At 49.0% G+C, this 72,089-nt stretch overlaps 1 protein-coding gene across 1 annotated transcript; it reads right to left on the reverse strand.

Moving 5' to 3' along the window:
- Nucleotides 1-25,532: 25,532 nt before the first annotated feature.
- LOC147970880 (uncharacterized) lies at nt 25,533-26,045 on the reverse strand. Its single transcript, XM_087523697.1, has one exon. It carries the CDS (start codon nt 26,043-26,045, stop codon nt 25,533-25,535), a length of 513 nt encoding a protein of 170 aa, XP_087379823.1.
- Between the last annotated feature and the right edge of the window lie 46,044 nt (nt 26,046-72,089).

Raw genomic sequence — 72,089 nt, forward strand, 5'->3', positions numbered from 1 at the left:
TATGAATGGCCTCAGGGGGGAGAACCCCCACTCCTCTTCTTTAGGCTCCTCATTTTCAGAGTTAGATAAGTCCACAGACCTAAGCAGGTCCTCACAGTAATCCATACTACCAGATCTCTCCCCAGCTGTAATCACATTGCCATTCTTCCCAAAAGGAGCAGGTTTTTTTTTAATCAGGTTCTCACCCACCACTGTATCATCCTTTCCCTTGCATCCATCATCATTTTTGCATTGCTCCAGGAGATTGTCTTTGTGATCAACCCTAACCTCAATACCATCAGAAGATGGGACATCATGATCAGCCTCAACCATTGCACATTCCATAACAAAGTTCTTCTGGTTAGAATCATGGTAAAGCTCCATTATTGAGATCACCAAACCCTGAGCCACATGCTTGCTGGCAGCCCCATGTTTGGCTGAGAAGTTGGCTTTATCTAGCTCATCAATAGCCAGACGACCATCTCCTGAGCCATCAAAAGTATGTTCTCCATGAGTCCCTCTGCCCTCTTCTGCTTGATCTTCTTCAGCTCTTTCTTCTTCCTCATCACCATCCTCATCATCATCTACATCAATGACAGAATACACTCCACCCACCTGTTCGAAGCCCTCAACAGTAAAACCTAGCAGGAAGAGTTTCTTCTTCATCTCAATCAGCCTCTCAAAAGGTATCTTAGTGGGATCTCTACAGGAAATTTTAATCCTTACAATTTGAAAGAAAGTCCTGAACATGCCATTCCAATCAACATCAGTGAGCACCCCAAAGAGTGAAGCAATTTGAGCAAATACTTTCCATGTACACCACTTGGGAGGAATGCCCTCAATCAGAACCTAAGCTTCAACCAATTCCCCAAAAGGTTCACAACCACCCTTCCATTCAGTCAAAGTGACATTCACATCCCGAGGAAGAGAAAACCCAGGCAGCTCAATGAGATCCTCCACTTTCTTCCAAGGGGGGAATCTGACCAAAAAGGTCTTGTTGGACAGCCCTCTAATCTGCCATGGCCATTGCCTAGTCTTGCAAAAGGTTGCAGTCAAGAGTTCCATTAGCTTAGAGCAGTCCACCTCTCCTTTCAGAATGTTCACCACAACACAATTTTGGAAGTTTAGCCATTTTGACTCATTGGCTACAGGAACATCAACATGGTAGAAACCAAGCCCTCGAGCTCCTCTGCCAAACAAAGCAGCAGTGGGTTGTACCTTAGACCACACGTCATAGTTGTTGACGTTGTGATTTTGCTGGTAGATAAAACATGCTTTTGGCTTCACGCAATTTCCAACATAGTGACCAGGGCCTCACAATTGAAACAGATAATGTCTTTATACCTAGGATCAAGGACTTGTTCCACTTCCACTTCACCAAATTAAGAAGATTGTACCTGGGCCGAGCCCGCAGTCGAGGCCGTTGATCTGGTAGGTTTCGGGGCAGGGGCCTGCTCTTTCGCAGGCGGAGCAGATGGCTGCTTGCGCCCAGCGAATGAGGCCGTTTTCTGCCCAGTAACCTTGGATTGGCCAGCCGCAAGATAGCCGCTCCCTCCAGCCTGGCGCTCGGCCATCTTCGCACCATGCTTCACTACCTCCATGAAAGAAAGGGAGCCTTGGCCAATCCCTTCTCTCGAGGCTTTGATGTTTTTCGATGGTGGGTCGAATGGTCGGATTGAAGCAGGGAAGCAATCAGTAGCCGCGAACGAATTGCTTTCAATTAGGTCTTTCCGAATCCAGCAGATGAATCCGAATTTGGGTTTGGTCTGAGGCTGGGGGCAGTGGGTTTTATGATTGTGGTGGCGCGGAGGGGAAGGCATAAGCCAGAGCTGGCCAAAGTGCTCCTCCACACTTTATAGGGTTTCCACTTTACGTAAACGACACCCACCACCTGCTTTCTCACCCTGAACACGCACTTTGAAGGTGGGACCAGCCAACACTGGATTTGAAGGGGAGGAACGGCAGGATGCCATCGTCCCCAGCTCGGCATTCCAGCCAGGATTTCGATCGAGCCCCTCGCCGGAGTCCAACTCCGGTGAGGTCTCATCAGCTGTAGAAACAGCTACTCGCTCCTCAACATGCACATATTGATGAGGGAGAACCCCCAAATTCACTATCAAATCCTCACCCCGAGTATGAACATTCGAATCACTAGGGATCGCAATCCTTCTCTGACGTAATCAAAAATCCTGCAATCGAGCTCTCAAAGACAAATCTGCATGAATGTAATGCATACCTATCTCACCAGGCCAAGGTGGAGGCTTGATGGGTCGTTGCTGAGATCGAATCAGTCGGGACAGATGATCTACTGGCAGTGCTGAGGCCAAACGATTCCCAGCGGAAGGAACTCTGGCGGGATGTTGGTGATTCCCTCCCACGAAGGCGGTCGGATGTTGAGCCTGGATGGGTTCACCGTCCTGAAGTTCTCACACCGCGCGGCCTGACGCGGATCCGACGACTCCGCCTCCTGGATCGCCCAGAAGAGGAGCTCCAGATCCTCGCAGCCATCGTCTCCGATGAAGCGCGCGTGCTCGACGAAGTTCGCGTGGCGGAGGATGTGGAGGTGGATCTCCCCCACTCGTCCCGGTCGGGGAAGCGCTCCATCACCACCCGATGCATCTCGCGGCGAGCCTCCGGCGAGTGCGGATCGATCTCGAGCAGCGGCACCGCTGCATGGGGTGGGAGTGCCCGCGGTTCCGCTACCCGCGCCACCGGCGCAAGCCAGCGAATCCGAACACCGCGGCGACGCGCTCCGGCCATGCGGGATCTCTGATGGGGATTTGGGGCGGGGAAAGCTCGGTGAGATGCAGGGGTGGGTGGGAAGCTGGGGGTTGGTTCGCTTTAATGGCGCCTCAGTTGCTTTGCCTGAGGGAGAGGGAAGGGGAGGGGAGGGAGAGCGAGCCATCCAACTACCTGCTAAAACCCTGCCTCTGGAGGGAGTATTTGGGAACGGAGGGAGTAGTTTTTAAGACTACACTATCTGGGAATCCCTCTTTCAGAACCATCATTAATAGTTGTTGGTAGAGTTTGCTAGATAAGATTTTACCAACAAGCTACCGAACAAGTTGGTGTCATTCCTCATCTTCGACACATTTGGATGTGGTCTTGCATTCCATTGCCACGGATAGGATTGGAAGCCTGAGGGTCTTGATGGTTGTCTAGAAGATGAGAACGTTGGCGTATTGTACTTAAGCCTGATGGTAGTTCCGAAGAGTGGCTACTAGCGTCTTCTTGAAGATGATGAAGATAATGAGGACTTGCGGTTGGCCATCGTTGATCGAAGCTCATCCATTTGTGTAGAAATCTTGGTGTCGAGATGATCTCCATTTCGAGCTTCGGATTGTCAAATGTTGGCGAGATCGATCCATTCGTTCAAGGCATCATTTGAATCATTCATTGCATGTTGTAGTTTAAAGTGGTGTAGCTTGGTGACGTAGTCATTCGCGCCTTCTTGATCATGAAAGACCGGAGATGATGCACCTCGCTCCATCACAAGTCTCAAGCAAGTGTGTCGGGGTTCAAGAACGACACCTATGGGATCACAGGGAATCCCTACTATGGTTGTGGGGGCACGGGGCTATAAAAAGAGCGGGTTTAGAAGATCAACACGGGGGAATTTTATCCAGGTTTGGGCCGTAGGCGATGCGTAATACACTAGTCCTGCTTTGGTGTATATTTGGTGTTCTTGAGATCGTGAACTAGCCGCGGTGCATGCCTAGTCCAAAAGGTCTGAATCCTTCCTCAGTACGCCTCGGGCCTCCTTTTATATGTCAAAGGGGCTACCACAGCAGCACACAGGAGGTGGAAAGTGTCTATAGTGTACAAGTCTATCCCCAACATCATGGGACAAAATGCATTTCATGCGCTGCCGACGTGCCCTCTTGCTTTATCATGGACGGCAAGGAAGCTCGTCCTGTCTGTCACCGCCTCGCCTCGCTCCGACGCGCGTCCAAGCTGATGAGGCATGCAGCGCCACGCTAGCTGGCTGGCTGCTGCGCTGGCGTGGTGGCAGGGTCTTCACGAAGATCTGCATGCCACCACGCATGTGCTTACCCAGTTGGCCTAGAAGCTGCATGCTGCCACATAGGTGCGCGCCTAGTTGGCAGGCTGGCTGCTGCGTCGGAACGGCTATGGGGCAGCGGAGCCTTGGTAAGCGTGGGCTTGGCTGTGGCTCTGCAGATTGTTGGGGAACGCAGTAATTTCAAAAAAATTCCTATGCACAAACAAGATCTAACATGGTGATGCATAGAAACGAGAGGGGAAGAGTGTTGTCCACGTACCCTCGTAGACCGTAAGCAGAAGCGTTATGACAACGCGGTTGATGTAGTCGAACGTCTTCACGATCTGACCAATCCTAGCACCGAAGGTACGACACCTCCACGATCTGCACACGTTCAGCTCGGTGACGTCCCACGAACTCTAGATCCAGCTGAGTGTCGAGGGAGAGTTTCGTCAGCACGACGGCGTGATGACGGTGAGGATGAAGCTATCGGAACAGGGCTTCGCCTAAGCACCGCTACGATATGACCGAGGTAGATTATGGTGGAGGGGGGCACCGCACACGGCTAAGACAATGGTCAACTTGTGAGTCTATGGGGTGCCCCCTCCCCCGTATGTAAAGGAGTGGAGGAGGGGGGAGGGCCGGCCCTCTATGGCGCGCCCTAGGGGAGTCCTACTCCCACCGGAAGTAGGATTCCCCGCTTTCCAAGTAGGAGTAGGAGAGGAAGGAAGGAGAAGAGAGGGAGGAAGGAAAGGGGGCCGACCCCCTTCCCAATTTGGATTGGGCTTGGGGGGGGAGCGCCCCCTCCTAGGCCACCTCCTCCTCTCTCCCACTAAGGCCCAATAAGGCCCATACACTCCCCGGGGGGTTCCGGTAACCTCCCGGTACTCCGGTAAATGCCCGAACTCACCCGGAACCATTCCGATGTCCAAAAATAGTCATCCAATATATCGATCTTTATGCCTCGACCATTTCGGGACTCCTCGTCATGTCCGTGATCATATTCGAGACTCCGAACTACCTTCGGTACATCAAAACACACAAACTCATAATACCGATCGTTACCGAACGTTAAGCATGCGGACCCTATGGGTTCGAGAACTATGTAGACATGGCCGAGACTCATCTCCAGTCAATAACCAATAGCGGAACCTGGATGCTCATATTGGTTCCTACATATTCTACAAAGATTTTTATCGGTCAAACCGCATAACAACACATGTTGTTCCCTTTGTCATCGGTATGTTACTTGCCTGAGATTCGATCATCGGTATCATCATACCTAGTTCAATCTCGTTACCGACAAGTCTCTTTACTCGTTCTGTAATGCTACATCCCGTAAATAAATCATTAGTTACATTGCTTGCAAGGCTTATAGTGATGTACATTACCGAGAGGGCCCAGAGATACCTCTTCGATACACAGAGTGACAAATCCTAATCTCGATCTATGCCAATGCAACAAACACCATCGGAGACACCTGTAGAGCATATTTATAGTCACCCAGTTACGTTGTGACGTTTGATAGCACATAAGTGTTCCTCCGGTATTCGGGAGTTGCATAATCTCATAGTCATAGGAACATGTATAAGTTATGGAGAAAGCAATATCAATAAACTAAACGATCATTGTGCTAAGCTAAGGGATGGGTCAAGTTAATCACATCATTATCTAATGATGTGATCCCGTTCATCAAATGAAAACTCTTTGTCCATGGTTAGGAAACTTAACCATCTTTGATCAACGAGCTAGTCAAGTAGAGGCATACTAGTGACACTCTGTTTGTCTATGTATTCACACATGTACTAAGTTTCCGGTTAATACAATTCTAGCATGAATAATAAACATTTGTCATGATATAAGGAAATATAAATAACAACTTTATTATTGCCTCTAGGGCATATTTACTTCAGTCTCCCACTTGCACTAGAGTCAATAATCTAGATTACATTGTAATGATTCTAACACCCATGGGATCATGTTTTGCTCATGAGAGAGGCTTAGTCAACGGGTCTGCAACAATCAGATCCGTATGTATCTTGCAAATCTCTATGTCTCCCTCCTTGACTTGATCGCGGATGGAATTGAAGCGTCTCTTGTGAAATATGGATTCCTTTGTAAAGGCAATTGCACCAATATTGTCACAAAAGATTTTCACTGGACCCGATGCACTAGGGATCGGATATGAACTCCTTCATCCAGACTCCTTCATCTGCTGCTTCCAAAGCATCTATGTACTCCGCTTCACATGTAGATCCCGCCACGACGCTCTGTTTGGAACTGCACCAACTAACAGCTCCAACATTTAATAAAAACACGTATCCGGTTTGTGACTTAGAGTCATCCGGATCAGTGTCAAAGCTTGCATCGACGTAACCGTTTATGACGAGCTCTTTGTCACCTCCATATATGAGAAACATATCCTTAGTCCTTTTCAGGTATTTCAGGATGTTCTTGACCGCTGTCCAGTGATCCACTCCTGGATTACTTTGGTACCTCCCTGCTAAACTAATAGCAAGGCACACATCAGGTCTGGTACACAACATTGCATACATGATAGAACCTATGGCTGAAGCATAGGGAATGAATTTCATTTTCTCTCTATCTTCTATAGTGGTGGGGCATTGAGTCTGACTCAACTTAACACCTTGTAACACAGGCTAGAACCCTTTGTTTGCTTGATCCATTTTGAACTTCTTCAAAACTTTATCAAGTTATGTGCTTTGTGAAAGTCCAATTAAGAGCCTTGATCTATCTCTATAGATCTTGATGCCCACTATATAAGCAGCTTCACCGAGGTCTTTCATTGAAAAATTCTTTTTCAAGTATCCTTTTATGCTATTTAGAAATTCAGTATCATTTCTGATCAACAATATGTCATCTACATATAATATCAGAAATGCTACAGAGCTCCCACTCACTTTCTTGTAAATACAGGCTTCTCCAAAAGTCTGTATAAAACCATATGCTTTGATCACACTATCAAAGCGTATATTCCAACTCCGAGAGGCTTGCACCAGTCCATAAATGGATCGCTGGAGCTTGCACACTTTGTTAGCAACTTTTGGATCGACAAACCTTCTAGTTGCATCATATACAACTCTTCTTTAAGATATCCATTAAGGAATGCAGTTTTGACATCCATTTGCCAAATTTCATAATCATAAAATGTGGCAATTGCTAACATGATTCGGACGGACTTAAGCATCGCTACGGGTAAGAAGGTCTCATCGTAGTCAACTCCTTGAACGTTTTGAAAACCTTTTCCAACAAGTCGTGCTTTGTAGACAGTAACATTACCATCAGCGCCAGTCTTCTTCTTGAAGATACATTTATTCTCTATGGCCTGCTGATCATCGGGCAAGTCAACCAAAGTCCACACTTTGTTCTCATACATGGATCCCATCTCAGATTTCATGGCCTCAAGCCATTTTGTGGAATCTGGGCTCATCATCGCTTCCTCATAGTTCATAGATTCGTCATGGTCAAGTAACATGACCTCCAGAACAGGATTATCGTACCATTCTGGTGCGGATCTTACTCTGATTGACCTACGAGGTTCGGTAGTAACTTGATCAAAAGTTTCATGATCATCATTAGCTTCCTCACTTACTAGTGTAGGAATCACTGGAACTGATTTCAGTGATGAACTACTTTCCAATAAGGGAGTAGGTACAATTACCTCATCGAGTTCTACTTTCCTCCCACTCACTTCTTTCAAGAGAAACTCCTTCTGTAGAAAGGATCCATTCTTAGCAACGAATATCTTGCCTTCGGATCTGTGATAGAAGGTGTACCCAACAGTCTCCTTTGGGTATCCTATCAAGACACATTTCTTCGATTTGGGTTCGAGCTTAGCAGGTTGAAGCTTTTTCACATAAGCATCGCATCACCAAACTTTAAGAAACGACAACTTGGGTTTCTTGTCAAACCACAGTTCCTAAGGTGTCGTCTCAACGGATTTAGATGGTGCCCTATTTAACGTGAATGCAGCCGTCTCTAAAGCATAAACCCAACACGATAGCAGTAAATCAGAAAGAGACATCATAGATCGCACCATATCTAGTAAAGTACGATTATGACGTTCGGACACACCATTACGCTGTGGTGTTCTAGGTGGCGTGAATTGCGAAACTATTCCACATTGTTTCAAATGAAGACCAAACTCATAACTCAAATATTCTCCTCCACGATCAGATTGTAGAAACTTTATTTTCTTGTTATGATGATTTTCCACTTCACTTTGAAATTATTTAGGTCTAAACCTAATCCCGAAGGTAGATGTAGAGGTAGCATGTCGATGGCGATCACATCGACTTTGGAACCATTTCCCACGCGCATCGTCACCTCATCCTTAGCCAATCTTCGCTTAATCCGTAGCCCCTGTTTCGAGTTGCAAATATTAGCAACAGAACCAGTATCAAATATCCAGGCCGCCTCCTCCTCTCTCCCAATAAGGCCCAATAAGGCCCATACACTCCCTGGGGGGTTTCGGCAACCTCCCGGTACTCCGGTAAATGCCCGAACTCACCCGGAACCATTCCGATGTCCAAACATAGTCATCCAATATATCAATCTTTATGTCTCGACCAATTCGAGACTCCTCGTCATGTCCATGATCATATTCGGGACTCCAAACTACCTTCCGTACATTAAAACACACAAACTCATAATACCGATCGTTACCGAATGTTAAGCATGCGGACCCTACGGGTTCGAGAACTATGTAGACATGACCGAGACTCATCTCCGGTCAATAACCAATAGCAGAACCTGGATGCTCATATTGGTTCCTACATATTCTACAAAGATTTTTATCAGTCAAACCGCATAACAACACACGTTGTTCCCTTTGTCATCGGTATGTTACTTTCCTGAGATTTGATCGTCGGTATCATCATACCTAGTTCAATCTCATTACCAGCAGGTCTGTTTACTCGTTCTGTAATGCTACATCCCGTAACTAACTCATTAGTTACATTGCTTGGAAGGCTTATAGTGATGTACATTACCGAGAGGGCCCAGAGATACCTCTTCGATACACGGAGTGACAAATCCTAATCTCAATCTATGCCAACGCAACAAACACCATCGGAGACACCTGTAGAGCATCTTTATAGTCACCTAGTTACATTGTGATGTTTGATAGCACACTAAGTGTTCCTCCGGTATTCGGGAGTTGCGTAATCTCATAGTCATAGGAACATGTATAAGTTATGGAGAAAGCAATAGTAGTAAACTAAACGATCATCGTGCTAAGCTAACAGATGGGTCAAGTCAATCACATCATTCTCTAATGATGTGATCCCGTTCATCAAATGACAACTCTTTGTCCATGGTTAGGAAACTTAACCATCTTTGATCAACGAGCTAGTCAAGTAGAGGCACACTAGTGACACTCTGTTTGTCTATGTACTCACACATGTACTAAGTTTCCGGTTAATACAAATCTAGCATGAATAATAAACATTTATCATGATATAAGGAATTATAAATAACAACTTTATTATTGCCTCTAGGGCATATTTCCTTCACAAATATCCCCGGCAAGGATCTTGCCGGGGTCCCGGCAAGGGTCTCACCGAGTTTCTGTGGTCGTCCCCGGCAAGGATCTTGCCGGGGGCCTTCGTCTTCTGGTTCTTACCTAGTCTTGTAGGCCTCTGTTCCTCACAAAGATCTGCATGCCACCATGCGGGCGCTCCCGAGCCTTGGTTGTTGATGGTGTCATAATTCTCAGGCTCAAAGGTAGCGGCCTTGACGGTGTTGGGCGAGTTACCCCGGCAAGGCTTTTGCCGGGGCAGCGTAGGTCGTCCCTGGCAAGGCGCTTGCCGAGGGAAACCCATCTTATCCCTTTGCTCTTCGCGCCTCTGGCTTTAGCACTGCTCGGGTAGTCTTGTATCTTCGCTTCCTCTACCCCGCCAAGCGTGGTCGCCGGTGCGGCTACAAATGCCCGTGCACAAGTAAAGGGGTACAGAAGGCCCCTACTTTTGTACATCGACAGGAGCCCCTGGGCCTGGGCCACACATAAGCGCAGAGCATTGTTGGGCTAGGCCCAGAACGGTGTGCGGGCACGCGTGGCAGAGTTTTACTGTGGTAACTCCTTCACCAATTGCGCTTCCCCACGACTCGCGTTGAATGCGTGACGTGGGGGTCGTGCCTGGGGCGGTTACTGCATGCTCATGTCACATCATGGTGAACGGTAAAGAGGCGGCCCGCATCTTCGCCATAAAAAGGAGGAAGCCGCAGGGGCGCGGCTCATTTACTAAGTGGACTCGGGTTGCAGCCTTTAAGGCGCCTGCACCCCATGACCACGGGTTGGAAAACGGTTGCTTCACTTCTCTCCTCGATTCTGGCTCGCTCGCCACGTGTCTTCCATACCTCAGGGAGGGTAGGTGATGGATACGGAGGGCACAGGCCTTAACGCCGAGGCGGGAAGCCCGGTCGTCGCTGATTGGAGCAGCGGGTCGGTCCAGATTCCCCATGCCTCTGGCGGCCGGATTGGTCGAGTGGGGCGGCGAGCCCCGGTCCCGCCCCCCTATAAGAAGGGAAGAAAAGATGGCATCCTTCAACATTCATCTCCTTCCAGCCTGACTCCTTCCTTCCCTTTGCCATGGCGAGAGGTCGCGCTGGCGCTTCAATGGCAGCGACGGGGGCCTTTGCCCGACAGTGTGCCCCCTCCCCAGGAGCTCATGGTGGCGGAGCCCGCTGTGAGAGGAAGAAGGAGGGGGCGTGGCCGAGGCCGCCGTGGCGCTCGGGGGAGAGGAGGACGGGGTGGCGTGCCGGCCGCGCCTCCACCAGCGGCTCCTCCCCCAATGGAGGGCCACGTTGGAGACCAGCCTCGCGAGTTCTTCATCAGGCTATATAAGCCAGTGCGCGGCCACCTTCGCCTTCCCACTCCGTTCGCTCAGGAGATGGAGGTCGTCCTGCCATAGGCCTTGAGGCTGCATATGAGGGGCTACGGGAATGGCAGCATGCGGGTCGACGTCGACTTCCGTGCCCCTCATGTCATATATCTCCACCGCGGGTGGAAAACCTTCGCCCATGCCCATAGCCTATCGGAGGGGCTCGTCCTCCACTTTAAATTGATGGAGAATGGCCTGCTCTCCGTTAATGTTTTTGGGCACTTGGTAACTCGTCTAAGGTGTTGCGCGGAGAGCTCCACCGACAACGAAACCTCCTCCTCGGGCGAGAGTGATGAAGAGGACAGTCACAACGACGGCGAGGGCATCAAGCGGGAGGACTCTGATTCCGACTCCGGCTTACCGCATCGCCCTCCTCCCTCGGCCACGCGCCTTGCTGAGGGTCTTCCTCGTCAAGCTCTCCATCGGCTCTTTTCCCGTCGCCTCCTCTTTGCTTTCACCTGCCGCACCTGGGAGGATAGGAGCAAGAACGGAGATCACGGGGCACTTATCTTTCTTTTAAATTGTAGGCACTTGCCAAATCTTAATTTCTAGACAATGTAATCTCTCGAGCCCATGCTTGTGTCCTGTAACCTTCGTACTTGTATCAGCATGTTAATGAAAAAGACTAGCCTTGCCGGGAACCCGCGCACGCGTATGTTCGTGCAGAGGCGAAGCACCTCCTTAATGTAAATAAGCGAGTCCTCCTAGCAAGTTGTCCTGCCGATACCCTCTGCGCCTGCCGGAGAGTCACATCTGCCGGGTTATAGACAAAGGGTCCTTCCCCCTGTCCACCTCCCCTTAGCAAGGGCTACCATAACCACTCCAACTGAAGCAGCGTTCGGTATGGGGAATGGGGGCACCCGAGTTTTTTTTAAAGGAGAGTGGCGAGGTTTTCCAACGCACAAGTCATAGGTTACGAAAACGAATGGGCAAGAGGTAAACATAATATGCTTGGTTTGCTGGGCGGTGTTCTCAGCTTCTCGCCGGAGCCGGGTCCCTAGCGGGATTGTGCGTCCTTGCCGTAGCTGGAAAGAAGAGAGGGCAAGAGCATGGAACCTTGGCGGTCCACAGATACTTGTTGGAATCAAAAAGCAGTACGATAACCTGGACAAGCATGCATATACGTATATACATAAACATGGAAATCAACATGAAACTATACATGCTAAGGGATTCCTTTCCCTGATTATGCACAGGGTCCGCGCCTAGTTCTGTACATAGGGTTACATGCCTTGCCGGCAAGGCTAGTACAAAATGGGGGTTGCCGGCGCCTTAGGGGTAAAACTTGTGAAGATGTTCGATATTCCAGGAATTGCTCAACGGAATGCCATCTCCGGTCTCCAGGTGGACTACGCCGGGCCTGGTGACTCGTATTACTCGATAAGGGCCTTCCCACTTCAGCGTCAACTTGTTTGAATTCTTGGCGGATTGAATTCGCCGAAGAACAAGGTCGCCTTCCTCAAGGCTTCGGGCGTGAACCTTGTGGCTATGGTAGCGGCGCAAGGCTTGCTGGTAACGAGCAGCTCGTAGAACAGCCTGAAGACAACCTTCCTTAAGGAGCGTCGCGTCATCTTGGTGCAACTGCTCTTGCTCAAGCTCATCATAAGCAAGCACTCGAGGTGACCCGTATATGAGTTCCGTGGGGAGAACTTCTTCTGCCCCGTATACCAGGGCAAATGGCGTCTGGACAGTGGCTCGATTTGGTGTCATCCTGATTGATCAAAGAACCATTGACAACTCATCAATCCAGCGCCTTCTGCACTTGCGTAGCCTGTCAAAAGTTTTGGTCTTGAGGCCTCGCAACACTACTGCATTTGCCCTCTCAGCCTGGCCGTTACTTCTGGGATGAGCAACAAAAGCAAAACAGACCTTGCCACCGAGGTCTTGAACGTACTGCATGAAGGTGCGGCTCGTGAACTGCGTGCCGTTGTCGGTAATGACTCTGTCCGGCACACTAAAATGACAGACTAGTCCCTTGAAGAACTTGACGACTTACTGTGCTATCACCTTCCTCACCGGTTCCACTTCCGGCCACTTTGTGAACTTGTCGATTGCGACGTACAAGTACTCAAAGCCCCCGACAGCACGGGGGATGATGACCCACAAGTGTAGGGGATCTATCATAGCCTTTTCGATAAGTAAGAGTGTCGAACCCAACGAGGAGCAGAAGGAAATGATAAGCGGTTTTCAGCAAGGTATTCTCTGCAAGCATTGAACTTATCGATAACAGATAGTTTTGTGATAAGGTAATTTGCAATGGGTAGCAAGTAATAAAAGTAAATAAGGTGCAGCAAGATGGCCCAATCCTTTCTGTAGCAAAGGACAAGCCTGGACAAACTCTTATATAAAGGAAAGCGCTCCCGAGGACACATGGGAATTATCGTCAAGCTAGTTTTCATCACGTTCATATGATTCACGTTCGGTACTTTGATAATTTGATATGTGGGTGGACCGGTGCTTGGGTATTGTCCTTCCTTGGACAAGCATCCCACTTATGATTAACCCCTATTGCAAGCATTCACAACTAAAATAGAAGTATTAAGGTAAACCTAACCATAGCATGAAACATATGGATCCAAATCAGCCCCTTACGAAGCAACACATAAACTAGGGTTTAAGATTCTGTCACTCTAGCAACCCATCATCTACTTATTACTTCCCAATGCCTTCCTCTAGGCGCAAACTATGGTGAAGTGTCATGTAGTCGACGTTCACATGACACCACTAGAGGAAATGCAACATACATCTCATCAAAATATCGAATGAATACCAAATTCACATGACTACTTATAGCAAGACTTCTCCCATGTCCTCGGGAACAAACGTAACTACTCACAAAGCATATTTCATGTTCAGAATCAGAGGGGTATTAATATTCATAATGGATCTGAACATATGACCTTCCACCAAATAAACCAACTAGCATCAACTACAAGGAGTAATTAACACTACTAGCAACCCACAGGTACCAATCCGAGGTTTGGATACAAAGATTGGACACAAGAGATGAACTAGGGTTTGAGATGAGATGGTGCTGGTGAAGATGTTGATGGAGATTGGCCCCCTCCCGATGAGAGGATCGTTGGTGATGACGATGGTGATGATTTCCCCCTCCCGGAGGGAAGTTTCCCCAGCAGAACAGCTCCACCGGAGCCCTAGATTGGTTCCGCCTCGTGGCGACGGAGTTTCGTGCTGTGATCTAGCTTATAATTTTTTCCTCCACGAAAGACTCCATATAGCCAAAGATGGGCGTCAGAGGGCTGCCAGGGGGCCCATGAGGCAGGGGGCGCGCCCCCCACCCTCATGGATGGTGGGTGGCCCCCCTCTGGTACTTCTTTCGCCGAATATTTTTTATATATTCTAAAACTTGCTCCCGTGAAGTTTCAGGACTTTTGGAGTTGTGCAGAATAGGTCTCTAATATTTGCTCCTTTTCCAGGATAGAATTCCAGCTGCCGGCATTCCCCCTCTTCATGTAAACCTTGTAAAATAAGAGATAATAGGCATAAGTATTGTGTCATAATGTGTAATAGCAGACCATAATGCAATAAATATCGATATAAAATCATGATGCAAAATGGACGTATCAACTCCCCCCCGCTTAGACCTCGCTTGTCCTCAAGCGAAAGCTGATATCAATAAATATGTCCACATGTTTAGAGATAGAGGTCTCGATAAAAATAAAATACGGACATGAGGGCATCATGATCATTGTTATAACAGTAACATATGCATATATTGTCATATGATCTCTTATGCTAAAGTAACAATTCATTCACAGTTTCAAGTACGAATCATAAACTTCATTGAAAACTAACAAACTATAATCTCAGTCATTGAAACAATTGCAATTTAGCATAACATAGGAAAGAGTCAATATAAGAGCTTTTCAGCAAGTCCACCTACTCAACTATCATTTAGTCTTTCACAATTGCTAACACTCGCACAATATTTATGGGTATGAAGTTTTAGACGGACACAGAGAAAGATAGGGGCTTATAGTTTTGCCTCCCAACTTTTTACCTCAAGGGTAATGTCAACAATAATATTTCATGAAAACTCACATCCAATTAGCTATATATATCAGGATATTTCCAACACATTGTGCTTGTCAAAGGATAAAATGTAAAAGGAAAGGTGAAGATCACCATGACTCTTGTATGAAGTAATAGACAAGAATAAAAGATAGGCCCTTCGCAGAGGGAAGCAGAGGTTATCATGTGCTTTTATTGTTGGATTCACAAAATCTTAATGCAAAAGAACGTCATCTTATATTGCCACTTGTGATATGGACCTTGATTATGCAGTCTGTCACTTTTATTTCTTCCACATCACAAGATCGTATAAAGCTTATTTTCTCCACACTAATAAATCATACATATTTAGAGAGCAATTTTTATTGCTTGCAACGATGACAACTTACTTGAAGGATCTTACTCGATCCATAGGTAGATATGGTGGACTCTCATGGCAAAACTAGGTTTAAGGATATTTGGAAGCACAAGTAGTATCTCTACTTAATGCATAGAATTTGGCTAGCATGAGAGGGAAAGGCAAGCTCAAAATGTTGGATGATCCATGACAATATAATTTATTTCAGATGTAAGAAAACATAACCCATTACGTTGTCTTCCTTGTCCAACATCAACTCTTTATCATGTCATATTTTAATGAGTGCTCAAAATCATAAAAGATGTCCAAGATAGTATATTTATATGTGAAAACCTCTCTTTCTTTATTACTTCCTATTAATTACAACGATGACCAAAACTATGCTTGTCAACTCTCAACAACTTTTATTCATCATACTCTTTATATGTGAAGTCATTACTCTCCATAAGATCCATATGATCTCTTTATTTCTTTTTATTCTTTCTCTTTTATTTTATTCCCTCAAGATCATAGTAAGATAATCAAGCCCTTGACTCAACACTAATCTTTATTATATATAGCTCACAGACTCGATTACATAGAAGGATCATAAAGCAAAACTCAAAACTAGATCATACTAAAACTTTTATTCTACTAGATCAAGATATTACCAAAAGGATCGAACTAAGAAAAACGATAAAGGTAAAAGTGTGACAGTGATACGGTACCGGGGCACTCCCCCAAGCTTGGTAGTTGCCAAGGGGAGTGCCCATACCCATGTGTTTATGTCTCCTTCTTCGGGGGTGGTGATGTGATATTCTTGGCGATAATGCCCCTCAGGATGCGATTCTCTTCCTCGAGCTTATTGACTTGCTGCTTGAGGTCCATTATTTCCTTACAGAGCTTTCCCATGATGGCTAAATCTCCTTTCACCCAAGGATGTTGCATAGCTGCGGGAGAACAAGTAACACTCTTTTTCATATTTTCATAAGAAAGAAATCTAACATTGGAAGGGATGACCGAGTTTGGAATAGCCGAGCTCTGTAGTTCCCCCATCGTGAGTCCAGCTCGGAAATGAGATGTAACTTCTTCATCCTCCTCCATGGCATCTATCCTTTTCAAGTCAGCCTCCATCTCTTCCTCAGTTGATGGCCAAAGTGGTTAGCATTGCTGTTTGCTTTTGTCCCCGGTGTCGGATGAGACACCCAACTCTCCCCGACTGACTCTTGAGAAGATGTCTTGCTCTAAATCTACAGCAAAACAACTCGAAACAAAAACAGATAATTTTTGCGTGATACAGTGGTCAAAACCTTCGGGGGATTATACAGTGAATTTTTACCGACCAAAAGAAGTATCATGCAAGAAAACGGAGTCCGAAGAGCACACGAGGTGCCCACGAGGCAGGGGGCGCGCCCAGGGGGGTAGGGCGTGCCCTCGACCCTCATGGAAGCCTCGTGTCCTTTTCGGATTGCTTCTTATTTTCCGATTTTCTTAAATATTCCAAAACAGAGAAAACTTGCCATTAGAACTATTTTGGAGTCGGTTTACTTACCGTACCACGTACCTATTCATTTTCAGAGTCTGAAACGTTCTGGAAAGTGTCCCTTATGTATTCCTCCGCGGTTATGGTTTCAATAACATTAGTTTCAACATTTATGGGATTACCTGAGATATAATATTTGATTCTTTGACCGTTCACCACCCTCGGATTTGTGCCTTCGAAGTTGTTGATTTTTATGGCACCAGAACGGTAGATCTCCTCGATGACGTAAGGACCTTCCCATTTAGAGAGGAGTTTGCCTGCAAAAAATCTTAAACGAGAGTTGTATAATAATACATAATCACCTACATTAAACTCACATTTTTGTATCCTTTTGTCATGCCATCTTTTAACTTTTTCTTTAAACAGTTTGGCATTCTCATAGGCCTGGGTTCTCCATTCATCAAGTGAGCTAATGTCAAAAAGCCTCTTCTCACCGGCAAGTTTGAAATCATAATTGAGCTCTTTCATGGCCCAATATGCCTTATGTTCTAGTTCAAGAGGTAAGTGACATGCTTTACCATAAACCATTTTATACGGAGACATACCCATAGGATTTTTATATGCAGTTCTATAGGCCCATAATGCATCATCAGGTTTCTTGGACTAATTCTTTCTAGATCTATTAACAGTCTTTTGCAAAATTAATTTAAGCTCTCTATTGCTCAGTTCTACTTGACCACTAGACTGTGGATGATATGGAGATGCAATTCTATGATTAACATTATACTTAGCAACCATTTTATGAAAAGCACCATGAATAAAATGTGAACCACCATCAGTCATTAAATATCTAGGGACTCCAAACCTCGGAAAAATAACTTCTTTAAGCATCTTAATAGAGGTGTTATGATCAGCACTACTAGTTGGAATAGCTTGTACCCACTTAGTAACGTAATCAACATCAACTAAAATATGTGTATACCCATTAGAGGAAGGAAACAGTCCCATATAATCAAAGCCCCAAACCTCAAATGGTTCAATAACAAGTGAATAATTCATAGGCATTTCTTGACGTCTACTAATATTACCAATTCTTTGACATTCATCACAAGAGAAAACAAACTTACGGGCATCCTTTAAGAGAGTAGGCCAATAAAAACCGGATTGCAATACCTTATGTGCAGTTCTGTCTCTAGCATGGTGTCCTCCATAAGCCTCAGAGTGACACTTGCGTAGGATATGTTCCTGTTCATGCTCAGGTACACAACGTCTAATAACACCATCTAATCCTTGTTTATAAAGGTGTGGGTCATCCCAAAAGTAATGCCTTAAATCATAGAAGAACTTTTTCCTTTGCTGGTATGTGAAACTAGGTGGTATAAACTTAGCAACTATATAATTAGCATAATGAGCATACCATGGAGCAGTACGAGAAGCATTTATGATAGCTAGTTGTTCATCAGGGAAGCTATCATCAATAGGTAGTGGGTCATCAAGAACATTCTCTAGCCTAGACAAGTTGTCTGCAATGGGGTTCTCAGCTCCCTTTCTATCAATAATATGCAAATCAAATTCTTGTAGCAAGAGAACCCATCGAATAAGTCTAGGTTTAGCATCTTTCTTTTCCATAATATATTTAATAGCAGCATGATCAGTGTGAACAGTTACTTTAGAATCAACAATATAAGGTCTGAACTTATCACAAGCAAACACAACTGCTAAAAATTCTTTTTCAGTAGTAGCATAACTTCTTTGAGCATTGTCTAGAGTTTTACTAGCATATTGAATAACATTTAATTTCTTATCAACTCTTTGTCCTAGAACAGCCCCTACAGCATAATCACTAGCATCACACATAATTTCAAATGGTAAATTCCAATCAGGAGGCTGAACAATAGGTGCAGAAATCAAAGCTTTCTTAAGTATTTCAAATGCTTCTACACAATCATCATCAAAGACAAAAGGGACATATTTTTGTAAGAGATTAGTCAGAGGCCTAGAAATTTTAGAGAAGTCTTAATGAACCTCCTATAAAAATCGGCATGACCAAGGAAGCTTCTTATACCTTTGATATCCTTAGGACACGACATCTTTTCAATAGCATCAACTTTAGCTTTATCAACTTCAATACCTCTTTCAGAAATTTTATGCCCAAGACAATACCTTCAGTAACCATGAAGTGGCACTTCTCCCAATTCAAGACAAGATTAGTGTCTTCACATCTCTGCAAAACTCGATCAAGGTTGCTTAAGCAATCATCAAAAGAAGTTCCATAAACAGAAAAATCATCCATGAATACCTCAACAATCTTTTCACAAAAGTCAGAGAATATAGCAGTCATACATCTTTGAAAGGTAGCAGGTGCATTGCATAAACCAAAAGGCATACGTCTATAAGTAAAGGTACCAAAATGGCAAGTAAAAGTTGTCTTTTCTTGATCCTCTTTTGACACAGGTATTTGAGAGAAACCAGAATAACCATCTAGAAAGCAAAAATGTGTATGTTTGGATAATCTTTCTAGCATTTGATCAATAGAAGGTAGAGGGTAATGATCCTTTTTAGTAGCTTTATTTAATTTGCGGAAATCAATTACCATTCTATACCCTGTAACAATTCTTTGTGGGATCAATTCATCTTTATCATTAGGAACAATAGTAATACCTCCCTTCTTAGGGACACAATGGACAGGACTTACCCACTGACTATCAGCAATGGGATAAATTATACCTGCCTCCAGAAGCTTTAGTATTTCTTTTCTTACCACTTCTTTCATCTTAGGATTTAACCCTTGTTGGTGATCAACAACTGGTTTAGCATACCTTTCCAGTTTTATTTTGTGTTGGCATAGAGTGGGACTAATGCCCTTAAGATCATCAAGAGTATATCCAATAGCAGCATGGTGCTTCTTCAGAGTTTTGAATAATTTCTTTTCTTCATGCTCTGAAAGGTTAGCACTAATAATAACAGGATATATCTCTTTCTCATCAAGATAAGCATATTTAAGAGTATCAGGTAAAGGTTTAAGCTCAAACACGGGATCACCCTTAGGTGGAGGAGGATCCCCTAGGATTTCAACATGCAAGTTATGTTTCAAAATAGGTCCCTATTTAAAGAATACTTCATCTATTTCCCTTCTTTCATTCATAAACATATCATTTTCATGGTCTAGCAAATATTGTTCTAAAGGATCACTAGGAGGCACGGCAATAGAAGCAAGACCAATAATTTCATCTTTACTAGGCAATTCTTTATCATGGGGTTGTCTACGAAATTTAGCAAAATTAAATTCATGAGACATATCCCCTAAACCAACAAAAATAATATCCTTTTTGCAGTCTATCTTAGCATTAACAGTATTCAAGAAGGGTCTACCAAATATAATGGGACAAAAGTTATCTTGTGGGGAACCAAGAACAAGAAAGTCAGCAGGATATTTAACTTTCCCACACAAGACTTGAACATCTCTAACAATTCCAACTGGTGAAATAGTGTATGTATTGGCAAGCTTAATAGCAACATCAATTTCCTCTATCTCAGCAGGTGCAATATCATGCATAATTTCTTTATATAAGGAATGAGGTATTGCACTTGCACTATCACCCATATCACATAAGCCATGATAGCAATGATCTCCTATTTTAACAGAAATAACAGGCATGCCTACAACAGGTCTATGTTTATTTTTAGTATCGGGTCTAGCAATTCTAGCTGATTCTTCATAGAAGTAAATAACATGCCCATCAATATTATCGGCCAAGAGATCTTTAACCATAGCAACACTAGGTTCAACTTTAACTTGCTCAGAGCGAGTAGGTGTTCTAGTATTAGTCTTACGAACCACAGTTGAAGCTTTAGCATGATCCTTTATTCTAACAGGGAAAGGTGGTTTCTCAATGTAAGCAGTAGGAACAACATGATCATTATAGGTGATGGTCTTTTCTTCAACTTTAATAGGTGCAACTACTTTTACTTCAATGGGAGGATTATATTTAAACCACTTCTCCTTAGGGAGATCAACATGAGTAGCAAAGGATTCACAGAAAGAAGCTACTATCTCAGAGTCAAGTCCATATTTAGTGCTAAATTCACGGAAAGCATTGATATCCATAAAAGATTTAACACAATCAAACTTAGGTGTTATAACTGACTCCTTACCTTTGTCGAGGTCCCAATCTTCAGAGTTGTGTTTAATTATTTCCAATAAATCCCATTTGAATTCAATAGTCTTCATCATAAAAGATCCAGTACAAGAAGTATCGAGCATGGAGCGATTACTGAGAGAAAGCTGAGCATAATTTTTTTTGAATAATCATTTCTTTTGAGAGCTCATGATTGGGGCATGAATATAACATTGACTTAAGCCTCCCCCAAGCTTGAGCGATGCTTTCTCCGTCGCGAGGCCAAAATATATATATATATATAATTACGATCATGATGAACAAGATGCATAGGATAAAACTTCTGATGAAATTCCAATTTCAATCGGTTGTAGTTCCATGATCCCATATCATCACATAGCTTAAACCATGTAAATGCCTCTCCCTTCAAAGATAAAGGGAAGACCTTCTTGATAACATCCTCGGGCATACCTACAAGCTTAAATAATCCAAAAACTTCATCCACATGGATTAGGTGCAAATCAGGATGTAATGTTCCATCACCTGTGAAAGGATTAGCTAGTAGTTTCTCTCTCATACTCAAAGTAATTTCAAAGTAAAAAAATTCAGTAGGTTCAGTAGGTTGAGGAGCAACTCTTTGCTCTACTGGTTTGGGTGAAGAAACCCCGAACAAGCCCCTCAAAGGATTATGTTCCATAGTAACAAGTGACAGTAAATTTCAGCACACTATATAAATTTTTCCTTACCAAATTCCACCTACCAAAGGCACTTCACTCCCCGTCAATGACGCCAGAAAAGAGTCTTGATGAACCACAAGTGCAGGGGATCTATCGTAGCCTTTTCAATAAGTAAGAGTGTCGAACCCAACGAGGAGCAGAAGGAAATGATAAGCGGTTTTCAGCAAGGTATTCTCTGCAAGCACTGAAATTATCGGTAATAGATAGTTTTGTGATAAGGTAATTTGTAACGGGTAACAAGTAATAAAAGTAAATAAGGTGCAGCAAGATGGCCCAGTCCTTTTTGTATCAAAGGACAAGCCTGGACAAACTCTTACATAAAGGAAAGCGCTCCAGAGGACACATGGGAATTATCGTCAAGCTAGTTTTCATCACGTTCATATGATTCGCGTTCGGTACTTTGATAATTTGATATGTGGGTGGACCGGTGCTTGGGTACTGTCCTTCCTTGGACAAGCATCCCACTTATGATTAATCCCTATTGCAAGCATCCGTAACTACAACAGAAGTATTAAGGTAAACCTAACCATAGCATGAAACATATGGATCCAAATCAGCCCCTTACCAAGCAACGCATAAACTAGGGTTTAAGCTTCTGTCACTCTAGCAACCCATCATCTACTTATTACTTCCCAGTGCCTTCCTCTAGGCCCAAAAAATGGTGAAGTGTCATGTAGTCGACATTCACATGACACCACTAGAGGAAAGACAACATACATCTCATCAAAATATCAAACGAATACCAAATTCACATGACTACTTATAGCAAGACTTCTCCCATGTCCTCAGGAACAAACATAACTACTCACAAAGCATATTCATGTTCATAATCAGAGGGGTATTAATATGCATAATGGATCTGAACATATGGTCTTCCACCAAATAAACCAGCTAGCATCAACTACAAGGAGTAATTAACACTACTAGCAACCCACAGGTACCAATCTGATGTTTGGATACAAAGATTGGATATAAGAGATGAAGTAGGGTTTGAGATGAGATGGTTCTGGTGAAGATGTTGATGGAGATTGACCCCCTCCCGATGAGAGGATCGTTGGTGATGACGATGGTGATGATTTCCCCCTCCCGGAGGGATGTTTCCACGGCAGAACAGCTCCGCCGGAGCCCTAGATTGCTTCCGCCTCATGGAGGCGGAGTTTCGTCCCGTGAGCTAGCTTATGATTTCTTTCCTCCACGAAAGACCCCATATGGCAAAAAATGGGCATCAGAGGGCTGCCAGGGGGCCCACGAGGTAGGGGGGCGCCCCCCCACCCTCGTGGATGGTGGGTGGCCCCCCTCTGGTACTTCTTTCGCCCAATATTTTTTATATATTCTAAAACTTGCTCCCATGAAGTTTCAGGACTTTTGGAGTTGTGCAGAATAGGTCTCTAATATTAGCTCCTTTTCCAGCCCAGAATTCCAGCTGCCGGCATTCCCCCTCTTCATGTAAACCTTGTAAAATAAGAGAGAATAGGCATAAGTATTGTGACATAATGTGTAATAACAGCCCATAATGCAATAAATATCGATATAAAAGCATGATGCAAAATGGACATATCAGGGGAAGGGGCCCAGCATGTCGAGCCCCTAGACCAAAAATGGCTAGGAAAGAGGGATTGTTTGAAGGGCTTGGGTTGGTTGATGTAGCTTCTTTGAATGGAACTGGCATGCTTCACACTTGGTTACTAGTGCAGTCGCATCCTGGAGAGTAGTGGGCCAGAAGAAACCTTGCTGGAATGCTTTGCCGGCAAGGGCTCTCGACCCTATGTGGGAGCCACACATGCCTCCATGTATCTCTGCCAACAGCTCTAGTCCGTCGTCCCAAGGAATGCACTTTAATTTCACGCCGTTCGACCTCCTTCTATATAGGGCATCATCCACAAACTGGTACATGCTGGACCGACGGGCTACTTTCTTTGCTTCTTCCTGTTCCTCAGGGAGTTCCCCTGTTTGGAGGAAACAGACGGTGTGCTGCACCCATGCCAGAGCCTGGGGCTTGACGGCAAGGACTAAAGGCTCGTCTATGGCCGTTGGGGGAGCTGCCTCTATAGCCAGGGCTTGATGCCCTACCGGAGGTTGCCGCTCCCCAGCGGGTCTGGGGCACCCGGCAACGTCCTTGCCGGCGGCCCCTGGGAGCTCAGCCGGAAAGTACTTGCCGGGGCCCGCCTTCCTTCGTTTGTTCTATCATGCTGGTGGCTCAACGGATGGCTGAGTTAATTGAAGCACAAAGGTACCTGGTTCCACAGGCAACTTCAGGGCAACGCCCTTTGACAGGTCGTCGTCAATGTACTCTGCTCGGGGAACATGCTTTGCTTGTAGACCGTAAAAATGCTCCTCCAACTTCCTCACTGATAATCCCCAAGTGCAGGGAATCATCGTAGCAATTCCCAAAGGTGGAAGTGATAAGTATGGAGTGTCGAACCCACAAGGAGCTAAAGGTAAGATCAATATTCTCTCAAGTCCTATCTGCCACTGATACGACTCTACGTACACCGAACATTTGCTTCCAACTAGAAACGAGAAATAAAACTACGTTGTGGGTATGAAGAGGATAACTTGCATGGTATCGGAGAGCTAAAATAGGAAAGTAGGTGCTGTTATCATAAAGTTAGAGTATATTACTAAATATTATAAATAGCGAGTGTGGAATAATGATGGGTCGGTGTGCGGAATTATCCTAGGCAATCGTTAACAAGACCGGTAGTCGTCATTGCAATTTCATATGAGGGAGAGGCATAAGCTAACATAGTTTCTCTTCTTGGATCATATGCACTTATGATTGGAACTCTAGCAAGCATCTGCAACTACTAAAGATCATTAAGGTAAAACCCAACCATAGCATTAAAGCATCAAGTCCCCTTTATCCCATACGCAACAACCCCCTTACTCAGGTTTATGCTTCTGTCACTCAAGCAACCCACTATAAGAGAATCATGAACGTATTGCAACACCCTACAGCGGGAATCCCTCACACTTGCGGGACACGGAGGGAACAATAGGACAGCAGCAAAATAAAACATACAACTCATACCAATCTAGATCAACAATCAACCCAAAGACAAAGGATATCTACTCAAAACACCATAGGATGGCAACACATCATTGGATCATAATATGTGGCATAAAGCACCATGTTCAAGTAGGGATTACAGCGGGGTGCGGGAGAGTGGACCGCGTAAAAGAGATGAGGATGGTGATGATGATGATGGTGATGTTGATGTTGATGAAGACGATCACCGCGTCGATGATTCCCCTCCCGATGGCACTCTAGCGCCACCGAGAGAGAGGAGGACATGTTCTCCCCCTTGTGCTTCCTCCTCCATGCCCCCCCTGGATGGGGAGAGGTTCCCCCTCTGTTCCTTGGCCTTCATGGTGATGATGGCCCCTCTGAGATCCTCCTCCATGCCCTCCGGTGATGATGGCCCCCTCCGGCAGGGTGCCAGAGAGGGCCTAGATTGATTTCTCGTGGCTACAGAGGCTTGCGGCGGCGGAACTTCCGATCTAGGTTATTTTCTAGAGGTTTGGGCATTTATAGGAGAGGTTGGCGTCGAGAACAAGTCAGGGGGCCCCATGGGAAGTCCACGAGGCACAGGGGCGCGCCCAGGGGGTGGGCGCGCCCCCACCCTCGTGGGGCCCATGGGACTCCCCTCTGGTAGATTTTTGTTCCCCTATTTTTATATGTTCTAGAAAATTCTCCGTTGATTTTCATCGCATTCCGAGTACTTTTATTTCTGCACAAAAACAACACCATAGTAGTTCTGCTGAAAACAGCGTCAGTCCGGGTTAGTTCTAATAAAATCATACCAAAATCATATAAAACTATTATAAACATGGCATGAATACTTCATAAATTATAGATACGTTGGAGACGTATCACTCACCTCATCCACATAGGCCTCCATCAGTGGGCTCTGGTAATCCTTGTTGACTTGCTTGACGACGAGCTATGAATCACCTGTGATGATGAGCTTCCTAATTCCGAGGTCTGTCGCGATCTTGAGATCGGCAAGAAATCCCTCGTAATCCGCCATATTGTTTGTTGATTTTTCCCGGGGAAAGTGCATATGGACCACGTACTTGAGGCGCTCTCCGGTGGGTGCGACGAGTAAAACGCCGACACCAGCACCTTGCAGCGAGAAGGCTCCATTGAAGTACATGATCCAATCACGGCTCGTCTCCTTGCCGGGAATGGTAGTCTCTTGAATCTCTTCATCGGGCGTTGATGTCCATTCTGCTATGAACTCTGCCAAAGCTCGGCTCTTGATTGTTGAAGTACTCTCAAACTTGAGGCCAAAGCTTGACAGTTCCAAGGCCCATTCCACAATCCTCCCAGTTGCATCCGGGTTGTGCAAGATTCGTTGCAAAGGGAGGCGGGTGACGACGGTGATCTCGTGTGCTTGGAAATAGTGACGCAGCTTTCTCGAGGCCATAAGGAGGTCGAAAAGCAGCTTCTGCATACCAGAATACCTTGATCTAGCCCCTGCAAGAGGGAGCTGACAAAATAAACCGGGTGCTGCACCACCTTCTTCTTCTGTTCAACTGCGCCCATCTGCGTAGACTCTGTCTTGCCGGGACCGGGCCTTGCCGGGGGTCCCGCCTTGCCGGCGCCAGGCCCTGCCGGGGAGAGCCCCGGCCCATCATCTGATGGCTCCGCTGCTGCTGCCGCTTCTTCCTCAATTTCCCTTTGTGCCACCAGCGCGGCACTGACCACTTGATTTGTTGCTGCTAAGTATAGCAGCAGTGGCTCTTGTGGTTTAGGCGCGACTAGTATTGGCGTGGAGGGGAGGTACCTCTTCAAGTCATGTGGCGCTGCCTCTGCCTCCGGAGTCCATTTCACTAGACCCGCCTTTTTCGGAACTTTGAAAAAGGAGAGGGCATGCTCAGCAGACTTGGAGATGAACCTACTTAGGGCGGCAACGCAGCCGGCGAGCCTATGGATGTCTTTGACCCGTCTTGGTGCCTCAATCTGCTCAATTGCTTTGATCTTGTCAGGATTTGCTTCGATTCCGTGTTGAGACACAAAGAACCCAAGAAGCTTGCCGGATGGGACACCGAACACACACTTCTCTGGGTTGAGCTTGAGGTTGATCTTGTGTAGATTTGCAAATGTTTCTTCTAGATCTTGCACGAGTGTGGCCCTGTCCTTGGTTTTGACTAATATATCATCCATATAAGCTTCCATGTTCCTATGCAACTAGGGTCAAACTCAATTTGGACTGCTCGGGAAAACGTTGAACCAACGCTCTTCAACCCTAAAGGCATTCATACAAAACAATACGTACCACATGGGGTGATGAACGCGGTCTTTTCTTCGTCTTCCTTCATCATGAAAATCTGGTGGTATCCTAAATAGGCGTCGAGGAATGACAACAGGTCACACCCAGCAGTGGAGCCCCCAATCTGGTCAATGCGTGGCAGAGGGAAAGGATCCTTTGGACATGCTTTACTGATATCCGTGTAGTCAATACACAGCCTCCATTTCCCATTTGCCTTATGCACCACCACTGGATTGGCCAACCACGTGGGGTAGAGTACTCCTCTAACCAGGCCTGCTGCCTCCAACTTCCTGATCTCCTCGATGATGAACTCTTGTCGCTCCAAAGCTTGCTTTCTGACCTTCTGCTTGATGGGCCATGCATAAGGACAGGCAACAAGATGGTGCTCAATCACCTCCCTGGGAACACCGGGGATGTCGGATGCTTGCCATGCAAACACGTCGACATTCGCCCGCAGGAAGGCGACGAGCCCGCTTTCCTATTTGCTGTCCAGGGTGGAGCTTATGGTAAAAGCCCAGCCCACGCCATCGCCCTTGATGGGCACCCTCTTGGTCTCTGGTGGTGGTGCCTTGGATTTCTTGCTCTTGCCGGATGAGCTCTCTGGCACGTCCTCGACGGGAGCGCTGCACTCCGAAGAGGCGCGCTTGCCGGAGTGGGTGCAGGAGGTCTTGCCGGAAGAGGTCTTGCTGGTTTTCTTCCCTCCTAGGGTTTCAACGGCAGGAGCAAGTGCCTTGGCGGCAGTTGCTGCAACTGCCTCCCGGTAGAGTTGGTCGGCGCAGATAAGCACGTCCTTCTTGTCAGAGGGGACGGTGATGATGGTCAGCGGCCCAGGCATCTTCAATGTGTTGTAGGCGTAATGTGACTCCGCCATGAACTTGGCCAGCGCTGGGCGGCCAAGGATCCCGTTGTAGGCCAAGGGGATCTTAGCGACAACAAACACGATCTTCTGCGTCCTATAGTTCAGCTCGCCCCCGAATGTAACGGGCAACGTGATTTTACCTTTCGATTGACTTGTCCCCGGGTTGACCCCTTGAAACGTGCCCATCTCCTCGAGGTCTCCATCGGGGATTTGCAGCCTCTTGGTGACGGCAGGCGAGATCAAGTTCAGTCAGGCTCCACCATCAACTAGCACTTTTGTTACCTTGAGGTTGCGTATTGTTGGTGAAACCAACAACAAAAAACACCCAACCGCAGTTATGCAATCAGTGTGGTCCTCGGTGTCAAAAATGATAGGGGTCCTGGACCACTTCAGTGGCTTCTAGGCATCGATCGATGGTTTTGCCGCGGTAATCTCATGCGCCCACTACTTCAGTTGGCGGTGAGAGGTGTGCAGCGAGGCGCCACCGTCGACGCACATGGCATCCGTTGCTTTCTGGAACTCGTGCTCGCCGAACTCATCATCCCCATCATGATCATCATCTTCCTGCTTCTTATCACGACCCTGAGTGGGCCTCTCTTGTTGATTATCCTTGCCGCGGTGACCTCCTTGGCCACCACGCTTCTTGCCAGATCCCTCAGCACCATCCTGACCCTTCTCCTTGTCCCGCCTGTCATATTCATCTTTCTGCTTTTCTGCAAGCAGCTCAACCTGTTGGCAGTTCTGGAGGTCATGGCCCTTGGTGCGATGGATCTTGCAATACTGCTTGTCGGAGCCCCCTGCCTTGTCGGCAGCCGCCAAGGCCCGGCAGGCGGCACACCCAGCAACTTCCTTGCCGGGGTCGTCTGTCTTGGCCTTCTTGGCAGCGCCGGGGTCGCTGGATCCCTCAACAACAAGCACAGTCTTACCCTTACGCTTCCTGTTATGTTGTCGCCCCTTCTTTGTCGGGGCGATGGCGTCTTCATCCGTGGAGTCGGTTTCAGCTCCGACGTCCTCGCCGGGGTACTTCCTTCCTTCCTCAGCTCGAGCACATCTATCAGCCAGAACATAAAGTTCGGCTACATCCTTAACCTTGTTCATCGCCAGCTCTTCATGCATCTTGCGGTTGCGTACATTCTGATGGAATGCACTGATGATAGCGGCGGGGTGAACATCCCGGATGGTGTACTGTACACGGCTGAACCTTTGTATGTATTTGTGCAAGGTCTCGCCATCCTTCTGGGGGATGACATGCAGATCACTTGCCTGGCCAGGAGCTTGGTGGCCTTCGGTAAAGGCGCCAACAAAATCATGGCACAGATCTGACCAAGAAGAGATAGAATCCACTGGCAGGTGCATCAACCATGACATGATGTTGGGTTTAAGCGCCAACAGAAAGTAGTTGGCGAGCACCTTGTCGTCGCGAGCCCCGGCGGCTTGCATCGTGATGGTGTAGATACTGAGGAACTCCGACGGGTGAGTCTTGCCATTGTACTTTTCCCCAACATCAGGCTTGAACGTGCAGCGGGAGGGCCACTGGAACTGTCGCAGCTCTCGGGTAAAGGCTGGACAACCCACCTCGTAAGGCAGGTCGCCGGAGCCCCCCGACGATGGGTGGTCCATAGTAAGCCCTGCACGCTGATCTGACTATTGGCACGCTTCCCGCCGTCGCTCGATGGTGGTTCGAGTGTCTTCCCGAGCTCGCTCTCGAAGAACTCGACGTTGGTCGCAGCGGGTTTGTGGGTCGGACGATGTCGTGGAAACATTGTCACACGCGTCGGCCCGACGAGCCGGCGGCCGCTGTTGCTGGTGTGGGGGACGAGAGTGCACCGTGGTCGCAGCACCCCCAGTCCTCCCACCTCCGGTGTGCTCCGGTTCTACAGAACGCCGGCATGAGGGTCCATCTAACTGTGGTTCATCTTTGTTGGCGAAGCTGACGAGGCTCCAGATGGTGGCTCTCCACTCGTCGAGCTTCTCCGCGGCGGGAGGAAAGTCGAGGAGCAGTTGCACGCGCGCCAACGCTTCTGCTGGCATGGGTGTTGGCGAAAGCTGCGTGGATCGTGACGCGCTCCGACTTCTAACCACGTTAGAAGGAGCTCTATCACGGTCTCATGGTCGCACGCCGCCTCCATCAGCGTCCGGGCGCGCATGTCGACTTGGTGCGTCCTGAGAGTGACGCAAAGGGCTCTTTCCGTGGTGGCGCCCGGGGGCGTCGGCGTCGCGATGTTGTTCATCGCGCGTGGCCTATGAAGGTCACAACACGAATGCCGGATGGGGCATCCGGGAGGTCTCCGCGCCGCCCGCGGACAGCACAACCCCGCCTTCGGGCCCAGCGGCGTGTGGCTCGTCGTCTTGGACCCGAATGACGCCGCTGGCCTGGCTTCGATTGCCAGAGCGTCGTGGATGCTCACGAGCCGCGCCTCCGTCGCCGCCCGCCCGTGCTGGTGCGGACAGGCCGGCTCCAGATGACTCGATCGCTATGATCCCCTTCTTCTTGGGGGCCATGGTGATGATGAAGTCGATGCGCTAACTTCCAAACCGGATTTTCACAGCTTGCGCCCCCTACCTAGCGCACCAAAGATGTCGGGGTTCAAGAACGTCACCTATGGGATCACATGGAATCCCTACTACAGTTGCCGGGGCGTGGGGCTGTAAAAAGAGCATGTTTAGAAGATCAACGCAGGGGAATTTTATCCAGGTCCGGGCCGCAGGCGATGCATAATACCCTAGTCCTGCTTTGGTGTATATTTGGTGTTCTCGAGATCTAGAACTAGCTGCGGTGCATGCCTAGCCCAAAAAGTCCGAATCCTTCCTCAGTACGCCTCGGGCCTCCTTTTATATGCCAAAGGGGCTGCCACAGCGGCACACAGGAGGTGCAAAGTGTGTATAGTGTACAAGTCTATCGCTGACATCGTGGAACAAAATGGATTTAATGCGCTGCCGACGTGCCCTCTTGCTTCATCGGGGACGGCAAGGAAGCTTGTCCCGTCTGTCGTCGCCTCGCCTCGCTCCGACGCGCGTCCAAGCTGACGAGGCATGCAGCGCCATGCTGGCTGGTTGGCTACTGCGCTGGCGCGGTGGTAGGGTCTTCACGAAGATCTGCATGCCACCGCGCAGGTGCTTGCCTGGTTGGCCTAGAAGCTGCATGCTGCCACGTAGGTGCGCACCTAGTTGGCAGGCTGGCTGCCGCGTCGGAACGGCTATGGGGCAGCGGAGCCTTGGTAGGCGTGGGCCTGGCTGTGGCCCTGCAGATATCCCCGGCAAGGATCTTGCTGGGGTCCTAGCAAGGGTCTCACCGGGTTTCTGTGGCTGTCCCCGGCAAGGATCTTGCCGGGGGCCTTCATCTTCTGGTTCTTACCCAGTCTTGCAGGATTCTGTTCCTCACAAAGATCTGCATGTCACCGTGCAGGGGCTCCCGAGCCTTGGTCTTGACGTTGTTGATGGTGTCATAATTCTCATGCTCAAATGTGGCGGTCTCGATGGTGTTGGGCGAGTTGCCACCGCTAGGCTTTTTTCGGGGCAGCGTACGTCGTCCCAGGCAAGGCGCTTGCCGAGGGAAACCCACCTTATCCCTTTGCTCTTCGCGCCTCTGGCTTCAGCGCTGCTCGGGTAGTCTTGTATCTTCGCTTCCTCTGCCCCGCCAAGCGTGGTCGTAGGTGTGGCTACAACTGCCCGTGCACAAGTAAAGGGGTACAGAAGGCCCCTACTTTTGTACACCGACAAAGTGTAATAGGAAATGAGAAGAATAATACCAAAGTTACCTCTTCCCAAGGTTGGGAATGTGTCTCGTATCACTCTATGTGGAATGTTAAAGTAGTAGAACTGGCATCAGATCTTGTCACCCACACCTACACAATAAAGCTTATAGAGTGGCTCGATGAGGATTAGTTTCAAAAAATCATGCAATATAGCCAAAATATTGAAAACATTGAAAAATGATTCACAAATTTGAAATGTGATGTCAATAGATCAATAGCAAAGTGTAGAACATGAAACACATGCACATATAGATAAATGGGGCTTGTGCAACCAAGCAATGAGCAAAAGTTATTTTCCACGGATAAGCCCGTGTTGCACAAACACAAGAGAGATGCTAGCTCGATTGCTCAAATGGGCAAGATACGTTCCTGTGCACCAATCTAAGAATAAGCATGACATCTTTCTATTCCATGTATGCTATGCAAGTATGTATATACCAAGATTCTAGCACAAGAAGATGTATGATACCAACAGAATGTACACTCCAAGATAAGGTATGATATCAATAGGATGTTGGTATATGCTCAACGCAAATGCTTAAAAGCTTTTGTCTCTTTTTCTTTTGCTCTAATTTTTTATGCTTCCTTTACCATTATGCTTGATGCATGAGCCAATATGAAAGACAAGTATGTAAGATATCCACAAGAGTGACTTATGACACACAAGACGATACCAAGATAGTTGCACGCAAGACAAGCTATGCGATGACACTATATCACTGAAGTGCACTAGTAATGTGGCCCCGACAATTCTCAACTCTCTAGTCTCACTGGGTAAGGTACACAAAAGGCTCAAGGCTACCAGTTGTAATGGCAAGGGAAGGTGAATGGTGAAGGAATGGGTACCTTCGTAAACACTACCTCCGTCGAGGTCGGATGGGTAACCGGAAGTCAAAGGACGAGGTGATCGTTTTCGTTGATGAATTCAGTGGTGATGGAGAGTGGCGGTTGTAACACCCCCAGTGTCAAATTACAGTAATCTCCCCCTAATGGTGCCATGTCATCAAGTTAACTAAGCCAAATTGTCAAATAAATTATTTCTTCAAACAGTAAAACTAAAATGTTCACAATATTCTATAAATTCTCATGATCATTGTCATATTGAAACCAACCTGATTTGGATTCCCAAAATGCCCCTGGGAATTAATTTATTGTTCCAGCAGTAATTAAATTGGCCTTTTTAATTTCTAAAAATGGTTAGACAACTCCTTTTGACCCCAAACTTTTTGTTCGATCTCAAGTTGTTGTGTTAGAATTATGTGCCAAGTTTTGCTCAAAACAAAAATCATTTGGTACTAAAAGAAAATACAAAACAGTAAAAAAGTAAAAAAAGAAGAAATGTAAACAACTACTGCTGGGTTGGGCCATAAGTGCACAGTGCACGGCCCAGCCCAGCAGTTGGTCGTCCTCAAACCTGTTCATAGGGGCGCGGTGGATGCCATCGGCGCGTTCGTGGCATGGATCTGCCACGGGGTGGCCATCCAGAGCCCCAAGCTCTCCTATAGGACCCCGTCGCCCCCTGCCAACCCTAGACCGCCACTTCCCCCTCCAAGCACCGCCTTCTTCTTCCCCACGCAGACCTGAGCCACTGTCGCCATGCCTTACTGCGCTTGTGTGCCCACTGTCATCCCTGGAGCCGGGGATCGCGTCCAGCCGCTCTGCCGAGGCATTCTTCATCGTATACACCCCGTCTTCTCCAACTTCGGCCGCCACTACTCACCTTGATTTGCCGCCTCTTGTGCTTCCCCGAGCTCATTGACCTCCCCTGTCGCACCACTGTGAGCCAGCCTCCTTCCCCCTCTCTGGCTCGAACCATAGCCGTCGCTTACTATTGCCGTTACCGCTGCTCTGGCCGCCGCCGTAAAGCTCACCACCGCGGCACCGCACACGCAGCTCGTGTCCAAGCTTGTAGTCGAGCTCAATGCACCCCAAGAAACCCAACGCCTCCTCGGCGAGCCTTGCTGTGCCCAGCATCGCTGGTTCCATCGACGCCTGAGCCCCGACTGCCACCTCGCTCATCGCTGCCGCCACTGACCGCCCCGCGCCCTCCCGACACCTGCAGTGGACGCGCCCGTTGACCAGCAGCTCGTAGCCACAAGCAGCGCCCCAAATGGACACCTGCAGCCGAAGTCCAACCCCGTCCACCGTCGGTTTGGTCACCGACGGCCAAACTCCAGCCTGCTGACGTGGTCGGGGTAATTAGCCTCTAACCACACGCTTAACTTAACCCCAGTGACACTGACAGTGGGTCCCCCAAGGTTTAATTAACCGGCTAATTAAACTATTTAAAATAACTAAACCACACACTAACAACTAGGGCCCACCACTAACTAATCTATGTTTAATTTAAATAAACTTTAATTAAACTGATGTGTACGACATGTGGGCCCTGTCCACTGTTCCAGTGGATAGGGTTGACCCAGTCAGCCTGCTGACTGGGCAACTAGACCCACCAGTCAGCCTCTGCTGACTAGGCTGTTGACCCAGTCAACAGGGCCCACCAGTAAGCTCCTATGTGTGATGACTGGGTGCACTTAGCATTACTGTTTTGGACAATTCGAATTTAAATATTTAAAATAATAGAAAATGGTTAAAACATTGAAAAATCATATAAATTAATACGTAAGTCGGATGAAAATAGTTTATATATGAAAGTTGCTAAAATATAAAGAATCCGATTATGCAGTCCATTCATCGGTCACATGCCTCTAACATGATGAACATGGATCCTTCCCCTTCGATTCATTTGTCCAAAAAATGCCAAACTCTGGGAAAACATTCCTAGATGTTTTCCCTCTTCGTCTGCAATGTGTAGTACTGCATTAGGCCATGTCATGAATAGTGATGCATCTGTTTGATTTATATTTATTGTTTCTTCCCCTTCTTCTCTCGGTAGACACCGAGACTGACACTGCTCCCGATGTCGACTACACCCCTGACAACCAGACCTTTTCCGCAGAGCTTCCAGACAAGGAACCCCCCTTGATCATTCCGATATTGCCTATTCCCTTCTATCTTATGCTTGCATTAAAATTGCTATTGATTTGTTTGATCCTATTCTGATGCATAGCCTATTTTTGTGACCTTCTTTGTACCTTACTTGCTTATCCTAAACTGCTTAGTATAGGTTGGTTAGTGATCCATCGGTGACCTCTCACCTTGTCCCTGTTGGCCTCGCTTTATGACCGATGACTCGATCAACATGGTGGGCGTCCAGGGCCCGACACATCACATCACACCCTCTTAGTTGTACGACATTGCAGGGTTACTATCAAGTGCCGAGGGTGATACCTCGTTCAGCACTTCTGATGAGATCTCTATAGTGTAGTTAATCGGTTGTCGTCTACGGAGGGTGATTCCTCCTTAGTTCACCTTGACAGTCACATCAAGTGGGGGTCCATCGAGGGTGATTCCTTGGGTTCCCCCCCTTGCTGTTTTGGACACACAATTACTTTGAATTTACCCCAGAACCATGATGAAGTCGGGTCGGCCCCGAGGGGTACCCACGAGAGATATCTGAAGTCGGGTCGATCGTGAGTGTACCCGCGAGTTGATGTGTAGTCAGATTGACCTGGAGGGTACCCGCAAGATAATTACATGGCACGGCCGGGTATTCTGGGCCCTTGCCGTAAGTCCACAAGACGGGGCGATGGGGTCACATGATCGTGAGTCTTTGCTAGTTACTGTGCGCTCCCAAGACACTAACGGTTTGGACATGTGATCCAAGTAGGCCTTTGACCTTTTCGGACTAACCACCACACGGGAATAAGTATGGCCACTCCGCGTCGTACGTATCGGCCGAAATCTCTTCGGACGTCAACGATTGAGTGTCATGCGCTGGGTGGTCCCTGCTACTTCTTGAGCTTGCATTGGTATTTCCCTTGAAGAGGAAAGGGTGATGCAACAAAGTAGAGATAAGTATTTCCCTCAGTTTGAGAACCAAGGTATCAATCCAGTAGGAGACAATGCACAAGTCACCAATACCTGCACAAACAATCAAACAACTTGCACCCAATGCGATAAAGGGGTTGTCAGTCCCTTCACGGTTACTTGCAAAAGTGAGATCTGATAGAGATAGATAAACGATAAAGTAAATATTTTTGGTATTTTTGGTTTATAGATCGGAAAGTAAAAGATTGCAAAAATAGTAGATCGGAAACTAATATTGTAGATCGAAAACTTATATGATGGAAAATAGACCCAGGGGCCATAGGTTTCACAAGAGGCTTCTCTCAAGATAGCAAATAATACGGTGGGTGAACAAATTACTGCTGAGCAATTGATAGAAAAATGCAAAGTTATGAAGATATCTAAGGCAATGATCATGAACATAGGCATCATGTCCGTGTCAAGTAGACTGAAATGATTCTGCATCTACTACTAATACTCCACACATCGACCGACTCTTGCCTGCATCTAGAGTATTAAGTTCATAAACAACATAGTAACATATTAACTAAGATGACATGATGTAGAGGAATTAACTCAAGCAATATGATGAAAACCCCATCTTTTTATCCTCGATGGCAACAATACAATACGTGCCTTGCTGCCCCTACTGTCACTGGGAAAGGACACCACAAGATTGAACCCAAAGCTAAGCACTTCTCCAATTGCAAGAAAAACCAATCTAGTTGGCCAAACCAAACCGATAGTTCGAAGAGAATTACAAAGATATCAAATCATGCATAAAAGAATTCAGAGAAGATTCAAATAATATTCATAGATAAGTTGATCATAAATCCACAATTCATTGGATGTCGGCAAACACACCGCAAAAAAGTATTACAGTGAATAGATCTCCAAGAACATCGAGGAGAACATGGTATTGAGAATCAAAAAGAGAGAAGAAGCCATCTAGCTACTAGCTATGGCCCGTAGGTCTGTGGTAAAATACTCATGCTTCATCGGAAGGGAAATAAAGTTGATGTAGAAGCCCTTCGTGATCGAATCCCCCTCCGGCAGGGTGCCAGAAAAGGTCCCTAGATGGGATCTCACGGGTATAGAAGGTTGTGGTGGTGGAAAAGTGTTTTCGTGGATGCCTCTGGTGGTTTGGGGATATTTGGGAATATATAGGCGAAATAATTAGGTGAGGAGGGTCACGGGGGCCCACAAGGGTGGGGGCGCGCCCTCCGTCCTTGTGGCCGCCTCGTGGCTCCTCCAACTTCATCTCCAAATCTCCTGGTTGTCTTCTGGTCCAAGAAAAATCATGGCGAAGGTTTCATTCCATTTGGACTCTGTTTGGTATTCGTTTTCTACGAAACTCAAAAACAAGGAAAAAACATAAACTGGCAATGGGCTCTAGGTTAATAGGTTAGCCCCAAAAATAATATAAAATAGCATATTAATGCATATAAAACATCCAAAACAGATAATATAATAGCATGGAACAATCAAACAATATAGATACGTTGGAGACGTATCAAGCATCCCCAAGCTTAATTCCTACTCGTCCTCGAGTTGGTAAATAATAAAAACAGAATTTTTGATGTGGAATGCTACCCAACATATTTACCCGTGTAATTTTATTTATTGTGGCATGCATGTTCAGATCCATAAGATTCAAAACAAAAGTTTAATATTGACATAAAAACAATAATACTTCAAGCATACTAACAAGGCAACCATGTCTTCTCAAAATAACATGGCCAAAGAAAGCTTATCTGATGTAGGGTAGAACCCTAGACACCTGATCTTTCACGAAATGGAGGGGATCTTACGAAGAACATGAAGAACACGAGGAGCAAAGCACGAGAGAAATCACTCAACCAACAAGATTCGGTCACACATATGCTAGATCCCCGAAACACAAAGAGATACACGATCCAAAGTCATCAAGGGACGATACATAGGATAACTAGTTCATCTCCATGTGGAGGTCTTGAGGGGTCATCCCATGAAGGGGTCTTGAATCCAACGTGGATCTTCTCCATAGAGGCGGCGGTCTCTCTCGATGGAGTAGATATGTATGGACGAGTGAGGGAGTCCTGGATTAGGGGGGCTCCGGACAGCCGGACTATATCCTTTGGCCGGACTGTTGGACTATGAAGATACAAGATTGAAGACTTCGTCCCGTGTCCGGATAGGACTCTACTTGGCGTGGAAGGCAAGCTATGCAGTACGGATATGGATATCTCCTCCTTTGTAACCAACCTTGTGCAACCCTAGCCCCCTCCGGTGTCTATATAAACCGGAGGGTTTTAGTCCGTAGGACAACATACAATCATACCATAGGCTAGCTTCTAGGGTTTAGCCTCTCTGATCTCGTGGTAGATCAACTCTTGTAATACTCGTATCATCAAGAATAAATCAATAAGGACGTAGGGTTTTACCTCCATCAAGAGGGCCCGAACCTGGGTAAAACATCGTGTCCCCTGCCTCCTGTTACCATCCTCCTTAGACGCATAGTTCGGGACCCCCACCCGAGATCCGCCGGTTTTGGCACCGACATTGGTGCTTTAATTGAGAGTTCCTCTGTGTCGTCGCCATTAGGCTTGATGGCTCCTACGATCATCGATAGCGATGCAGTCCGGGGTGAGACTGTTCTCCCCGGACAGATCTTTGTGTTCGGCGGCTTCGCACTGCGGGCCAACTCGCTTGGCCATCTGGAGCAGATCGAAAGTTACGCCCCTGGCCACCAGGTCAGGTTTGGAAGCTTAAACTACACGATCGATATCCGCGGAGCCTTGATCTTCGACGGATTCGAGCCCCTGCCTTGTGCGCCACGCGGTCACGATGAGCATGATTTAGCTCTACCATCGGACAGTGTTCAAGAAATCACACCGGCAGCCGCTCCGATCCTCAATTCGGAGCTAGTTGCGTCATCCATGGACGGGTGGATAGACCCCGCCACGGAGGCCGTATCCTCTGCGGCGATCGAGCCAAATATCGACCTTACCCTTCACAAGAGTCGTGTTGCCAAACTGTCGGATCCTTCTCCGGCCACGGACTCCGAACCGCCTGCGCCCGTTCCTGTCGAATCCGATTGGGCGCCGATCATGGAGTTTACCTCCATGGATATTTTTCAGCACTCACCCTTTGGTGACATACTGAACTCATTAAGGTCTCTCTCCTTGTCAGGAGAGTCCTGGCCGAACTACGTCCGGCAGGATTGGGATGCGGATGACGAAGAAATTCGCCGCCCACCCACCACCCACTTAGTAGCCACTGTCGATGACTTAACCGACATGCTCGACTTCGACTCCGAAGACATCGACGGTATGGACGACGATGCGGGAGGCGAAGAGGAACCACTGCCCACGGGGCACTGGACAGCCACCTCATCATATGACATATACATGGTGGACACACCCAAAGAAGGCAATGGCGACGGGACAGCGGAGGATGACCCCTCCAATAAGCAACCCAAGCGCTAGTGTCAGCGGCGCCGCTCTAAGTCCCGCCAAGGCAAAAGCGGTGATACTGGCACCGAAGATAATAGCACTCTGGATAGTGCCGACGGCAACACCAATCCCCTCCATCAAGATTTAGAGCAGGAGGATGGAGGAGCTAGCTCTCCTGAGAGAGCGGCAGATGGAGAGGCGGAAGATGATAATTACATGCCTCCCTCCGAAGACGAGGCAAGCCTCGACGATGACGAATTCGTCGTGCCAGAGGATCCCGTCGAACAAGAGTGCGTCAAGCGCCGGCTTATGGCCACGGCAAATAGCCTTAAGAAAAAGCAGCAGCAGCTTCAAGCTGATCAAGATTTGCTAGCTGATAGATGGACTGAAGTCCTGGCGGCTGAGTTATATAAACTTGAACGCCCCTCCAAGAGTTACCCAAAGTGCAGGTTGCTACCCCGACTGGAGGAGGAAGCACTGAAACCTACATCTCTGGCGTATGATGCGGCTGATCGGCCACCTCGCGGCTGCGACAGGGAGGCATTCCAGCCAAAAGCTTAGCCCGCACCCCGACGCCATTCAAATAAAAAGGCATGGGGAAATATGCCAGACCTGCGAGACGTATTGGAGGACAAAGCAAAACACGCAAGATCGATCTACGGATCACGAGGGCACGCCACTATGCGAGACGATAATCATCACGCTGGGTACAGTAAAAGTAAGTCCGGCCGGGCCGAACACAGCGGGCAAGACTCATTTGAGCTGCATCGCGATATAGCCCAGTACAAAGGCGCCGCACACCCCTTATGCTTCACAGACGAAGTAATGGATCATCAAATCCCAGAGGGTTTCAAACCTGTAAATATATAATCATACGACGGCACAACAGATCCTGCGGTATGGATCGAGGATTTCCTCATGCACATCCACATGGCCCGCGGTGATGACCTACACGCCATCAAATACCTCCCACTCAAACTCAAAGGACCAGCTCGGCATTGGCTCAACAGCTTGCCAGCAGAGTCCATTGGCTGTTGGGAAGATCTGGAAGCCGCATTCCTTGACAACTTTCAGGGCACTTATGTGCGACCACCAGATGCCGATGACTTGAGCCACATAATTCAGCAGCCAGAGGAATCGGCCAGGAAATTCTGGACACGGTTCGTAACAAAGAAAAATCAAATCATCGACTGTCCGGATGCAGAGGCCCTAGCAGCTTTCAAGCACAACATCCGCGACGAATGGCTCGCCCGGCACCTTGGCCAGGAAAAGCCGAAATCTATGGCAACGCTCACGACACTCATGACCCTCTTCTGTGCGGGAGAGGACAGCTGGTTGGCTTGCAGCAATAACATATCAAAGAACCATGGTACTTCGGATACCAAGGACGACAACGGCAGGTCACGTCGCAACAAACATAAGCGCCGCATTAACAGCGACAATACCGAGGATATGGCAGTCAATGCCGGATTCAAAGGCTCTAAACCTGGTCAGCAGAAAAAGCCATTTAAAAGAAGCACTCCGGGCCCGTCCAGTTTGGACCGCATTCTAGATCGCTCGTGTCAAATACACGGCACCCCCAACAAGCCAGCCAACCACACCAACAGGGATTCTTGGGTGTTCAGGCAGGCCAACAAGTTAAATGCCGAAAACGAAGATAAGGGATCAGATAGCGATGACGAGGAGGAGCCCCGGCAGCCGAACACCGGAGGACAGAAGAGGTTCCCCCCACAAGTGCGGACGGTGAACATGATATATGCAACCCACATCCCCAAGAGGGAGCGGAAGCGTGCGCTCAGGGACATATATGCGTTGGAGCCAGTCGCCCCAAAGTTCAACCCATGGTCCTCTTGTCCGATCACCTTCGATCGCAGGGACCACCCCACTAGTATCCGTCATGGCGGATTCGCCGCACTGGTCCTAGACCCAATCATTCACGGATTTCACCTCACTCGAGTCCTTATGGATGGCGGCAGCAACCTGAACCTGCTTTATCAGGACACAGTGCACAAAATGGGTATAAACCCCTCAAGGATCAAACCCACAAAAACGACCTTCAAAGGCGTCACACCATGTGTAGAGGCCCATTGCACAGGCTCAGTCACATTGGAAGTGGTCTTCGGATCCCCGGATAACTTCCGAAGCGAAGAGTTAATCTTCGACATAGTCCCGTTCCGCAGTGGCTACCATGCACTACTCGGGCGAACCGCATTTGCAAGATTCAACGCGGTACTGCATTATGCATATCTCAAGCTCAAGATGCCAGGACCTCGGGGGGTCATCACAGTCAATGGAAACACAGAGCGCTCTCTCCGCACGGAGGAGCACACTGCGGCCCTCGCAACAGAAGCGCAAAGCGGCCTCTTAAGGCAGTCCACTAGTTCGGTGATTAAGAACCCGGACACCTTCAAGCGCGCCCGGAGTAATCGGCAATTGGACCGCCTGGCACGTTCCGAGCTCGCATAGCAATGCGGCCCCCACCCCGGTCCCAGCCAAACGGCGAAGTCTGTGCCACGCATACATAATTACGCATTAAAAATACCAGGGGCACAGGTGGGAAGGGGGACACGACTACGGCACGCTCCAAGATGCGGCTTAAACCGCACTAGGGGCTTCCCGCTTTGTTATTTTTCTCTTTCAGGACGTTAATCTCTGAAAACCCTGTCCGGCAGCATGCTTGCCGAACACATGATGCAGCAACGAAGGAGGCAGAAAGCTACGTTACACCACGGAACTCCCAGATGGATTACGATAATGAGTGAAATACTTGCTTTAATACCATTCCTCAGCTTGCCCTTGGAAGGGACATGTCAAATAGTCCTACTTTTTGCTTATCGCACTACTTGTATCATTCTGCTCTAACGCACCTTTTTGAATAAACAATGCATAGCATTAAGACTATTATTGCATTCTTCCTTTATATATATAGGGAAAATGCATACTACCATCTAATGGTAGTTACCTCCACCCTCGCAGCCGTCGGATCTCCTCCAGGTACGAGCGTTGATTAACGGGTTCTGACTTCTGAGTGTGCCTAGACTTTCTCTACCCGGCTAAACTGATCAGCCGTATCCCCCACCTGCCCCCCGATTTATGTGGACAGATAATTACCATATATAACTACGTGCAGTCAAGCGAGCAAGCTAGATTTCAAATTATATCCACCGGCCGCCGGTGTGATGTTTCATGGGAGGGGCCATTCCGAAGGTATTACTGGTTACGGTGGTTCAATTCATTAATCCATCTTGTTTTGAATATGCAGGCTAATCTTTGATCCATCCTTCTCTGGTTTCTAGATTTAGCGTATGTACATGCATACTAGAATCGATGCCAATTAAGAAGAGATGCATCCATTGACTGGCGGCCATGCACCACGCACGCGCACGCCCGCCATTGCTGCCGGAGTGCCGGCGTGCTAATTATTCGTTGTTATTGCTGGAATTTTCAGCAGGTCAAACTCGCTGTCGCCGTTGCCGACGACGTCCATCGACTCTGTTGGCTTTGCACTTCACCACGTATTGGTCAGTACTGCTCCGACACCTCGATGCATCAATCACGATGGCAACAACTATGGTGGCACATGTTAGAGGGATGTGACTGTTCCAGCACCGCGGCGGTGGCTGCGCCGACGTACGACCAGCCAAATTTATAGTTGCTAAACAAACTCTACAGATGAGAAGATGGGCGTATGACCTAATGGAAACAAGAGAATATACTGTATGTGATCAGTCGATCTCATGTAGAAGTCCATAAAATCATGGATGAACTATTTGCGCTTTTGTGTAGTACATGTACATCACTCTTATACCAAGGGATAATACTACATACTAGATACTACCTACTACATACTACCTTTGTTCTACCAACAAATAATACTAAATATTGCCTTGCATATTATACTCCATACTACGTTTCTTACATATGCTCTTTACTTGCAATCTACACACTCCTTTGATCTCATATACTCCTTTCATCAGTATCAAGATGTACGCATTTCCCACTCCAAGAAAAAAAAGATGTACACATTTTTTTCTGGAGATACTCCTCTCATCTTGGAGTATATATCTAAATTTTGTGGGAATATACTCCTTTTTTTGGATAGTATACTCCTCATTTGGACATACTCCATACTTCATACTCCTTTTTGAAGATACTTCATACTACATACTCTACAAAGTACAAATTTCTAGAATAGTAGTATATTATATACTCCATACTCTGAATAGAAATGTGGAGACTCGTAACTAGAGTTCATACTCCCAGCAAAGAGCATACATGTACTCCATATTACAACAAAATCAATGTGTTTATAATCATTCTTATCCCGTTAAGAAACAAAATAGAAAAAGGTTTATCCCTCAAAAATGGAAAAAAGTTTATTCCTCCAAAAAAGAAATGGACAAAGATTTTCTTTGGCCGAGGCAAAGTAAGTACGTACATTACAGTGCTAATGCACAACCATACTACTACTACAACCCTAAAATCTTGTGTGTATTACATGGAAGTGTACGTGTAAATTTGAGCAACCCAGGAGGCTACATGTATTCAAATAATCAACCCACCAGCACGCACATACTACATACATTTGCATGCACAGAAAATGCACCACAATATGTGTTGTTTATCTGTTCACAACGCACATACTTCACGCTACATACTCCACACTATTTTCTTAGAAAAAACTAACGTACTCTATGTAGAAATGTTTTTTCAATCCAACTGAAAAATCACAATGTCACGTTCAGCGTACATATACTCATCAACATGTTGTTCGAGGTAGGCGCGAAATAAAGGTGGTGGTTGAACTAACACATGTCACTTGCGGGATTATTTAATTAAGAGAACAAAAATTATCGAAGGAGCATGTTATCCATTCAAGATAATCTCCAGCCCCTTCTTTATAGCTAGCTCTACCCGTGATTGGTTGACAAGTTACACGTACCTCCCCACCTAAAAATCAGGGAATGCTATATCTAGGGAATAGATTTTCTCCACCTGTTGAGTGGGCAGCCTATGGGTTAGCGGGTTCTGCCCGCAAATGATAGCCCAGGTCTTCGTTCGCTTGCCGCTATGTTTGAGGACACGTGGAGGCTAAATAATTAGGTGGTAACTACCACTGCTTGTAGATAAAATTTGTCCTATATATATGTGTGTGTGTTCACTCATGACATCTAGCACCCGTACACTCTAGTACGGCCAATACGATAGGGGCTTAAGTATACCCCATAATACGGCGTGAGAAGTCCGAACACTTTTGACGGTGCGGCACCCGAACTTATAGCATTATATGCATCAGCTCCGAATCATGTCTTGGGTCAATAGTTGGGTTTGCCCGGCTCCCATGTTTTGGTACCTTACGTTCCGCTATATCGGCTAAGGTAGCACTGGGAGAACTACTGTGATTGTGCCCCGGTTCTGCTGGGCTAAGCACCTCAGTAGAGAAAGCTAAAACTGACTGTCATGATAAGGCGAGAGACTAGTCGCTGTTCGAGAGGTCTCAAGTCCCTAAAGACTTATGCCACTTAGAGCGAGGAGTCGGCCCTGTCCGGCTTAAGGCGTGCATAGCGCCCCGAAATCGTCCTTCCGAATACTAGGGGCTTCGCCGAAATTTAAAATTATAGAATTCTATGGCTGAGTGATAACGCATTATAGTCCGATTGCCTTGTTTGTTGTGCTGAGCACCTCCCTCGAAGGTCCCAAAAATGGGAACAAGAGTGCTCAGGTTTATCCCGAACACCCTAGCACTCGTGGCATAGGGGCAGAAGCCGACGACTAGCCATCTCTCAGATTTGATAAACAGACGAACAGAAGGCAATATTTTAAATTCAAACAAGCGTTGCATAGCGCATATGAACAAGTTTTCATAATACAGGATTACACAAGCAAGTTTATTCAAATATCACATCTTTCACACACTCGTCCGCTACAAGACGGGCACCCTTCAGGACACCCTCATAGTACATCTCGGGGTGGCGATGCTCCTTGCCTTGCGGTGGCCCTTCCTTCACCAGCTTCACGGCGTCCATCTTGGCCCATTGCACCTTCACACGGGCGAAAGACCGGCATGCACCTTCGATGCAGATGGACCGCTTAATGACTTCCAGCCGTGGGCAGACATCCACAAGCCGCCTCACCAGGCCGAAGTAGCTGTCGGGAAGGGCGTCGCCAGGCCACATCCAGACTATAAAGCCCTTCATGGCCTGTTCGGCCGCCTTGTGCAGCTCGACCAGTTGCTTCAGCTGGTCGCTCAAAGGCATCGGGTGTTCGGTCCCAGTATACTGAGACCAGAAGAGCTTCTCCGTTGAGCTTCCCTCCTCGGCCTGGTAAAACTGTGCGGCATCCGACACACTGCGGGGCAAATCTGCGAATGCTCCTGGAGAGCTCCGGACTCGGGTAAGTAACAAGTAATTTACTTTCACATGCTTGCTTTGCATATTGACTGCCTTACCCGCTGCTATCTTCTTCATCACATCAATCTCCTAGAGGGCCTTTTGGGCTTCAGCCTTGGCACTCTTTACACTCTCAAGGGTCGCGGCAAGCTCGGACTCTCGCATCTTCAAGTCAAGCTCCTCGAGAGCATGGAGCTCTTGCTGCACCTCGCCCACCCGTGCCTCTTGTTTTTCCCGCTCGGTGCGCTCCTGGACCGCTTTATTTTCAGCCTCGAATAGCGCTTGCTTCAGGGTTGCCACCTCAGTCGTGGCCCCTGGCAAATTAAAGATGATCCTGTCATTTTGCAATTGCATCCTTTTTGTATATATACACATCTATAGACTAGGTATTACTTACCTTTGTTCTCCTTGAGATGCCTCTTGGCAAGGCCGAGCTCTTTCTTGGACCCTTCGAGGTCCTGCTTCAGTATGGTGACCTCTGCAGTCAGTGCGGCAGAGGTCAGCAGCGAAGCCTGCATACGCATATAGACATACTTATATTAGACTCCTGCAGATATTAGTTGATCCTCTATTCGGCTTTTCTTTTTGAACACCAAACAGAGCATCAGGGGCTACTATCTATGCGGTAATATTTTTCCTATATTTCAAATACTTACCTCAAAGCCTGTTAGAAGGCTGGCACAGGCTTCAGTCAGTCCGCTCTTGGCGGACTGAACCTTCTGGATCACCGCACTCATAATAGTGCGATGCTCCTCATTGATGGAAGCGCTGTGAAGCGCTCCCAGCAGATTGTCCGGTGCCTCTGGATGGACAGAGGTCACCGGCACGGGCATCTTGCCCCTTTTGGAAGGAGGCCGCCTGCCCGAGCCCGAAACCACTGGAGGTTCTGGTGCAGTGTTCGGCTGAAGGCCGAACTCGGAGCCCTAGGAAGCCTTACCCCCTCTACTCCCGGAGTCCGGAAGGTCGCCTTGAGGCGCCTCCGGGACAGTCTCCCCTCGACCCGGTGCCTCTTGAAACAGCACCTCGGCATTGTCCGTAGGGCAAGGGGAGGTGGCGGTCGGAAGTGGATCGCTATCCATATCCGACGAGTCCAAGGAGCCGCCCGATAAAGATACGTCGATACGGGCTTGGGGCGGTTTGCATAATCATATTCGGCGTTAGGAGAAGCAGTGCGACAAAGGTATGCTATGAGTTGGTCTGGTATCCGAATACTTACGACTTTGCCAGGGGCTTGGCCCTGAGGAGCCACTCGTCTGCGTCTTCGGCAGCGGTGGTGGAGCAGTCCGGAAGGAGAGTCCTTCCCTTCTTGGACCCTTCGCCCCCCCCCGGTTGGGGAGGCCTTCCTTTTCTTGTCTCCCCCGGCTGGAGGGGAAACATCTTCATCTTCCACCTCGTCTTCGTGGGAGGAGTGTGTCGCAGAGTCATCGGACGAGGAGTCCGATACCACCTGGCGTCGGGAATTCTTTCGGGTTCCCTTGGCCTTCTTCTTGGTCTTCTCCGGCACCTTGTAAGGAGGCAGAGTCAGCATCTCCGTCAGGAGAGCGTCCGCAGTGTCTTCGAGCAGAGGGGCCGGACAGTCGATCTTCTCCGATGCCCCCACCCAGTCCTGTCAAAGGCATGGGAGCTCAGACCCTGCGCGTGGTTAAGCTATGGGAAGTAAAAATCCTACCAGATGTACAAAACTTACCGGATTCACAGGGCGCTTCGTGCTTAGCCCGCGGTCCTCGGTGAGAGAGGGAGGGACCTCGGCACCCTTGAACAACACCCTCCAGACGTCCTTGTGCGCCGTGTCGAAGAGCTCGCTCAGAGTCTGGTGCTGGGCCGAGTCAAACTCCCACAAGTTGAAATCCCGTTGTTGACACGGGAGGATCCGGCGGAAGAGCATGACCTGGACTATGTTGACAAGCTTGAGCTTCTTGCTTTCCATATTCTAGATACATTTCTGGAGTCCGTCCAGCTCCACCGATGAACCCCAGGATAGGCCCTTCTCTTTCCAGGAGGTGAGCCGCGTGGGGATTCCGGATCGAAACTCGGGGGCCGCCACCCAGTTGGTGTCGCGTGGCTCGGTGATGTAGAACCATGCCGATTGCCACCCCTTTATGGTCTCCACGAAGGAGCCTTCAAGCCATATAACATTGGGCATCTTGCCCACCATAGCTCCGCCGCATTCTGCTTGTTGGCCTCCCACCACCTTCGGCTTGATATTGAAGGTCTTCAGCCACAGGCCGAAGTGGGGTCGGATGCGGAGGAAAGCCTCACACACGACGATGAACGCCGAAATGTTGAGGATGAAGTTCGGGGCTAGATCATGAAAGTCCAGCCCGTAGTAGAACATAAGACCACGAACGAATGGATGGAGGGGAAACCCCAGTCCGCGGAGGAAGTGGTGGAGGAAGACTACCCTCTCGTGAGGTTCCGGGGTGGGGATGATCTGCCCCGCAGCGGGCAGCCAATGCACGATATTCGAGGATAAGTATCCGGCTCTGCGCAGCTTTTTGACGTGTCCCTCCGTGACGGAGGAAGCCATCCACTTGCCTCCCGCTCCGAACATGTTTGGAGAAGGTTGAGGAGAAGTATGTGGACTTGGGCATTGGAGCTCGAGTGCGCGAGAATGGATGAGCAAGGAGGAAGAAGGCATGGGTAGAAAAAGGACAAACCTTATCCCTTTATAAGGGCGGTCGAAACTATGCGCCCCCACTAGCCTGGTAAAACTCGCTTATCCTCCAAGCACCGTAATTGATGGCGCGGTTCGGTTACCCACGCCCGTATTGATGAGAATCCCGTAATAAGGGGGACACGATCTCTGCTTTGACAAGACATGTCAAGAAACTGCCTCGCGTTATGTGCGGGGCTAGTTAAAGAAAAACGGTTCGAATAATCGCCGAGCCATGGCATGATGTCATGTTGCCAAAATGTGTCAGCAGATTAGATTTGTGTAAATATTATTCTCTCTGCGGTGGTATGTGGAACTTATTTTGAAGGGTCGGACACCATCCTTTTATTCAAACTCTTCTGTGATGTATCCGGAGGAGGAACCCGCCTTGCAATGCCGAAGACAACACTGCGTGCCGAACTCATCGTCATTGAAGCCTGGTTCAGGGGCTACTGAGGGAGTCCTGGATTAGGGGGTCTCCGGACAGCCGGACTATATCCTTTGGCCGGACTATTGGAATATGAAGATACAAGATTGAAGACTTCGTCCCGTGTCCGGATAGGACCCTACTTGGCGTGGAAGGATACGGATATGGATATCTCCTCCTTTGTAACCGACCTTGTGTAACCCTAGCCCCCTCCGGTGTCTATATAAACCGGAGGGTTTTAGTCCGTAGGACAACATACAATCATACCATAGTCTAGCTTCTAGGGTTTAGCCTCTCTGATCTCGTGGTAGATCAACTCTTGTAATACTCGTATCATCAAGAATAAATCAAGCAGGACGTAGGGTTTTACCTCCATCAAGAGGGCCCGAACCTGGGTAAAACATCGTGTCCCCTGCCTCCTGTTACCATCCGCCTTAGACACACAGTTTGGGACCCCCTACCTGAGATCCGCCGGTTTTGACACCGACAACGAGCAAAGCTCTATCTCAAATGAGATAATCCTATGCTAACCCTAAAATGGAGGAGTTGGAGGAGTATATATAGTCTAGAGCCACGAAGGGGTAAGTGAGGGGCGGAGGGGTAAAACTCAGGCCCGTTACACTGTGCACAGACAGGCATCGGACGTCCGACGGGTGTCGGTCGTCCGGTCGTCCGGAGGAGGCTAGACTTCTGACGTTTCGGCTCGGATGAGGTGGCGCCGGATTTTCGGAGGATGTCGGTCATCCGGTGGCTGATGGTCATCGGACGTTCGGCCTTGGTCGGTCGTCCAGGCGTTGTAGGTTGCCTCGGCTGGAGTCAATCTGGCTGGTGGAGTCTCCAGGCGTCGGACATCTGGAGATCGTCGGTCGTCCGGAGGTCGTCGGTCGTGCGATGGTTGTAGTTTCCTGGCAGCTCCTTCTCTTGCTCCTCGCGCTTGGTGTACTCGCCATCTTGTCCATGGTCTCCCTCTTGGTTCCTGGTCATGCACAGCACATATGTTTGAGGTAGTAGCCATGTCTCACATGTGGAAAGTGACGGTCCAGAGAGGAGCGAGTTCACCTTGCGTCTAATGGCGTATAGTCGAGGCCTCATCGTATGTCCTCTTGGGGCATGGGGAGTAGTCGTAGTGTACATGGGGATGATCATAGGTTGCTCCGCATCATGTCCCCCCTTGGGAAAGATCTGACCTCGGATCGTGAACCTCATCACCATGGAAATGGATGTCGTGGACAGACTTGTAGTTGGACGTAGTTGAAGACATGGCGCAATCCAAGTACTCCAAGGTGTCTCTGGAGGTATAGACATGCAAAAAGAGAAAACACAAATGAAACTTGGAAATACAATGGTTAGCGCACACAAAGTGTCCATCAAGTAAGTACGAGTCCGTTCGGCAAGATTTTTCGTGACAAAGTGCATGAAGCTTAACAAGATGATATAGAATGATATGCAAAGCATTCATGGTAGCAAAAGAATTTATAGTGTGCACAAAGGTGTTGGGAATGTGATTAATGTGACCATTATGCAAAATGATGTCATAATGGGACGATTTATCAAAAGCATGAACATGGTAATTGGTGCTCAATGTGATTATGTTGTCATGCAATTGATGGTGGGCAATATGATCATGATGTATGAATATGCCATCAAGGAAGATCACAACAAATTTTCTAAGGAAATGCACAAGCTCATATATCATGGATGACATGGGAATACAAGGTGCAACAAGGCAATCATAATGTGAGTCAATCTGCGCATAAGATGCAAATTTGTCATGTGTATGATATGTCCATCGAGCATGACATGTGTGAGCACAATCAACAAATATGGAGGTGTTGGTGCAATGTGTCAAATGAGTGTTGATGTACCAATGCTCGATGTCGTGGCGTGAGTGGAGGTTTGAAGGTGCATCCAATAAGTCCGAGCGCTCCTCAATTTGAAGGTCCATAGAGCCAATCTCCAATGTCGCTCCTCCGTTCGTGAGATGTATCATGTAGACAACAAGAGGGAAACAACAATGAAAGAGTGGCCCATCCAATATGCGTATTTGAGGATGGCTCAAAGGGAATGAGTTCACCTTTAGAAGTTTATCAAGTGTGTAGGAGGTGTGCATCTTGTATGCCTTCACATAAACAATATGTCTTGTGATGGTACTACCTTGTGAATCCCTCAAAAACAAATGAGGTTAGTGCAAATGCAACACCTATCATTCGAGTGGTAAGACACCAAACAAGTGTATGAATCATGCTCATCATAAGAAAGTACAAGGGTGTAGGGCATGGTGTGTAAGCATATGATGCAACTACAACCAATGACATGAGGCTCAAGTAAACAAGCATGCATCGCAAGTAATATGTCCAAGTCTCCACGATCAATAAGCATAGAAAGTTGGCACTCAATACAAGGGGATATGAGAGATGCCACTAATGGAGACAAGAGACAATGGTCAAGATAAATCATGTGAGAGGCAAGATCATATATGTCATCAACCCAATAAAGCAAGTAAGAATGGAACATGGGCAATGCGACAAAGCAAGCAATCATAGTGAACAAGTCAAGCAAGCTAGTAGTGCGAAGACGCAACATACTAGAAGGAATCATGTCAAGCATGTCATGTGTGCAAATGGTGGTCATGAATAATGCACAAGACATATCACAAGCATGAAGGCAAGATATGAGCAAAATATCATCAATGTATTGGCGAGAGGCCATATGGAAATAACAATGGAACATCATGGCTCTCCCAACACAAGAGTCAACAATAGCATGAGGCACAAGGAAAGCATGGTAATAGCAACACGTATCTCCACCAAGCATGCAAATACACATAGGAGTGGTAAAATAGTGAATCATGGGTAGATGCAAGCAAGGGTCAAAATTGCATGGCAAAGGCATAGAAGCAAGCATAACATGCAAAGTGAACATGGTAGAATGGGCATAATGTGACAAGTGCTAAATAGCCCATTGCTGTGTGAGAGCCAAGTAGAATAGATGCGTGTAGTCATTGCGTGAAGAGAACGGTGGGAAGGACAATCCACGTGATCCCAAATCATTGTTGCTCTCAAGGGCTCGTTTCGTCAACTCTTGGGATTGAGAGGTTGACGAGTATACGTGAGTACCTACACAAAACAAAGGCAAAAGGAAAATTGTGTGTGCGTGGTATATGTACACATCATCCATCATGGTGCGCACATGAATGTGTTGGTTAGCCCAAAATATCCAATGCTCAAACAAATGAGATGCGTGATATATAAACATGTCATCCATCACGATAGGTTTGTTGTTATGTATGACATAATGGAGACTCAAATTGTGTAATGCATCATGAGAGATATGTAGAGCATTGTTATTCACGGAATGCATATGGTGCACGCAATTATGGGAATCATGCAAAGTATGGAATGCATCAAAATCTCCTAATATGTATGTGGAAACTATGGGGGTCTCCTCATGAGCATGAATGGAAACATCACATGGAGAATATTGACAACATCCAAAACAAAGCATATTCGGAACAATATGATCGTGGCATGTCATATTAGATGAATTGTGCAAATCATGTAAAGGAAGCTTAGCAATATCATCACAAGAAAAACAAAAAGCCAATGACCACCATCTCGTCATCTATGTCATAAGTGCAAATGGGATTTATTTTAATGGGGCAGGCATAGTTACTATGTTGAGATTGAAATGGTGCAGTATGGGAGATCTGACTCATAGCATATGACAAGTTTAAAGGATTATCAAACATGATGTGACCAATAGAATTTTCACATGATATCCTATGGAGCATAGCATCACAACTAGGCAACTCGACATGCTCATCATCATATTCATCATAAATAGGTAAGTCATGACATGAGGAAGTCGCACTAGCATGAAGCATGGGAATAGGTGTGTCAACATCATGCAAGCAATCATTTGCAAGATAGTCCACTAGTGGGACAAGAGAAGCACCATCACCTACGTTACCTTTGGAGAATCGCTCATGTGTTGTATGCAAGGTGTCAAAGACCAAGTCGTGGTCATATTCATCTTGATGGAACCATGTGGGGGGTGCAGCATCGTCCACCATGGCCATCATCATCTCCATTGGAGGTATGGACTCATCGAGGATAGGCATGTCGTCATGTAGGAGACCTAGCACCAAAAGGGAAAACACACTCGAAGTAGAGGGTAAGTCATTAGAAATCATAGTGGCCTCACATGCCGTGTCAACTACCTCACTCACTATGTGTTGTGGCTCACTCAGTCCCTCTTGGATGATCTCACTCATATGATTGGTGGCTCAAATGGCTCTCAACCTCACATAAGATGTGTGGGGCTACTGGTGATCACACTCACCTCTCATAGGAAACGCACTCTATGTCATATATGGTGGAGTCACTCATCTCACTCATGGGGTGGTGGCTCTCCTCACGTGGCAATTGGGGCATCTCATCATATGTGGGTGTTGGAGAGATGTTGGTGCAAATGTCTCCATGCTCAACTCCTATCATCGCCTTAGTTGAAGGGATAGTCCCATGCTGAACCGCCTCATGCATAACGACTTCAAAGATGAATGCCGTAGGATGTGGCAAAACATCAATCTCCTCCGAGACCAAAGATAATGTCTCATGTGCGGTCTCGTAGCTTGACTCGGTGTATGAGTCCAATATGGGTGCCGTCTTCGTGTTGTTGAAGAGGTTCGTGCTCGTCACCGTGGTCGAAGGGGATGGCCCTTGCTCGACCTTCTTGTCACTATCTTGTTGTTGGAGGCCCATATGATGTGGCACCTCATAGCTCATCTCCATGACTGAAGGGAATTTCCCATGCTCGGGCATCTTCCTTGAGGGGATTCCGAAGATGGAAGTGTCGCCCTCACTTGTAGGTGGCCGCCTTGTTATTGAGGATGTTGATGTAGGCGAACTCGTGGGTAGTAGGCGAAGATGTCGTATGTCCGAAGGCGAAGATGCCTAGATAACACTTGGTGAAGATGTCGAAGTGGTGGTGGTAGCCGTAGCTCCGTCTTAGTGGTGCTCATCTCGCGGTCTTCTCTTGTGCTCATGAAGTTTGGCCTTGGTGTGAAGTAGGGCTTGTTGGGACTTGTGCATTTACGCTTGGCGAGCATCTTCATGATGATGGTGTCGTTGTCGTTCTTGAGCTCGATGGCGTTCACCGTCGTCGTGCACATGATGCTTGGAGGTGACTTGCCCTTCATGACTGATGAGGACATCAATACCATTGTTACACCCATAGCCCCTGTTGTTATACATACTGGACCAATTACTAGAGCTCGCGCACACCAATTGAATTATTAGGTACTTTCGTTTCTTGGTAATGATTCTAATGTTCATGAGAATATGATGCTGCCTAAATTGGATACATTTGTTTTGCTTACAAATGAAGGGCCTAGCTTGGACAAGAAAGATGAACCTTGGAGCAAGTTCAAGCATGGAGATGATGGCATGCGCAAGGGGAACAAGAACGGAGTTACAAGTGATGATTCCAGGACTTTGAAGCCACCATAATGAGTGCATGAAGCCTTGGACGAAATATACAAGATGTCACTTCATAAATTTCGTCCAGAGGCTATTCTAGGTGCTGCATCACCTTATTATTGGGCCAGGCTCATGTATTTTCGAAATACTTAAGTATAGGATGTTTTTAGAGTCTATATGTGTGGGGAAACAAGAGTTAGGGTTGGTTTCGGACCCCTCCACCAAGGGCCACGAAATTCCCCCTCTCTCCTCCATATATACAGCCCTTAAGGCATCATTTAGACTTCGGGTTTTGTTTAGATTAAAAGTTCACCATAGCTGCAACTTCGCGTACTTCGTTTGTGTCCAACGACCAGACCAAGACGTCACAGAACTCCACCTTCATTAATAAAGCTTTCCTCTTTATTCGCAATATCCAGATTGCAATCTCAGTGTCGGTGTACTAGAGTAGGGGTACCCTAGTATCCCGAACTTGTGCACGGGCAGTCGCACCATCCCGCGGCAAGGCTTGCCGGGTGGCCGCCAAGACCCTCCGCGGCTACTTTGAAGACCATTCAAGAACAAAGTACTCAAAACAAGGCCCCGGCAAGAGGAGCTTGCCGGGAAGGCCAACCAAGGCCCCGGCAAGAGGAGCTTGCCGGGAAGGCTATCAAAAGCGCCTCGAGACCCCGGCAAGAGGAGCTTGCCGGGAAGTCCACTCGAGGCATTTCAAGGAACTTGGCGCGGCGCGCTACGCGCCCCGGCAAGACCCGGTGAGCGACAAGCTCCCGGGCGCGACAAGACAACAACCGCGGCAAGGCGCTCGCCGCGGCAAACCGCCTCTCCGAGCCCGCGCTCCAGCACACCCGCCCACGTGTCGCTCTCCCGAGCACACGTGGCGGGAGGCCGTGCAGCTAGGGGTGCATGGTGGCGAGCAGGCGCTGACAAGATAACCATCATGGTAAACGGTGCCGTCCCTAGCGGTCCCTTTCGGTACTGTTTAGGCGATACAGACGGGCATTTAATGCCCTTGTCCCCTGCCGTCAGGGTTAGGTATGATAACACTGTAGCAGGTAGCTGTGCCTACTACAGAACCTAGTTGTGCCTACCACAAGCACCTTTCCATTTTTGCCCTTTACCTCGGTTGCTATGTCGCTAACCCCTTGAGCATATAAAAGGAGGCCCGAGTGCAACGAGAGAGGAGAGTTAGCCACTTCGAACACTCACGCTCGGTCCTGCTAGCTGCTGGTGTGCACTGTAGCACTCCGCGCTCCCGAGCTAGAAATCAATACAACACCACAAAGCAGGAGTAGGGTTTTACGCATCCGTGCGGCCCGAACCTGGGTAAATCGCCCGCGTGTTCCGCCTCGATTTGCCCTTTGCACGACCAACCGCCCGCGTGTTTCGCCTCGATCTGCTCTTTGCGCGACCTCCGCCCCCCGTCGAACCAAAAGGGACCCGGTCCGCCGGTCCCATAGGTGTCCGTGGATCAGAAACCCCGGCATCTTTGGCGCGCCAGGTAGGGGGCGTCGAAGTTGTGTGAACTAGATCCGGCATTCTCGCGGGCTAGATCTTCATCGTCCTCAGATCCGGCATTCTCGCGGGCCAGATCTTCATCATCTTCATCAACATGCCACCGAAGAAGAAAGTTTCGGGGGCAACTGCTCCGTCCGCGCCGAGCCAGCCACCCCCAGAGCAAGCGGTTGGTGGGGCAGGCGCCGGCGGAAGGACGGGCGTCGACGAGGGAGCTCGCGGTGCTGCCAGGTCCAAGGACAAGGCTGCGCTGCCCATCGGCGGCGTAGCCGGCTCCCACAACGACCGGGCGCACTCCAAGACCTCGGCGTCCGTGCATGCACCGCGCCCGTCTCAGGAGGCGCGGGACCGGCAGCGTCATGGTACTCACGGTGCCATGCGCTCGCTAGACCAAGACCGAGCTGGTGGATCTCGGAGCGCTCAAGACCACCATGCGCGTCAACAAGCCGGCGCGAGCGACACACGGTCGCCTGGACGGGATACTGCTCCTTCTAACGTGGTTAGAAGTCTGAGCATATCCCGCTCCTCGCACCGTTCGCTACCGCCGCCCGCCACCGCAGCCGAAGCTTTGGCGCGAGCTCAGCTGCTCCTCGACTACCCCCCAGCACCGGACAAGATCGACGACTGGAGGGCCACTATCCAGAGTCTCATCGGCTTCGCCAACGGCGACACTCCGCGGCAGCCGAGCACGTCTCGGCCGCCACGAGCCAGCCAGGCGCGAGCCAGAGACGACAAGACTGGTGGGGGTGCAACCACTGTGCACTCTCCACCCCGAAGGCCAAGATCGCCGACTCGCCGGATCCGCCTCGACAGCGACTCCACCGCGTCGTCAGATCCACGAGTTCGTCGCGATCAGCGCCAAGTTCTTCAAGAACGACAACAAGAAGACGCTCGTACTCGCATCGAGCGCCGGAGAGAAGCGCGGCGTCAGTCTGACCAGCGCGCTGGGCCCTCTGTTGACATGCATGCACCAGGGGAACCAGGCGACTTGCCGTACGCGGTAGGTTGCCCTGCGTTCACTCGTGAGCTGCCGCAAGTCCAGTGGCCCAGTACGAAGAATTTCAAGCCAGACGTACCAGAGAAGTACGACGGCAAGTTGCATCCGTCGGAGTTCCTCAGCATCTACACCATCGTGGTGCAGGCTGCTGGGGGACGGGATGACAAGATCCTTGCCAACTACTTCCCGCTGGTGCTTAAGCCCAACGTCAGGTCCTGGCTCATGCACTTGCCGGACAACTCCGTATCCTCCTGGGCAGACCTGTGCCATCAGTTTGTTGGCGCCTTCACAGGCGGCCACAAACCTCATGGCCAAGAGAGTGATCTTCATCTGCTCATCCAGAAGGAAGGAGAGCCCCTGTGCCAGTACATCCAGAGGTTCAGCCGTGTACACCACAACATCCCAAATATCCACCCTGCCGCGGTAATCAGCGCGTTCCATCAGAACGTGCGTAACCGCAGGATGCGGGAGGAGATGGCGATGTGCAAGATTCGGGACGTCAGCGAGCTATATGCCCTGGCCGACAAGTGTGCACACGCTGAGGAAGGGAGGAAATTCCTTGGAGAAAGCACTGGAGCAGAAGGATCTGACAGTGAGGATGCTGCCCTGGCAAAGAAAAGTCGGCGGCGCAACAGGAAGAAGAGAGGCAAAGAGGTGCTGGTCGTTGAGCAGTCCGGCGATGAAGGTGGCGCCAAGAAGGCTACAGTTGGTAGCTCCGGCAAGGAAGTTGCCGCGTGCACCAACTGTCAGGCTGTGGCGGTCGCCGACAAGCGGGACGGCTCCGACAAGCAATATTGCAAGATTCACCGCACCAAGGGCCACGACCTCCAAAGCTGCAAGAAGGTCGAGCAGCTTGTCCAGCAGCAGAAGGCTAAGTACGAGTGGCGCGACAAGGAGAGGGCCCAAGGCGGTGCTGGAGAATACGGCAAGAAGCGCGCCGGACGGGAAGAACGCCGCGGCAAGATCAAGCAGCGGCAAGGAGACAGACCTCCCCGCGGCCGCGACAACAATGAAGACGACGATGACGACGAAGACATGGATGACGTTGAGACCAGTGAGCAGGAGTTTCAGAAAGCCACAGAGGTCTTGTGGGCGTTGACGGTGGTGCTTCCCTGCATACCTCGCACCGCCAACTCAAACAGTGGGTGCGGGAAGTCATTGCAGCGGAACCACCCATCGAATCGCGCAAGCTTCTGAAGTGGTCCAGCACGCCTATCATCTTTGACATTGAGGACCACCCTGATCGCACAACTGCGGTCGGGTGTCTGCCGATGTTGGTTTCACCAACTATCCGCAACCTCAAAGTCACCAAGATGCTAGTTGACGGCGGGGCCGGCTTAAACCTGATCTCCTCCGCTGTACTCCGAAAACTCCAGATCCCTGACAGCGAGCTCGAAGAGACCGGCACGTTCCAAGGAATCAATCCGGGAAGGAGCAAGCCGAAGGGGAAGGTCACGCCGCCGGTAACATTCGGCAGCGAGCTGAACTTCAGGACTGAGAGGGTCACATTCGACGTTGCCGATATTCCATTGCCTTACAATGGGATACTTGGCCGTCCAGCACTCGCCAAGTTCATGGCGGCCTCTCACTATGCATATAACGTGCTGAAGATGCCAGGCCCGATAAGCGTCATTTCTGTCCCTGGCGACAAGAAGGATGCTCTTATCTGTGCCGACAAGATCTACCGGGAAGCAGCAGCCATGGCAGATCGTAATCCACTTGCCGCTGAAGCTCCCGGGGGGAAGAAGACCAAGTCCGGCAAGAGTTCTGATGCCCACTCCGGCAAGCGCACCTCTTCGGAGTGCTGCGCTACCGTTGAGGACGCACCATCGAGCTCCACCGGCAAGTGCAAGAAGACGATGGCAGCTCCGCCAGAGACGAAGAGGGTATCCGCCAAGGAGGACGGCGCTAGTGGTACCTTCACCATCAGTGCCACGCTTGACCCTAAATAGGAAAGCGCGCTCGTTACTTTCCTGCGGGCGAATGTCGACGTGTTCGCATGGAGGCCGTCTGACATCCCCGGTGTTCCCAGGAGAGTAATTGAGCACCACCTTGCCGTTTGCCCTCATGCGCGGCCCGTCAAGCAGAAAGTCAGGAAGCAGGCAGTGGAGCGCCAAGAATTCATTACAGAAGAGATCAAGAAACTGGAAGCAGCAGGCCTTGTCAGAGGAGTGCTCCATCCCACGTGGTTGGCCAATCCTGTAGTCGTGCGCAAGGCAAACGGGAAATGGAGACTTTGCATCGATTTTACCGATGTTAACAAAGCTTGTCCCAAAGACCCATTTCCTTTGCCGCGCATTGACCAGATTGTTGACTCCACAGCCGGATGTGATTTGCTTTCATTCCTTGACGCATACTCAGGATATCATCAGATCTTCATGGCAGAAGAAGATGAGGAGAAGACCGCATTTATTACTCCATGTGGCACGTACTGTTTCGTACGGATGCCTTTCGGACTAAAAAATGCTGGTTCGACATTTGCAAGGGTAGTCCACATTGCTCTTGAGACACAAATACACAGAAATGTGGAAGCCTACATGGATGATATAGTGGTCAAGAGCGAGGACAGAGCAACCCTGATTCAAGACTTAGACGAGACCTTTGCAAATCTGCGCAAGATCAGCCTCAAGCTCAACCTAGAGAAGTGTGTGTTTGGAGTTCCCTCCGGCAAGCTTCTCGGGTTCTTCGTGTCTCAGCGGGGAATTGAAGCCAATCCCGACAAGATCAGGGCCATCGAGCAGATTGAAGCACCAAAGCGCGTCAAGGATGTACAGAAACTTGCCGGTTGCATGGCTGCTCTCAGCAGGTTTATCTCTCGGTCTGCTGAGCGCGCCCTGCCATTTTTCAAATTATTGAAAAAGGCAGGTCCAATGAAATGGACTCCGGAAGCGGAGGCTGCGCTGCAAGACCTGAAGAGATACCTGTCCTCCCCTCCAATACTTGTCGCACCTAAGCCACAAGAGAAGTTGCTGCTGTACATAGCGGCAACCAATCAAGTGGTTAGTGCTGCGCTAGTAGCAGAGAGGGAGGAAGATGATGAGCCAGCAACTGCGGCAAGCGCATCCGGCGACAAGCAGGGGGCTTCCCCGACAAGCTCTGGTCCCGACAAAGATGGATCTGCGCAGATGCACGAGAAGACACGGAAGAGAATGGTGCAGCGCCCAGTTTACTTTGTCAGTTCCCTCCTGCAGGGGGCTAGGTCAAGGTATTCTGGTGTGCAGAAATTGCTTTTCGGCCTTCTCATGGCCTCGAGAAAGCTGCGCCATTATTTCCAAGCACATGAGATCACAGTCGTCACTCGCTTTCCGCTAAAGAGGATACTGCAGAATCCCGAAGCGACAGGCAGGATTGTTGAGTGGGCGCTGGAACTGTCAAGCTTTGGCCTCAAGTTTGAAAGTACTTCAACTATCCAGAGCAGAGCATTGGCAGAGTTTATAGCAGAATGGACGCCAACACCAGATGAAGAAATTCCAGAAACGAGCATCCCCGACAAGGAAGCAAGCAAAGAGTGGCTGATGTACTTTGATGGTGCCTTTTCGCTGCAAGGCGCCGGCGCTGGTGTGCTGCTTGTCGCACCCACCGGAGAGCACCTCAAGTACGTAGTCCAGATGCACTTTCCCAAGGAGCAAGCAACAAATAATACTGCAGAGTATGAAGGCTTGCTTGCTGGTCTCCGGATCGCGGCAGACCTTGGGATCAAGAAGCCCATTGTCAGGGGTGACTCACAGCTTGTCGTCCGCCAAATAAACAAGAATTATCAGAGTCCGTTGATGGAAGCTTACGTCGACGAAGTGAGAAATCTAGAAGAGCGCTTGACGGCCTGCAAATGGAGCACGTTCCAAGAGCTCAGAACGCCATTGCAGATGGCCTGTCAAAGTGTGCCGCACTTAAGTTACATGTGGAACCAGGGACCTTCGTGCTCAAGCTAACTCAGCCGTCCGTAACACCATCATCTGGACAGAGCAAGAAGAGGAAGTTGATTCCTGGTGACTACCTGCCGGCAGAGCTTCCTGAAGCCGCTGCCCAGAAGGTCCCCAAGATCAACACCGGAGGCGCTGAGGAGCAGTCCGCTCCGGCAAGCCCTAGGGCTTGTTCCGTTGAAGCAGAAGCTCCCGGCAAGCTTGTCACGAAACGTCACGCTCCGGCAGAGACACAGCTTCTCGCCGTAGAAGCGGATATCCCCGCGGCAATCTCCAAGATCTACACCAAGAGCGCTGAGGAGCAAGATGCTCTGGCAAGCCCCAGGGTTTGTTCCGTTGAAGCAGAAGCTCCCGGCAAGTTTTGCTCCGGCAAGCTTGCCGGGGAACGTCGAGCTCCGGCAGAGATCCAGGTTCTCGCCGTAGAAGCGGACGTTCCCGCAGCAGCAGAGTTGCCTTTAGTCCTTGTTGTCGAGCCACAAGCTCCAACATGGGCGCAGCAGATTGTCCGTTTCCTTCAAACAGGAGAACTTCCCGAAGAGCAAGAAGAAGCGGAAAGAGTAGCCCGGCAGTCAAGTATGTACCAGTTCGTCGACGAGACACTGTACAGAAAAAGACTCAACGGTGTGAAATTGAAGTGTATTCCCCGGGAAGACGGACAAGAGCTGTTGGTAGAGATACACGGAGGCATATGTGGTCACCACATTGGCGCAAGAGCACTTGTCGGCAAAGCGTTCCGGCAAGGTTTCTTCTGGCCAACAGCCCTCCAGGATGCAACTGCACAAGTAACCAAGTGTGAAGCGTGCCAGTTCCATTCCAAGCAGATACACCAGCCGGCTCAAGCTCTCCAGACGATCCCTTTATCCTGGCCATTTTCGGTCTGGGGGCTCGACATCCTCGGCCCCTTTCCCCGAGCTGTTGGGAGCTTTGAGTACTTGTACGTTGCAATCGACAAGTTCACAAAGTGGCCGGAAGTGGAACCAGTGAGGAAGGTGACCGCGCAGTCAGCCGTCAAGTTCTTCAGGTCGATTGTTTGCCGCTTCGGGATCCCTAACAGGATAATCACCGACAACGGTACACAATTCACGAGCCGCACCTTCATGCAGTACGTCCAAGATCTTGGCGCCAAGGTCTGCTTCGCTTCTGTTGCTCACCCAAGAAGCAACGGTCAAGCGGAGAGGGCAAATGCTGAAGTGCTGCGCGGGCTCAAGACCAGAACTTCCGACAGGCTGCACAAGTGCGGAAGAAACTGGATCGAGGAGCTACCGGTGGTTTTTTGGTCGATCAGAACGACGCCAAATCGAGCCACTGGACAGACACCCTTTGCTCTAGTCTATGGAGCAGAGGCAGTTACCCCCACGGAACTCGTATACGGGTCACCTCGAATGCTCGCTTACAATGAGCTTGAGCAAGAGCGGCTGCGGCAAGATGACGCGCTGCTCCTTGAGGAAGATCGTCTCCAGGCTGCTGTGCGAGCTGCTCGCTACCAGCAAGCTCTGCGCCGCTACCATAGCCGCAGAGTCAATGCCAGGAGTCTCGAGGAAGGCGACCTTGTTCTTCGGTGTGTTCAGTCGGCCAAGAATTCCAACAAGTTGACGCCGAAGTGGGAAGGCCCTTACCGGGTGAAGCGAGTCACAAGGCCTGGCGCTGTCCGCCTTGAGACCGAAGATGGCGTACCGGTGAGCAACTCCTGGAACATCGAGCATCTTCGTAAGTTTTACCCGTAAGGCGCGGTTGTCGGACCCTGTCCGGCAACCACCCTTCTGTACAAGTCTTGCCGCTGTTGCATGTAATCCTTTGTACAGAGCCAGGCGCAGACCCTGAGCACCAGTAAATGAAGCGCTGATCACCCCGGGGTTATAGCATGCATGCTAGGTCGAGTCTCGTCCTTGGTTAGGGTTGATAGTGCCTAACAGCGGCTAACCCCTAGCTTAGAGGTCGAGTGTCCGTCCCTTTGCTTTTCCTTCGTTCGCAGGGCTCGCAAATCCTGGCCAGACCGCTTGAGGACGAAAAGGAGAAGAAGGGCGCGCCGGCACCTGGGCCCCGGCAAGCCAGTGTTGCTGGGGGCTGCGAATGCCAAGATTCATCCCCGGCAAGCCAGAGTTGCCGGGGGCTGCGATATCAGATAAGTCTTTCATCCCTCATCATGCACCCTCTTATGGACTGGGGAATACGAAACCGCGTTTCTTCCCAAAAACTGCCGTGCTCCCTCAACTCTAGGCCCTGGAGCGCGTTCCCGGGGCCAAGTTGGGTCGTAGCCGCGACAGCAAAGGGATGAAATGAGGAGGCCGCGCCCACCCCGTTCCCGCCTCCGTCAAAGGCGTGAGAAAGGTTGAGCGACGTGGGAAGGCGGCAGGGCCTGTTGCCGGGGGATGAAATGTCTGTCCGAAGGATACCAAGGATTTGCCCCTTGGTGCGGATTCGACCCGCGAGACAAATAACCCGGCAAGCATCCCCTTTTCATTAAAAAACATCCCACTCAGGTACAGTCCATAGAGGATGAAAAACATGAAAGAGAGGATTACAAGTTTTAGATGCAGCTAAGGCCCGAGGGCTTACAAATTAAAAAGATAAGGTGCCCGTAATCCCTTTCCAGTCCCTCTCTTCAGGAGGTAGGTCAAGGAGGCGAAAAGGGCAAAAGAGGCGCCTAGGCGAGCTACGGGTGCCAGAAGACACCAAGAGAACATCCGGGGGGCCGACCGAGGGCTTGACGGTGATGGCGACGCCGGAAGTGGGGCTCGAAGACGGGGCGGCAGGACGTCGGCACGCTGTCGAGGGCACCACGCCCTCGTACTCCGACCTGACGGCCTTGCCGCCAGCCCTCTTCCCCTTCCGCAGCCTCCCTACGCCAGCCGCCCAAGGAGACGCCCCCGGGGAGTTCAAGGAGCCGGCGACACGGATGATAGGGTCGCCGGTGCCGCGCGGAGCGGCGCCTGACACCTAGTCGGACCCACCATCCCGCCGCCCGCTACCCTCATCGTCGCTGTCGCTCCCCTCCTCGTCACTCTCGCTCGAGGGGGAGCCTTCACTATCGGAGGAGCTGTCCACGCAGCACTTCGCCCGGGTGCCGAAGCACCCGAAGGCCTTGACGGAGAGGAGATCGCCCTCCATTAACTTGAAATGGAGGGTAAATCCCTCCATCAGGCTGTGGATGCGCGCGAACGTCTTCCACCCTCGATCAAGATACATCACATTAGGGGCTGGGAATACAACGCGGACTCGCGTGCCGCTGATTCCACAGCCCCTCATGTGCAGTCTCAGTGTCTCGGGCGGGTCCAACTCCATCGCGCTCGCGAACGGAGCTGGAAGCCGGAGGCGACGACGAGGCGCCCGGCGCAGCCTGACGAAGAACTCGCAAGGGTCGTCCCCTATATGGACCGCCGCGGGGAGAGGAACCGCCGGCGGAGGCGAAGCTGGCACGCCGCCCCGTCTGCCTCTTCCCCGAGCGCCTCGACCTCGTCCACGACCTCGCCCCCTCCCTCTTCCCCTTATGGCTGGCTCTGCCACCATAGGCGCGGGAGAGGGAGAGGTGCGCTGTCTGGCGGCGACCCTCGCCGCCACCGATGAAGGGCCAGGATTCCCTTTCTCCATGGCGGATGAGAGAAAGGGGAGCAAATGCTGAAGAAAGGAGGAGATGGGAGAGTGCGGGCTTCCGTGCTCCCCTCCCGCTCTTTATAAAGGAGCGAGGTGGGGGCTCGGCCGCCCCGCTCGGCGAATCAAGGCACGAGGAGGGCAAGGAGTCAGGGCCAACCTGCTACCTCTGCTCGCGGCGGCCTAGTTTCCCACTTCCACCGTCCGCGATCCCAAGCGCATGGGAGCCGCGTGGCGAGGATGCAGAACCGAAGCGGCGAATGGGGCGGCCTCACCCCACCCCGTGATCGCGGGGAGTGGGCGCCTCGGAAACCGCGCACTGGCCCCGTCCAGTAAATGCACCACGCCCTCACGCCTACCTCCGTTTAAGGAGGAGGGCGTGAACCATCCCCTTCATCATGGCCTGACGCAGGCTCGCGGGGCTTAGCCCCACGCACGCCGCCCACGTCGCCCACGACGCCGCGTTTGACGCGTGCCGTTCTGGGCGTGCGCGGTGGAAGCGGAGAGATATGCGGCGTGACCTAGGCCGCGCGTGCCCGTGCACTGTTTTGGGCCTGACCCAACAGCGCTCGGCACCGTGTCTGGCCCAGGCCCGGGGGCTCCTGTCGGTGTACTAGAGTAGGGGTACCCTAGTATCCCGAACTTGTGCATGGGCAGTCGCACCATCCCGCGGCAAGGCTTGCCGGGTGGCCGCCAAGACCCTCCGCGGCTACTTTGAAGACCATTCAAGAACAAAGTACTCAAAACAAGGCCCCGGCAAGAGGAGCTTGCCGGGAAGGCCAACCAAGGCCCCGGCAAGAGGAGCTTGCCGGGAAGGCTATCAAATGCGCCTCGAGACCCCGGCAAGAGGAGCTTGCCGGGAAGTCCACTCGAGGCATTTCAAGGAACTTGCCGCGGCGCGCTACGCGCCCCGGCAAGACCCGGTGAGCGACAAGCTCCCGGGCGCGACAAGACAACAACCGCGGCAAGGCGCTCGCTGCGGCAAACCGCCTCTCCGAGCCCGCGCTCCAGCACACCCGCCCACGTGTCGCTCTCCCGAGCACACGTGGCGGGAGGCCGTGCAGCTAGGGGTGCGTGGTGGCGAGCAGGCGCTGACAAGATAACCATCGTGGCAAACGGTGCCGTCCCTAGCGGTCCCTTTCGGTACTGTTTAGGCGATACAGACGGGCATTTAATGCCCTTGTCCCCTGCCGTCAGGGTTAGGTATGATAACACTGTAGCAGGTAGCTGTGCCTACTACAGAACCTAGCTGTGCCTACCACAAGCACCTTTCCATTTTTGCCCTTTACCTCCGTTGCTATGTCGGTAACCCCTTGAGCATATAAAAGGAGGCCCGAGTGCAACGAGAGAGGAGAGTTAGCCACTTCGAACACTCACGCTCGGTCCTGCTAGCTGCTGGTGTGCACTGTAGCACTCCGCGCTCCTGAGCTAGAAATCAATACAACACCACAAAGCAGGAGTAGGGTTTTACGCATCCGTGCGGCCCGAACCTGGGTAAATCGCCCGCGTGCTCCACCTCGATTTGCCCTTTGCATGACCAACCGCCCGCGTGTTTCGCCTCGATCTGCTCTTTGCGCGACCTCCACCCCCCGTCGAACCAAAAGGGACCCGATCCGCCGGTCCCATAGGTGTCCCTGGATCAGAAACCCCGGCACTCAGTTTTTTTCTTGTTCTTCGTTTTCTCGCAGGAAATAGACCCTCGTGGTCAGGTTGATCGTGCTCCGGCGTGGTCAATAACCCTCGGAAGTTGGTTTAGCGATTGCTAAGGCGTGATGTCTTCGCATGTTCATAGTCGGATCGTCAAAGTCGACTCCCACAGAAAATGATATCTATCTCATCGAAACATCAGGACACCTTCGCCTCTATCAAGTGGTATCAGATTTCCAGGTTGCTCGGTGAGATTTTACAGTTTTTCGTAGTTTGGATCGAGTCTGTTCTTCATACCTATAGTCCACGAAAAAGCCAAAAAAATTAGGGTTAGTTCATCCTATCCGAACCAATCTGAGCCTTTGCATAATCTTTTCTGTATTTGCTTTGTTGAATTTGCGGTTGCATCGTCATGTCAAGTTGCTGGTCTTAGTGTCTAGTCCTTTAGAGTTTCGAGTTTTGTGCACAGGTTGTCACGTCGCCGCTGCCATATATCACCACCGCATCATCATCATCGCTGCTGCCATATACCACCACCACACCAACTTCATCGTCGCTGCCATATTCACCACCACATATTCACCACCAATCCGAGTCCATATACGCCACCACATATCCGCCACCATCACGCCAATCCAGGTCCACCTGCAACATATATCCGTCACTAGTCCGATTTCCACCAGATTCATCGCCGCCACCAGTCCGAGATTCCACCAGATTCATCTCCGCCACCAGTCCTAATCCGAGTCCAGTAATTGTTGCTTTGTTTTCGATTTCCAGATCACGCAATACTCCGAGTCGTGACAGAGTAGGACTCCCCAACTTTCGAGCTATCCGCAGAAGAAAAATAGTTCCAAACTAAAAAAACTAAGTCTGGAAAATTCTAGCTAGGCAGTTTTTAGACCATTTGTAGACTTTCTCGGAAAAAATTGTTGCGGAGCAAAAAAACAAAAAAAGTGCAAAAAAGTGAAAAAAAAATAAAACAAAAATTCTGAGCGTGCTCCTCCCTTGTTTACGTGCAGCGTCGTGATTTTGTTAGTGTTCTAGGCTCGCATCTCTAGCACGGTCTAGCCTAGGACCAGCACAGTACCGTCGTTGAGCGTTTATTCAACTTTGCATCTCTGAATTGATTATTGCTGACCCTTTTTGCTACCATATTATAAGCCTTCCTAGCTCCACATACATCTACGTTGTGCGTTTGACTCTCCCTGATAATCGCTGTATCCAAGCTCTGAGAGTTTTGACTATGACGGTTGCCGATCACCGCCTGCTGCTGGGTAAGAACTGGTAAGAATTTGAGATTTGCTTGACGGATTTTTGATTGTCCACCACTTACTAGTGGTCTGTAGGATCATATTCTTGTGTGTTTCTATTGGTGCTAACCATGGCAAGATCTCAAGCCGATGAGACTGACTGGGAGAACATGAAAAACAAAGAGTTACATGATAAGTTTCAGCAAATGATGAGTGGACAGGTGGAAGATGTGCTAAATAGATGTAACACCCCGGATATGATTTACCCAATATGTAATCCAACTCTTGCCGTTTCCGGCATTAAGTTATTTTATTTTCTCGGGTTCGGGTTTTTGTCTCCGTGTGTTGTTATCGCTGTCATTCATCTCATATCATGTCATCATGTGCATTGCATTTGCATACGTGTTCATCTCATGCATTCGAGCATTTTCCCCATTGTCCATTTTGCATTCCGGCGCTTCGTTCTCCTCCGGTGGTCATTTCTACATTTCTTTCGTGTGTGGGGATTAAACATTTCCGGATTGGACCGAGACTTCACAAGCGGCCTTGGTTTACTACCGGTAGACCGCCTGTCAAGTTTCGTATCATTTGGACTTCGTTTGATGCTCCAACGGTTAACCGATGGACCGAAAAGGCCTCGTATGTGTTGCAGCCCAACACCCCTCCAAGTTGGCCCAAAACCCACCAAAACCATCTCCATCATCTAGAGCGTTCGATCACGATCGCGTGGCCGAAAACCGCACTTCATTTGGACTCTCCTAGCTCCCTCTATGCCTATTTAAAGACCCCCTCCGAGATCCACGTTTCTTCCCCCCCCCCCCGAAACCCTAAAAATCACATCGCGCCGCGCCGGACATGTCCGTCCCAGGACGGACGCTTCGCGCCACCGCGCCCGGCCAGTGACAGCCACCACGTGTCGTGCCGGGAGATCCCCTAGCCGCTGGCCCGCTCGGCCCGCCGCGGGCCCCCGAGCCCACTCCCTCCGCGCCGCCCGAGCCTACCTCGTCCCCGCCCGAGCCGGCAGGCTCCTCTGCCCGGCGTCGCTGCGCCGGCGAGGCTCCACCGCCCGAAGTGGCCAACGCTCCGCCGCCCGACGCCCCGTCGCCGACGTCCCTCACCGCCGCCGTCCGCCTCCTCTCCGTCCTCGTCCTCCTCCGGCCGGCCACCGCGGCCACGAACTCCGGCCACCTCGTCCACCGGCGTACAGAAATTCCGGCGCCGGCGATCCTCGTAATCCGCGCCGAATCTGGATCTGGAAAATTGCCTCGGTGGACTTTTTTGCCCGAAACCCTAAATATTTGGCTATGTTCATCGCATCGTAACTTTGCATCCGTAGCTCCGTTTTGGGCATATAGCATATCAAAATGTTCGTCTCAGAGAGCACATCATTTCATCTCATTGCATCATTTTCATTTGAGTTCATATTGATGCCCAAAATTCTGTTGGAAAAGTGCTATTTGAGATAATTGTCAGATCTGCTGCTCCAATTAGATATTTATCATTTTTGCCATGATTAATGTGTGCATGATATGCCCCTGAGCTCTACATGCGTTTTGTTATATGTTTTGCCATATATCCAGAGGTGCAACCCATGTATTTTTGTGATGTGTTTGGTGACTAGCACAAGCTTGCAAAGTGGAGCATTCGTTAATGCTGATTTCAGGGACTTAGCATTTCCACTAAGTCCTTGGACTGTTTATCTCAATATGCCTTATGTTCATGTTGTTTCCTAGTGATCCGTGCCTCTTTTGAGGATGATCAGTAAGGATGTTTTGTTAATCTTGTAGTGCTCTATCCATCCATGTCTTTTTTTGCAATTATGGAGCACCCTAGCTTGAGTCAATCGAGCTCTACTTTTGCTATTTCGTGAATCTGGGCAGATTGTCTACTTGTTAGCGATTTTGCCGAGGATGTTGTAGTTGATCCGTGCATGCTATGTTATTATTCTTGCCATGTCTAGCTTGTATAATGTGTATTCTTGAAGGGTGTATGCTTAGATTCTCGTGACTTGCTCTGTAGTGAGTGCATCGAGCTCGTAAACATGCCTACTTGATATCTGTTTCAGCATGCTCCAGTTTTCACCAAGTCTGAGAACTGTTTATGTTTTTGCCATGTTCACATGCTTGCAAATGTATTTTCTGATCCCTTTTGGCTCAAGGTCACTAAGGGACTTTTGTTAAGCTCTTTTAGTAGCTCCATGTCATGCTTTACTTTGCCATGTTCAGGTCATGTAGCATGTAGTTTTCATGCTCCAAAGTGTGCTACCTGATCTGAAATTCCAGACAAATGTTAATTTCACCAAGTATGAAATCTGTTTGCCAAATGCATTTTTGCCATGCTTGTTTGAACCTATTAATGGATGATTTGGCCGTAGCTCAGTGCTAGTCTTTTGTTAAGCATCATGAGTGGATCCCTGCCATGTATTTTGTTGCCATGTTTGAGTGTTGTAGCATGTTCATCTTGTTGCATTTAGGTGACTACTTGTTGTAAACCGCAGACCGGTGTCATATTTGAATTGCTTGCCATTTCCAAACCGTAACTCCGATTCCGGTGACCTTTATATCGTTTTCAAGCGATTTCATCTCATCTTTCCAGTGGCACACTTGTATTCCCAAGTTGAGGCCAGATTCATTCATTCCTTGTCAAAACTTGCATATGCATCGCATATCGCATCCCGCATGGCATACCATGTTTTCATCATATTGTTGGAGTTTTGCATGTGGTTGATTGTGTCCTTGTTGCTTGTTTGTCTTGTTTGGGTAGAGCCGGGAGACAAGTTCTCTAACGAGGAGCCCGTTGAGTTTGCTTTCGAGGATCCAGTCAACTCTAACAACTTTGCAGGCAAGATGATCATACCCTCGAAATCACTACTATCTTTGCTATGCTAGATGCTCGCTCTTTTGCTATGCCTATGCTACGATGCCTACCACTTGCTTATCATGCCTCCCAAATTGCCATGTCAAACCTCTAACCCACCATGTCCTAGCAAACCGTTGATTGGCTATGTTACCGCTTTGCTCAGCCCCTCTTATAGCGTTGCTAGTTGCAGGTGAAGATTGGAGACCGTTCCTTGTTGGAACATTATTTACTTGTAGGGATATCATTATATGATCTTGTTATCTCAATGCATCTATATACTTGGTAAAGGGTGGAAGGCTCGGCCTCTCGCCTGGTGTTTTGTTCCACTCTTGCCGCCCTAGTTTCTGTCATACCGGTGTTATGTTCCCGGATTTTGCGTTCCTTACGCGGTTGGGTTATAATGGGAACCCCTTGATAGTTCGCCTTGATTAAAGCTTTTCTAGCAATGCCCAACCTTGGTTTTACCATTTGCCACCTAGCCTCTTTTTCCCTTGGGTTTCCAGAGCCCAAGGGTCATCTTATTTAAACCCCCCCGGGCCAGTGCTTCTCTGAGTGTTGGTCCAACCGAGCGATGTCCGGGGCTACCAGGGGCAACTCTGGGCTGGCCTACCCGACGTCTGGCTCATCCGAGTGTGCCCTGAGAACAAGATATGTGCAGCTCCTATCGGGATTTGTCGGCACATTCGGGCGGTGTTGCTGGTTTTGTTTTAACTTGTCGAAGTGTCTTGTAGAACCGGGATACCGAGTCTGATCGGAATGTCTCGGGAGGAGGTCTATTCCTTCGTTGACCGTGAGAGCTTGTCATGGGCTAAGTTGGGACTCCCCTGTAGGGATTTGAACTTTCGAAATCCATGCCCGCGGTTATGGGCAGATGGGAATTTGTTAATGTCCGGTTGTAGATAACTTGAACCTTAACTTAATTAAAATGAATCAACAGTGTGAGTTACCGTGATGGTCTCTTCTCGGCGGAGTCCAGGAAGTGAACACGGTGTTGGAGTAATGCTTGTCGCAGGATGCCCTCTAGTAACTCGCTCGCGCTTGGCCTCCTCTTCTCGCTCTCTTTTGCGAACAGGATAGCCACCATATATGCTAGTTGCTTGCTGCAACTCCACATATTTTCCTTGCCTTACCTATAAGCTTGAATGTTGTAATGCTATTTACGTACCTTTGATTGACGTGGCGAGTGTAAGCCAACTATGTATCTCCACTTTTATTATCTATATTACATGGGATGTTGTGAAGATTGCCTAACTTGCGACATTGCTTTCAATGCGGTTATGCCTCTAAGTCGTGCCTCGACACGTGGGAGCTATAGCCGCATCGAGGGCATTACAATAGATTTGAAGAGGCCATGGAGAAGATAGATGGCATTGAGAAGGCGTTCGAAACAAAGCTCGATAACACGTTCAATGAAATGCCCGCGTGTCTTCCACCGCCCGCTGCACCTGTCGCACCTCTACAACAACAACAACATCGTCTTCCAAATCAAGTGGTACGAGCACAACGCGTTCCCATGGAGCCTGGTCAAACTTCTGGTGCTGCTGTACCTACTATTGGTGCTTCTGTCGCTCCTGCTGCTACTGCAGAGGTGGAGGACCATTACAAGGATGAGGTTGATCAAAATCAGAACTACGTGCAACCACCAGCACCACCACCACCAGGTCGTCCTCATGCATATCATCGCAACGGTAGGGCTGCACCACCACCTGAGGTACGAGATCATGACTATCTTCCTAAACTGAAATTGAATATTCCACCATTTGAGGGTAGATATGTTCCTGATATATATCTTACTTGGGAGTTAGAAACTGAACAACGTTTTACATGTTTACAATATCCTGAGGAGAGACGTGTTCCTGCTGCTGTTTGTTCTTTCACTAGTTTTGCATGTGTTTGGTGGTCCGAACATTGTAGATTATATCCCATTCCAGCTACTTGGGCTGCTTTGAAAGCTGCTATGCGTACTCGTTGGGTTCCACCTTATTATCAACGTGAATGACTTCAAAAATTGCAGTGCTTAAGACAAGGAAAAAACTCTGTAGAAGAATATTATCAGGAATTACAAACTAGCATGATTAGATGTGGTATTGTTGATGAGAATGAAGCTATGCTTGCATGTTTTATGGGTGGATTAAATAGACAGATTCAGACCATTCTAGAGTATAAGGAGTATACTAATATCACTCGTTTATTCCATCTTGCTTGTAAAGCTGAACGTGAAGTGCGAGATCGACAGGCATTGGCGTGAACTAACTTTTCTGCAGGTCGATCTTCATCATGGACAGCATGTGCATCCTCTACTTCCACTGCACTAGCATCTCCATTAGGTGCCACCTCCAGCCGTGATACAAGAAAGCAGGCACAACCACCACTATCTGCCAAGAGCACACCTGTCGGGCCTGCGCAGAGCTCTTCTTCTTCCATGGCATCAATAGGGCACACAAGTGATATTATTTGTCATCGTTGTAAGGGAAGAGGACATTTTGTGAGAGAATGCAAATCTCAGCGTGTGATGATTGCTACTGAGGATGGTGGGTATGAGTCTG

This window comes from Triticum urartu, chromosome 5A (assembly GCF_056163025.1).
Source record: "Triticum urartu cultivar PI428250 chromosome 5A, HENAU_Tu73, whole genome shotgun sequence".
Classification (NCBI taxonomy): domain Eukaryota; kingdom Viridiplantae; phylum Streptophyta; class Magnoliopsida; order Poales; family Poaceae; genus Triticum; species Triticum urartu.

Excerpts from the sequence above, each read along its gene's own strand:
- LOC147970880 (XM_087523697.1), bottom strand. The coding sequence starts at position 26,045 with ATGCAGAAGCTGCTTTTCGACCTCCTTATGGCCTCGAGAAAGCTGCGT.